Below are 72089 nucleotides of genomic sequence, written 5' to 3' on the forward strand. Positions count from 1 at the left end.
TTTTCTATTTACGTGTTAGCAGAAGATAATTCACTTGCGTTTGAGTGAGCTTATAACAATAAAAAAACTGTATAACGATGATATTAATCAAGTTGACAGTTGAATGCACTAAGAAGCCGTAATCATAAAGAAAATCTATATAATCTCCTGTGTAAATACTAACGAGCTGAAGAGAGCTCCCGATCACGACACCAAAATGTTAATAAAAGAACATTTCTTTTCGGAACGCCTCACTATAGAAGCAGGCGGAGACGCCTGCGATAGACAGTGTACACCGCTAAACAACCAGCCGGTTCAGCAGCAAAACTGCTGTTAGATTCGCAGAGAGCTGCGTATTTCCTGACATCAAAGAAGGGATTCAAGCGGTGCGGGCCGCTGCCTAAACCCACTTTGCTACTGTGCTGCGCTCCTGCAGAGATCGTTTGCGTGGGCTGGGGGCAGGCGCGGAGGCGGCGGCGGCGGTGGCGGGCGGCGGAGGCGGGCAAGCGGAGAGGAAATAAATTGAATGCCGCGGGACACGGAAAGTTGGGCTTCAATCGCGGCCAACGCTAATGGCGACCCAGACAATGGGCTGATGAAACGCCGTAATCCAATACACGGCAGGCCGGCGCGGTCTGCTACGAGCCGGGAGGTCTCCGCTGCTGAACCACGGCACTCCGAGAAGTAGGTGAGCTTAAAACAATAAGAAATTTGTTACCGTCCACAGTGACTCCCTTAAAAACTGGTTTTTCTTTTTTTATCCTTATTTTCTTCTAGTTTCCTTATTTAGTTGAAACGTCCCCTTAGAAAAATTATACACTACTGTGCTTAATCTGACACACAATATTTTTAGCGCAATCTGACTTCCAAAAATCCCTACGAAAGAATGGCCCTGACTAACATTAACCTATACGTTTCACAAATCACTTACCTCACAAAAATCTTCGTTATTCAAGCTACTGCAATACAGCGAGCGTCACTACTGCCAGCTAAATAAAAGATTCAAACTACTGAAGGCACTAACTACTGATAGGCATAGTTAGCAAATGAAAGATTTTAATACAGAACAAACAATGTATTTACCTTAATAGTCAAAATATATATAGCAGTTCATGACATCTAGTCTTACAAATTTCAAAACTCCACCATCTCTCTCCCCACGTCCACCACTGCTGGCGGCTCACCTCCAACTGCGCAACGCTACACGCTGTTAGCACTCAGCTGCCGCTGCCCAACACTACAATGGCAGACAACAATGCAAACCAGCCACAGACTGCTCATGGCACAGCCAGTGATTTTCATACAGAGCGCTACGTGACGGCGGCGTTACCAATAAAAAAACCTAAACAGCCTACTTACATAGTTGCTGTAATCTTGTATTTCATTAGTTAATTCTCTAAAAAAACTGTAAGAAACTACCAAACTTATGAAAAAATGTGACCACAAAGATATAAGAAAAAATTAAACATAAAAACTGTAAGCAAGAAACTATGAAACATATGTCATAATGCAGAGATATGGAGAAAAAATTGGACACTAAAAAAAATGGTAAGAAAAACTATATTCAGTCCTAGGGTTAGAAGGACTCTATGTGACCAGCAGGTCTCTAACAAACATAATTGATTTGTGTCGGCTGCAGCTGTTATTTAGGTGTCCTTTCAAACAGTGAAAATATACTATCAAAGTAGGTACAAAAGCAGGAAATACTGCGTATTTTGCATATTCAAGGACATTTAAGGAATAGAAGAATAACAAAGGAAATTTGTTATACATGGGTCAGAAGCACAAACGAATGTACAAAGTAATATAACCAGCCTTCGAACTGAAGTACCGGCGATTAATATATGAGCATTCGAGGGAGGCAAGGGGTTGGAGAATTACTTACAACAGTCAAGTGAGATAAATGTATATAAGATATATCACACAAAAGTGGGCTACCAGTGGGCTTCCCATTGTCATGTGCTTTAGCAAACATTCCCATAATCCGTGGGTCAAATTTTTTTAGAAACTTTATCACAAACTGATATAACATATTAAACTGAGTGAGATACATGGATTTAATCGATAAACGAAAAAAAAGAATGAACGCTTCAAGCAGACTTAAATACAATAAAAACATGTAACAATTACATACGGAAAAGAACTTGTAAACAAATGTGTGTCTACCACATAAGAAGTAATAAGTGAAACAACCACCATTTCTTTGAAATTTATCATAAATCTATGGCAAGTCAGACATTAAGTGAGCCACTCTCACAGAAACAAATTGCACTCACACACCTGCTCGCTAGACTCAATACAGAAAACAAAAATGGTAGAAACAACTAGACATCCTTACACAAACAGCAACAAACAACATGTAAGCTAGTAGTATTATAACGAAATTAAACAAAAAATTAAGCATCAAATACAGTCAGAAAGCACAATACACCAAAGCCACAAACAACAAAAAACGCCACACACACAAGCACACACAATGAGAGAACAATAACCACACAATGTAAGTATGACATGACAACGGGAAAGAACATTCAAGGTGGTACACAGTGACATGCAAGCCCAAACTACCAATAAAAATAAAATAATCTGAAAAGACGACGAATAAATATGACGTTGAAAATTGACAACGATGTCCAAAATACATACCAGAAACAATAAAATAAATAGATATCAACCAGAAGGCAGGACTATACCAACTGTTATATGGTTCATGTAATGGTAGGTACGAAGGGCATACCGGAAGAACACTTGCCACCCGACACAAAGAACATTTCACATCCTGGAAATAAGGGACAAGCTACTCAACTTTTGTAGGACATTTCAGAGAAATGAATCACTAGCCTACAACAACAGAGAAAGATACGAAAAGACACCTACTAACATTACAAGAAAATTATGACACACACACACATATATAACATACAGAAAGAAAACTACTGTTAAATAACCAACTGAATATAATGAATGTCTCACTGTTTACACAGATCCGTCATGCAATAAACAAGCATCACGAAAGGTGATCACAATCCCATTCCTCCCTTCAGTGTAAAAAAAGATGTATTCTCAAAAACACACACACACACACACACACACACACACACACACACATGGGTGTGCGCGCTTACGTAGATGCACATTCAGTCAGGCAAACAATTTACAAATGGGAAAGCTGGCAGCACGTATAGAAACAAATGACACTCTGTACATCGAAATAGACAACTGAACAGCAACGTCCCTAAACAATATTGACTACAAGAAAGAGGATTTTAAACGGCTTTTCACAAGAAGAAAAGTCCGCCCGACAGCTGAGTGGTTAACCTGACGAATTGCCGTCCTACGGGCCCGGGGTCGATTCCGGGCTGGGTCGGGGATTTTCTTCGCTCAGAGACTGGGTGTTTTGCTGTCTTCATCATAATTTCATCCCCATCACGCATCTAGGTCGCCCAATGTGGCGTCGAATGTAATAAGACCTGCACCAAGGGGGCTGGACCTCCGCAAGGGGCCCCCGGCCAATGACGCCAAACGCGCATTTCAATTTTTTACCTGATGAAAAGACGCATTTTTTCAAACAATGAATTACTTTCTGTCTCGTTAGTACTTTTCCATTTCACTGTAAAAAATGTCGAGACAACGAAAAAGCAATTTAATAATCCATGAGAGAGGCCTTGTTAAAAAGCGGAGAGGTGCCTAGGTGCATAAATTAAAATTTATAAAAAATATTAATGTATTACAAGCAAAATAGATATAGAGATAATTTATAGAAACTCAGAGTATCTTTGGAGTGGGATATATGGAAATGACTGCAGATGACAGAATGCCCAGTTCAATATTCGAAGGAAGATTGAATTCAATCAGGAGTAATCCACATTCTAAATTAACGTAAGAGGATAATATGTAGCATGGAGGATATGAGGACAGACCAGATAAGTATTTCATGTGGTGAAGTCTAAAAAAGATACAGTATGAAAAATGCGTAGAAAGTGCCAATGACCGTGCGAACGTTACGGTCGCAGGTTCGAATCCTGCCTCGGGCATGGATGTGTGTGGTGTCCTTAGGTTAGTTAGGTTTAAGTAGTTCTAAGTTCTAGGGGACTGATGACCTCAGACGTTAAGTCCCATAGTGCTCAGAGCCATTTGAACCAAAGTGTCAATCTTCCTTCCATGTGACACATGCTATTCCTAAGACATTGTCATACTTCAAGTTTCACTGCTTCCTTGCTAAAAGAAGTTCATTTACATCAAACACTGGCTATAATTCGAGGGAAAAGTTGCAGAAAATGCACGTTTGGATCACGGCATTGTATGTAAGTTATGCCTGAACTACGCGAATACCGGAAGGGAATCATTGACCTGACTTTGGGGCAGGATGGTATGATAGATCTACATCTACGTCTAAATGGATACTCCGCAAATCACGTAAGTGCTTGGCAGTGGGTTCATCGAACCACCTTCACAACAATGATCCATTATTCCAACCTCGTACAGCGCGCGGGAAAGTCGAACACCTACGTCATTCCTTGCGACATCTGATTTCCCCTATTTTATTATGATAATCGTTTCTCCCTATATAGGTAGGCGCCAACAAAATATTTTCTTATTCAGAGGAGAAAGTTGGTGTTTGAGAAATTTCGTAGAATATTCGGCCGAAGCAAAAAACTGCTTTGTTTTAATTTTGTCCAGCCCAAATCCTGTATCACTTCAGTGACACTCTATCCCCTATTTCGCGATAGTACAAAACGTGGTGTACTTCATTTAACGTTTTTTAATGTACTCCGTCAATCTTGTCTGATAAGGATCCCACACCGCGCAGCAGTATTCTAAAATAGGACGTACAAGGATAGTGTAAGCTCTCTCTTTAGTAGATCTTTTACATTATGTAAATGTTCTGCATTTAAAATGCAGTCTTTGGCTATTGGCAGGACACTTAGAAAATGTAAAGGATCTGCTAAGGAGTCTGCCTACACTACACTTGTCCGTCCTCTTTTAAAATACTGCAGCGCGATGTAAGAATTTTACTAGATAGGACTAATGGAATACTTCGAAAAAGTTCAAAGAAGGGCAGCACGTTTTGTACTATCGCGAAATATGGGAGAGAGTGTCACTATAATGGTACAGGATTTGAGGTGGACATCATTAAAAGAAAGGAATATTTGGTTGCGATGAAATATTCTCACGAAATTCGAATCACTAATTTTGTCCTACTAATGCGAAAATATTTTGTTGTCACCGACCTACATAGGGAGAAACGATCACCATGATAAAATAAGGGAAATTAGTGCTTGCACGAAAATATATAGGTGTTCATTCTCTATACAAGATTTGAATAATGGAGAAGGTGGTGCTATGAACCCTCTCCCAGTCACTTAAATATGATTTGCATGAAGATTTAGATGTAGGATTCCCCACAAAATTTTCTATGTGTTTTTTTTTTCAATTTTTGTTCGTAATTGTAAGTCCTAGGTATTTAGTTGAATTTACGTCCTTTAGGTTAGACTGATTTATCATGTAACCGAAGTTTAACGGATTCCTTTTAGGAGTAATGTGGATGATCTCTCACTTTTCGTTATTTGCCAATTTTTGCACCATGCAAATATCTTTTCTAAATCGTTTTGCAGTTTGTTTTGATCTTCTGATGAATTTACTAATCGATAAACGACAGCATTTTCTGCCAACAACCTAAGCGGCTGCTCAAATTGTCTCCTAAATCGTTTATATAGATAAGGGGCAGCAAAGGGCCTATAACACTACCTAGGGGAACTCCAAAAATCACTTCTGTTTTACTAGACGACTTTCCCTCAATTGCTACTGTGACCTCTCTAACAGTAAATCACGAATCCAGCCACATAACTAAGACTATATTCCATAAGCAGGCAATTTCACTACAAGGCGCTTGTGTGGTAGTGTCAAAAGCCTTTTAGAAATCTAGAAATGCAAAAGGAATTCGAAATCCATTGCCAACAGAACTCAACAATTCGTGTCAGTACATAGGACGTTGTGTTTCACAAGAATGATGTTTTCTAAATCCGTGTTGAATATGTGTCAATAGATCGTTCTCTTCGAGATAATTCATAATGTTCGAACACCTGGCCCAGAGTCCTGCTGCAAATCGACGCTAATGATATGGGCTGTAATTTAATGGGTTACTCCTACTACCTTTACTGAATACTGATGTTACCTGTTCAACTTTCCAGTCTTCGGGTACGGTTGTTTCGTCGAGCGAACGATAGATATGGTTGTAAATTTCGCATCAGGAAATTATCTCCACGGTACTGAAGGAAATGGTAGAGTATAAAAATTATGGAGTTTAAACTGAAACATGTACAACTGAAGACTGTGGGTAAAAGCACTACGCTGTGGTAAAGTGATTGCCGGTGACAGTCTGCCTTTGTTGTCCTCCTTCCTCCGTCTAACACTGGTTATTTTGCTCCCTAGGTATTAGAATTCCTTAACTTCCTGTTCTCATTTCTGCTACTTCTCATTATTTTGTATTTCTCCGATTTACTCTCAATTCACATTCTGTACTAATTAGGCTATTCATTCCATTCAGGAGATCATGTATCTCTTGTTCAATTTCACTCAGGATAGCAATGTCACCGGCGAATCGTATCATTGTTATCCTTTCATCTTGAATTTTAATTCCATTCCTAAACATTTCTTTTATTTAAATCATTGCTTTTTTCGGTACAAAGATTTAAAAGTGCGGGTGAAAGACTACATCACTGTCTTATACCCTGTATTTATTGTCACTGAGAATTGCTGCATTAGAGTGGCTTCCCCGAAGTTGATATAATACGAGACATGCTTCTTCTCTGAACAATTTATCACAGCGGGCGTAAACAATACGAAGAACACTGTCAGCTGTAACTTCATCTCCAAATTATTTTATAGGCTACTGGATTCAGTGATACAATAATGCCGTTATCAGGCCGTCTACACTTGACAGCGGCTGATTTTCCAATGACAGATGTATGTATGTCACACGTGAAAATAACCAATATTCGCAGTAGCTCATGCACCGCGACATGAACACCTTCGAGGTATAAGCTGGTGCGAAGACTGCTTATTTGTACATACGGCATCCATACGTCATCCGAAAATGCAACCACTCTTCAGTTTAGAGGGCTTCATGTTGGAGTATTGTATCGTCGTAACGGATAGACTGTAAAATTAATTGGAGATGAATTTGCAGCTGGTGATGTTCTATACACTTTTAACACATAAATCGGCTGTTTTCCTACCATTCAGCAAACTAAGAACGGATGCACCTAACTTTTCATGCCTTCCGTCTTAGCAAAAATTCATTGGCAATATTAAGGTATAATGCTCCGTAGACGACTATTTACTAAAAGACTGAGTGCAACGTTAGACAGAGAAAAGAATGGGTAAGGAAACCAACCGAGACTTTCGCTATGGAACCTTAGCGGCATTTGCCTCAAGCTAAGTAGCGAAACCAACGCAAACATGTCACGATGTACGGACGCAACTTTGCTAACCACTGCTCCACCTTCCGCGATGAATTTCTGTATTGATTTGGATTTTACCATACACATATAATCTGCTACGATCTCAGTTTCGATGAGAAAATCCTAGCATTTTCGCATGCACCATTTGTAAGGGGCAGTCAAATAAAGATGAGATACACAGATAAAAGTAATTAAACAGATATTAGTTAAAAATAATGTCCGCAAATGTTAATACATTTATTCTATTCCAAGAAAAAACAGCAGTGCCTTGGGCGAAAAATATTCGCTGTTGCTTCGGGACTACAATTGCATCCAGGCATGCACGTCTTAATTTTAAGAGAATCGCTGGTCACGAATATCTAAAAATAAGGAAATCGCATCTACATCTACAGGCCTCTACATCTACATGGTTACTCTGCAATTCACACTTAAGTGACTGGTAGAGCGTTCATAGAACCATTTTCATACTATTTCTCTACCATTCCACTCTCGAATGGCGCGTGGGAAGAAGGAACACCTAAATCTTTCCGTTCGAGCTCTGACTTCTCTTATTTTATTATGACGATCATTTCTCCCTACGTAGATTTGTTTCAAAAAATATTTTCGCATTCGGAAGAGAAAGTTGGTGATTGAAATTTCGTAAATAGATCTCGCCGCAAAGAAAACCGCCTTAGTTTTGATAACTGCCACCCCAACTCGCGTGTTATATCAGTGACACTCTCACCCCGATTGCACTATAACACGAAACGAGTTGCCTTCTTTTCACTTTTTCGATGTTCTCCGTCAATCATACCTGGTCAGGATCCCACACCGCACAGCAATATTCCAGCAAGGACGGACAAGTGTAATGTGGACTGTCTCTTTATTGGGTTTGTCACATCTCCTAAGTGTTCTTCCAACAAAGCGCAGCCATTGTTTCGCCTTCCCTACAATATTATCTATGTGGTCTTTCCAATTTAAGTTGCTCCTAACTGTAATTCCTCGGTATTTAGCCAAATTGACAGCCCTTAGATTTGTGAGATTTATCGTATACCCAAAATTTATCGGATTTCTTATAGTACCCATGTGGATGATCTCGTACTTTTCTTTGTTTAGTGCCAATAGCCACTTTTCGCACCATACAGAAATTCTCTCTAGATCATTTTGTAATTGTAACTGATCGTCTGAAGATTTTACTAGACGGGAAATTACAGCGTCATCTGCAAAGAATTTAAGGGGCTGCTCAGATTATCACGTAGATCATTTATGTAAATGAGGAACATTAGAGGGCCTATGCCACCTCCTCGCGGAACGCCAGGTATCACTTCTATTCTACTCGATAGTCAGAGATCGGGACTGTATAGAAGATACGTAAGAGCGCTCAAGCGAAATTTCTGCAGCGTATTAGATATATCTTTGGCAGCTCGTGGGTGGGCATTGTTTGTCATATGTCGATTACGCAGCAGATATTTCGATGGGAATCCCTTATATATTCTACATAGAGTCGCAATATTTCCTCTTGCCATTTCCATATTTTTAGAGCCCTTAGGAAAAACTTTCGTGGTTATCGGTCAGCTTCCGAGGAATTGTTGCATTTTTGGTTACAATCATGGTTCTACAGACAAGCGCAAACATTTTTCAATGAAGGCACTGATCGTCTTGTCTCACAGTGGGATAAATGTGTTATTGGGATAACTTTTGGGCTAATAAATAGTTCCCTTGCTTTTCTCACTCTGTATCATTAACGTTTGACTGCCCTTTATACCTTACGTATCTATCGTCACTTCCACTTGCTTTTTAAGTGTATTGAAGATTAAGTGTTTGTATCAGTAATTTATCACTCATCTCAGAGTGTCGAAAATCTTAGTTCACTTCCTTTGGATCTGCTATCATTGTTTGTGTATTTACTAATGTATCTGTCATCACCTCCTTTTGGTTTTGAAACACACCGAAGATTCGCGTGTGTATCAGTAATTTTCCTCTCACATCCGTATGTGAAACATCTTATTCCAATTCCTTCTGATCCGGTAGTGCTGTTAGTGTAACCACTAATGTGGGATATTGTAGATGAGAAATCCCTATCACTGCGTGAATTCGAACAAATGAAACGACGCCCTGCTCACCACTGAATGGGAGAGGACAATGCGCTTAAAGCTGGCTCCAGTCATAGTCATTTTCTTAAGTGCAGTAGCGTCTGAGAGTTGGGGGAGCCAACACTTTCATTTCTCGTTTTCACACAGAGGTCGAAACAGCAGCTTCCTTTGGTCACTGTTGGGCTCCATAGAAACACGCCTCTGTAACACGTGCTTCGGTTTGTGCTCCATGGAGATGGGAGTGTAGCAACTCCCGTATTTCGCGCTCATATTTCTCGTTTATGATTTGATTTGACTTTCGTTCAACAGTCTGGTTTCCGGGAAATTTGCCTTATAAAAGTAAGCTATAGACATACAAGGGATGACGATTAGGCGCTTATTGGACTTCGACAAATATTACGGCATTGTCGACTTCGATATTCTACTTTGTAAGGTGTCAGGTAAATCCAACACCTTCCATGAAAAGCCTGACATGATAAGCAAATCCAGTAGTATGTCACATAGCTCCAAATAAATCGTGACATTAAATTAACCAAAGTAATACGAGTAATGAGTGAGCAAATGGAATACCACAGACTAACACAAGAATGCCTAAATGCATGTCATACCTTCCCACCGTGAGACAAACGCAGTTCCGAGGGGAAAAACGAGAACAGAAGCCAAGAGCAGAACCGTGTTAAGCTGAAGGCCGTACGTTAAGGGACGGACACACACGTCGCCAGCTAACCACTGTGTCCACCCCCAGCCCATGTTAAAAGCTAGAGCCCTCCAGAAGAACAGTATAGATCTTACGATAACGCTAAAAGGGCCACACTAGCTGCAAGTTTTAGCGTGAGACTTTTTCGCGTCTCTGTTACGTTGCAAACTTTAAAAACATTTCCCCACCACGAAAAGTATAACGTTTTTCATTAGATAGGCAGAATTTTTGTAGGTGTAGCTTAATGTTAACATTGAGACCCTGATTGGTCAGATGAAAACACAGCCAGATAGTTGTTTTTAAACCAACTTCGGTAAATTGTAGTGTGGAGAAGTTAGGAGATAATTGCTTCCGAGACGGCCAGGTGAGCGGAGCTGTGCTGCCCGCCTTCCCCTGACGAACACCGACAAGGTAATGAACGCATGCGATGCCGGATAACAGCGCATAAAGCATTACTCAGAACTGTAGAAGTATTATCGGTTACACCACCTTTTTGCGTAATACTAGTGTCGATCGTCAATTAAAGCTCATGGTGTTCACATTTGCCACTTGAAGTAAAACTATGAAACGCAATGATTTTTCTGTTATATAGTTATTGAGAAGCCACATCAGCCACTGTAATTTACGACAAGTTAGATAAGTAATTAAAGATAATTGAGTGTCACTATAGACCATTTTGATAGTTTTCTCTTTTGTGAAACTTAATTTAAACCTAGATTATAGATGTGATATGGCATAGGTCATCCTTCGATCCATTGTAGAACTTGGAACCCCATTCAGGGAATATTCGTTCACATTTTTGTTGAACGCAGTTGGTTTTTACTATCCTGTATTGAAACATTTCCTTTTATCGATAGTGCAATTTATAAACAATGTTTTGTGAGTAGAATAAAATTTCCAATGGTAAACTTAACTGCTTTTTCGACGTTACCAGCTAACAAAAAATAGGAATGCCTTAAATCCCTTCCACTAAATTTAGTTAGTATTAAGATTCTTTTACAGGGAGTGCATTGGAGCTGACGCAGAGATAATTTAGTAGTCGTTTGTATCATCGCTAGTCTCACTGAACTCTTCTGAATTCTACATGTCATGTGTGGTCCGGCGTCTCCTTACCAGCAACGGGTCCCAGGTTCAAACTAGTCAAGTCCCTAAAAACAAGCTCAGGGCGTCGTTGCGCGAAATTGGTAGGGAGACATGATATAGAACAAACAGACAACACACGGAATGTTAGAACTTGCTATGCTCAAATGTGAGAATTTTTCTTCTGATGCTGTACAGTGGCTCAACTCATACCTCGCCATCCCGATAATAGTGTAGCATAATCGGAGCAAAGATATCACAATGGAGGAATTTAGATGAGGCACCCACAAGGATCAGTACTGGGCCAATTACTCTTCGCATTATAAGTCAATAATGTATCGACTGTTATCTACTACTGCAATCACAGCCTTGATCAGACGGTCATCAGGTGAAGCAAGTACCTGATCGTACAGCACAGAAGCTGCAACGTTGGTCACTACTTCTTTCCAATTGCCAATAAGAAATTCATTATCAGCATATGGCACAGTAGGCAAACGCAGTGTGTCGCATCCCTATGGGAATTAGTCCAGAAGTTTATTGTCTTGAAATTAATCACTGTCATTCGCAGACACTATAAGCTTTCCCATTCATTGACAGCATATCGCACAGGCACTTAACACGTTCAGTCACTGTCATTGCTAAAATACTACATTCGCATCGGTTAGCCTGATAGTCCGAACTCAACCTTAGTTCGCAAATACCATGTACAAAACAACAGACTTTCTCTTCTGAATGGTGTAATTTCATTGCACACTACTAATGAAGAAATGCAAATTCTGACTGTCTCATCTACGCAACATCATGTGTTGAAATTTTTGCATAGCCGACAGAGGGGATAATTAGAGCACAGCAGCCAGAGCGCCAGGGTTGCACGTTCTCTGACTGGATAAACAAATAATGATATGACCACCCGCTGTCGAACATACGCGGACAACAAGGCAGCGCTGCACCAAGAATTCTTCAATTAGCCTGGACATGGCGTTCCTTGGCACCGTGTCCATACAAATATTGCTGATCCTTTCTGGAACACAAGGTGACTCATTATCATTGACCCACACGACAAATATCTTTTTCTCATTGCAATGAATTTGAATAATAGCGCTAGCACTATCAAAGTATTCTCTACTATATTTTGCTTAGAAGTGTTGCACGAACAATTGATTAGGACAATAGTCCGCAAATTCCTTTGTCGTAATTTCAACAGTACAGCCAAGAAAATGAAATTCAACATGTGTGAAGCTGAATGTTTCGTTCACACTTTAGAAAATGGTCCAAATGCCTCTGAGCACTATGGGACTTAACATCTATGGTCATCAGTCCCCTAGAACTTAGAACTACTTAAACCTAACTAACCTAAGGACATCACACAACACCCAGTCACCACACTTTAAAGGATCCAGACTTAGTGCTTTGCATTCGGGTATAAATGCTTTGTTGTTGTTTACTAGCACCCACTGCACCATGTCTGGTGACGAAGTTTCACCAGCACAACTCTGACGTGGTCATCGCCACCGCACTCTGCTGCATCTCTTTAACTCTAGCCACTGTTTCACACGCAGACTTCGCATACAAGGTCCGCACGGTGGATGAGATTCCTCTTTAAGTCTCCGACAATCGTCGCATCTGCGATACCGCAGTACCTCAGTCATTCTCAATTACGTTGGAAAGTTCCTTTGGAAATGTAAGCGTGCGTGTACTGCGGCGACTACAACCGTTATGAAATACGTAAACAGATTTGCAGCTGCACATATGGACAACGACCATCCGTAGAATGGAATGACGACAATGAAATTTTTGCCAGACGAGGACTCGCACCCGGATGTCTCCGTAATCGTCTGCGATCGCTCTACCATTTTCCCTATTCGCGCACGAATAACGGGTATGTCAAAACTTCCATATGTTGTCAACCACGCGTTTACAACCTGTACTCGTAAATACATTACTTTTATTTCCGTACAGGTGAGACATTTTACTTGATAATCGCTTGCCCACTGTAGGCGTATAAATACGATACTGCAGTGCCTACATTACGAAGCGAAGTTAAAAAAAAAAAAACCTGTCAAATGGCTCTGAGTACTATAGGACTCAACTTCTGAGGTCATCAGTCCTCTAGACTTCGTGCTACTGAAACCTAACTAGCCGAAGGACTTCACACACATCCATGCCCGAGGCAGGATTCGAACCTGCGTCTTTTGCAGCCGCGTGGTTCCGGAATGAAGCGCCGAGAACCACTCGACCACAGCGGCCGTCTAAGCGAAGTTCCTTAGGCACTCAAATATCGTATTTATCAGCCGACACCGAGCAAGCGACTTTCAAGAAAAGTTTCTCATCGGTACAGGGTTGTACGTAGTATACGGGTGCGAGTGAAGAGTGTAAATGCGTGATTGACGACATATGGAAGGCAAAGTGAATAACTGAATTTTTAGATATGAAGTTGTTGTTGTTGTTGTGGTCTTCAGTCCAAAGACTGGTTTGATGCAGCTCTCCATGCTACTTTATCCTGTGCAAGCTTCATCCCCCAGTACATACTGCAACCTACATCCTTCTGAATCTCTTTAGTGTATTCATCTCTTGGTCTCCCTCTGCGATTTTTACCCTCCACGTTGCCCTCCAGTACTAAATTGGTGATGCCTCAGAACAAGTTCTACCAACCGATACATTATTCTAGTCACGTTGTGCCACAAATTTCTCTTCTTCCGAATTCTATTCAATACCTCCTCATTAATTACGTGATCTACCCGTCTAATCTTCAGCATTCTTCTGTAGCACCACATTTCGAAAGCTTCTATTCTCTTCTTGTCCAAACTATTTATCGTCCCTGTTTCACTTCCATACATGGCTACCCTCCATACAAATACTTTCAGAAACAACTTCTTGACACTTAAATCTATAATCGATGTTAACAAACTTATCTTCTTCAGAAACGTTTTCCTTGCCATTGCCAGTTTACATTTTATATCCTCTCTACTTCGACCATCATCAGTTATTTTGTTCCCCAAATAGCAAAACTCCTTTACTACTTTAAGTGTCATTTCCTAATCTAACTCCCTCAGCATCACCCGACTTAATTCGATTACATTCCATTATCCCCGTTTTGCTTCTGTTGATGTTCATCTTACACCCTCCTTTCAAGACACAGTCCATTCCGTTCAACTACTCTTCCAAGTCCTTTGCTGTCTCTGACAGAATTTCAATGTCATCGGCGAACCTCAAAGTTTTTATTTCTTCTCCATGGATTTTAAATCCTACTCCGAATTTTTCTTTTGTTTCCTGTACTGTCTGCTCAATATACAGGTTGAATAACATCGGGGATAGGAATCTCACTCCCTTCCCAACCACTGCTTTCCTTTCATGCCCTCGACTCTTATGACTGCCATCTGCTTTCTGTACAAATTGTAAATAGCCTTTCGCTCCTTGTATTTTAACCCTGCCACCTTCAGAATTTGAAAGAGAGCATTCCAGTCAACATTGTCAAAGCCTTCTCTAAGTCTACAAATTCTAGAAACGTCTGTTTGTCTTCCCTTAATCTATTTTCTAAGACAAGTCGTAGGGTCAGTATTGCCTTACGTGTTCCAACATTTCTACAGAATCGAAACTGATCTGCCCGAAGTCGGCTTCAACCAGTTTTTCCATTCGTCTCTAAAGAATCCGTGTCAATATTTTGCAGCCGTGGCTTAGTAAACTAATAGTTCAGTAATTTTCACATTTGTCAACATCTGCTTTCTTTGGTATTGGTATTATTATATTCTTCTTGAAGTATGAGGGTATTTCGCCTATCTCATACATCTTGCACACCTGATGGTAGAGTTTTGTTAGGGCTGGCTCTCCCAAGGTTATCAGTAGTTGTAATGAAATTTATCTACTCCTGGGGCCTTCTTTCGACTTAGTTCTTTCAATGTTCATGAAGTAGTAAATAAAAAAAAAATTAGATAAAAGTTAATTATATTGTGTAAATAAAACTTAACCTGACACGTTCCATACCATTACGAAATGATCTACAGAACAAGCTTTAATGTACTGTAACGTATAATGAGTCCGTTATCATATTGTGGCACTCTATTTTAAAGGTTCGTCTGAATCATTCGAACTTTTATGCTTCACTATCACCGGTTTTGGCTACTGCCATTTTCAGATTTGTCGCAAACGTAGGGGCAATTACTGAACATACTCGAGGAAATCTAGATTTATGTACACAGAAAACAGCGACCGGAATTACTGCTGAATGAATAGAATGATTTTAACGTGAATGCTTATTTTGATGTTCGAGTATTCAGAGATTTGCTAGTTTGAGCAACCTCGAGAGCCGCAGCTGCCTGGAGTGCCGTTCTGCCCTCCGGCCGCCAGTGACGAGAAGACTGGGTCCTTTTACTTAAATTCCGCCACAGAAAAACAATAACTTCATGCAGAGAAGCCATGAGGCGGCGCCATCGAGCCGGATGTATTATCGACTATCGACTATTTAATTAATAGTCACTGTTTCGTTAGTTACCATACACTTACGTTTGCCGTGTTAGGAGCCCCCCATTATTACTGTTTGCACCTTTAACGTGGATCTTAGGTATGGATCTAATCCCTCATAGTTTGTGTCACTACATTTTTTATTGCAAGACGCTCATTTGCTATATGAAGTAACTGTATTTAATGACTACGCATACTGCATTTGAACTATTAAATTTGAGATCCTGGTCGGCTGGAGTGGCCGTGCGGTTCTAGGCGCTGCAGTGTGGAGCCGAGCGACCGCTACGGTCGCAGGTTCGAATCCTGCCTCGGGCATGGATGTGTGTGCTATCCTTAGGTTATTTAGGTTTAATTAGTTCTAAGTTCTAGGCGGCTGATGACCTCAGAAGTTAAGTCGCATAGTGCTCAGAGCCATTTGAACCATTTGCGATACTGATTACTCATGTGCCCTAGGTGTAGTGCTCTTTGCTAGCTTCAATTATTTGCATAAATGTTAACGCATCCAGGTTATCACCAGCACTCAAAATGTACCTACATGTATAATTTGACAGTGATACCTTCATCAAAATATTTTATGGTGCTTATGCATGGTATGCATGGCTGTTAATCATGTAAATATGTTTTATTTGTCTTGTGTATCACCAAGCCTGTTACACATTTTGGTGACATCACAGTTTTTGTGTGTAACAGGACTGAAGATGCCCGTAGCTGAAACCGGTACTAATGAAGAGTAAACGTCTGTGTGATCAAAGCGGAACTTTAAAATAATTTGATACATGGAAGTTTGGATCTGACCGTGATTCGTACAGAGATAGCAAAATTGTAAGCCTACCGCTCACGATAAATGGGAAATCCTGGTTCGAGCCCTTGTGTGGCACAAATTTTCACTGTCACCATTTCATTCTACAGCTGTTTGTTGTCCATACTCGCAATTCCGAGTACATTTCATGTATCCTCACATCTGGAAATCCGACGTTGCGGCCTTGCTTATTTCATACACGGCGCATCTGGAACCCAATGATGGCGTAAAAACCGACTTCGTTTCCGTGATAATAATTATTCTGCTGTAGACTTTCGTTCTTCAAATACATATTGCGACATAGCCTGTTGCCCCCAAGAAGCGATTGCCGGTGCTTGACGGCCGAAGCGCATGGGTCTTTCGACGACTCCTCCGCGGAGGTCAACCCCTGCTCACCTCCGCAGTCACTGCCACCTTCGCAGCCGTTGCTGCAGACGGAATACCCATCGCCATTCACTGCGATAGCCGTAACGGACGTCGAGTATTCACGAGCTATACGATCTTCTGCATCTTGAACACCGCCATTGTTGCCCCGCTCTATGCCCATGGATGGTGATCCTACATACTACATTTCTCGCCAGATCATTCCGAACGGTTGGTTGGTTGGTTGGATTGGGCAAGGGGATCAGACGGCGAGGTCATCGGTCACATGATATAGGACGGCGGAAATCAAGGGAGGAACAACGCAGGCAGAACAGTCTAGCAGCACAGCGCAGTCAAGGGGGAGGGGTAAAGTACAATCAAAGTGTGGAAAAGGACGCCAGGGCAGCATAAGGAGGAAAGAATCGGAGGGGGGTTGATGGAAATGGGGGGGGGGCGAGCGGGGGGGGGGGGGGGGGGAGGGTGGTGCCATAGAAATGCTACGTGCGGTGGAGCATGAGCACCACCAGCGAACCTTCCTGACACCCACAGCATACTATATTACACATACAGCATTATCACGACACAATGGAGGCAACACCACGGGAAGACAGCACAACGGACAAGACAAAATGTAGAGAAAAGGTGGAGAGGACCTGTCCGGTGTGGAGGGTAGGTCTAGCGCTCCATTATTAACGCTTACGCTAATTGAAGGACTCAAATTACAGAGGAAAGCTCAATGAGGTATACCTGAGAGTACAACCAGGTTCATGTAGAAAATCAAGGACAGGCTGAACCATTCAAGGTTCGTCCACTAACACACGAGACGATGTAGGTGAGAGGGCATATTTAGCACGAAGGGCCAAAAGAATTAGGCAGGCCAGCAAAACATGGATCACCGTGACCGTGAGAGATGCCCACCACTAAAAAGGGGTGGGCGGGGGTCGGGGGTGCGGTTCGTTGCGGTGTAGAAAGCCTTGGGTCAACCTAGTATGGCTGAGGATGGAAATTCCCACCGGGATATTCAGAGGCAAGGACGCCACGTTTGTTACCGGGGAGTCGTAAGACAAATGTAGGAAGGTATTCATCGTTCGTCGTTCTTCGAGGAATGTCCCGGTGCACACACGCCAGCAGAAACGAGGAATCGGTGTGATACCTTTTAATGTAATAACGTTGTAAATGTGAAGTCTTGAAGTAATTAAATCAATAGTTTTCATAAAAATACCGTTTTAAGAACAAATAAGTGGCTCTAAATAATACAGCTAGAAAGCCAGAATTTGGTCATAACGTTACAATGTATGTCAAAAATAAATGGTGCAAGTTTCAACGTAATAGAATAAAAATTATAGCCAAAATCAAAGTTTTTATGAAAAAGGAGCTAAATATTAGACTACGAAATTTAAAAATTTGTATGATGCTCGAGTTCAACGTAAAAATAATAACTAAGATACCACGTTAAGCTACCTCAAATAGTTTTTGAGTAATTTAACGAAAAGCAAATTTGTAAGTAAAAATACCCGTTTTCAGTATATTAAGTACCGTTAATTAAAATTCTAGAAAATTTTGGTTACACACATGAGAAAAGTTGTTAAGTAATAGAGCTATAACAAATTTTAAGACAGAAATATTAACAACAACCAATAGAAGGTCTTTTAAAATTATAGTTCAGAGGTAGCAATCTACCGTCAGTTCCACTCTACAAATTCCAGAAGGCAAAGTTTTTATTCAATAGAGCTGAAACTTTGCTGTGATTTCACGAACTTGCCTGAATGCAGAAGAAATTAAGATGATTCAAAATTAATTCATAACTTTGTTTTTATAGGTTGTGTGTCCGGGAAAGCGGTCGTTCAGGGACTGCTGCCATGTGCATAAGGCAGATGACAGCTGGTGTTCCCTTGGCCGTCGGCTTCGGCACATATATAAATACAGCCCGAGAGATAGGGAAGAAGGTTCACTTCGCACTCAGCCACTGTAAAATCCGGTTCTGTTAAACGCTGGATAGTGCTCTGCCTCGGATGACGTGACAGACTGAATGTGACAAAACGCGTATTTTCTATAACAACTCATAGTGAACTCGCAAAGACTGTACACCGTCCAGGATCGCTTAGATTTCTGCTGAAGTATCTGTTATTGTACCATCAGTGATAATTACAAATCCGCGTGGCAAGTGGTGACCATTATTCCCACTTCTGTGGCGATCATTTATTTCGAACATTTATCTGAGTATTAGTAGTCAGGGCGAAAGACCATGTGGTAGGAACGTATCACAGAGGTCGCCTCAACTGATAGTAATGCTGTATAGGATAGAAAGATTTACTGTCATAGTAACGTAGTGACTTTCTATTTGTTATTCATGAGATATTTTACTAAATATATGTATTAACTAGAGATTTATACCATCATTTAAATCATACTCCTGATCCCGCTAAGTAGAAAGAGACTAGGAACATTTCTTTCAATGTTCTGGACCAGTATGTGGACGTGCAGACTGGAAACTATGGTCAGTATGATCTCCATCACTTTCTGACTGACCACAAGAATAGTTGCCAGGCTTGCGTGTGAAAAGCGGCGAATTAGAAACACTGACTACAGAAACCAAACAACTAAAAGTAGTAAGGGTATGAATTTTATCAGCCGCCCACAACTTGATTACAGAAGCAGCCAGAATACGAGCACCCACAATTTGATCACGTTGAAATTCACTTAGCTCTGACATAATACAGTAGCAATTACACAGAACACTGTTCTGGCCTCGGCTGACACTTTCAGCATATTGATCAGAATGGTGCAATAGGACAGCGCAACCTGCAGGCTTTGCTAGAGCCTGCATTTATGTTCAAGCTTGCATTTGACTCAGTGTTTTCATATTTTTGTACAGTCCCTGAAGGCGGCGTCCACCAGTACAGGAGTTTTCGTATTTAACCCGGCGGTCCACGCAGCCGATCTCACAAACGCTTAGTGTTTCCATTGCTATTAAATTGCGTTGTTCTGTATTCGAGTATTATCGATTGAAGTGTTAGTAAATAAAGTATTGTGATTACCACTGATTTTAATACGTCTGTTTTAAAAAAATTCATTTTTTGGTCAAAAGCATTCACACAGATTCGAAATACATAAAATTGAGCTGCTATCAAAATAATAGAGATTTTTTAGTGGGATGATTTCTCGATACACTCTTGGCACACACTAACAGAACGTTCAAGACGAATGTATCTCTTCCAGTTTTACGAACGTATCTCGTTTTTTTTTTTTTTCCTGTTTTTGCAATCGACGCACCGTCCACGTTGGCTCGTAGTCGATTTCACAAAAAAAAAGGCCGGCCTGGGTGGTCGAGCAGTTCTAGGCGCTACAGTCTGGAACCGCGCGACCGCTACGGTCGCAGGTTCGAAACCTGCCTCGGGCATGTGTATGTGTGTGATGTCCTTAGGTTAGTTAGGTTTAAGTAGTTATAAGTTCTAGGGGATTGATGACCTCAGAAGTTAAGTCCCATAGTGCTGAGAGACATTTGAACCATTTTTTTTTCAAAATAATATCTCTGACCACTATAAGACTTAACTGCTGAGGTCATCAGTCCCCTAGAACTTAGAACTACTTAAACCTAACTAACCTAAGAACATCACACACATCCACGCCCGATGTAGGATTCGAACCTGCGTCCGTAGCGGTCGCGCGTCTCCAGACTGTAGTGCCTAGAACCGCTCGGTCACTCAGGCCGGCGATTCCTCTTCAGATCTTTCAACACCACAAACTTTTCTATCTCTCTCAGTTACCTTTTCTGGTACAGTTTTTGGTATTACCCTCTGATGAAGGCAGTCTCGCAGAAGAACAAAAGAAAGCTGTCTGCGGCATAGAATTCTTTCTTTTTTTCCCTCGTAGTAGTGTGCTTTGATGCAATTATAATATTTACAAGGCTCCAAAGTAAGGTACCAAGCACGTAAACTTCTGATCCTTAACAAATCCTATATTGCATACATGCGCACATAGGAACAATACAAGCAGAGCTAACAATAAACTGACATCAAGTGCACGTGGCTTGTCCGTCAGATTCTAGAACTGCTTGTTGCAGGCTAACCGGAAGTGGTGTTGTTCAAATACATCATTCCAAATGAATCCTACTATAGTCACTTAAAGGTATGAAGAAGAAAGCATCGTGGAAGCAAGTTTTGACGTGGTATAAATGAGGTTCAAAGGGCTCTGAGCACTATGGGACTTAACATCTGTGGTCATCAGTCCCCCCTAGAACTTAGAACTACTTAAACCTAACTAACCTAAGGACATCACACACATCCATGCCCGAGGCAGCATTCGAACCTGCGACCGTAGCAGTCACACGGTTCCGGACTGAGCGCCTTAACCGCGAGACCACCGTGGCCGGCTTATAAATGAGGAAATATTCTCCGTGGTCTCAATGAGCACCTGAGTGCATTTATGGGTTAAAAGCGGGAGAAGCCGTGCTCTTCGAATTGCCGTTGTACCGGAATTTTCGTGTCTCTTCCGCTGGCGCGATCAGCAGTACAGTACGTTACTGCTTACGTGCACGGAAGTCCTTTCCGTCGCTCATCCACGGAGTAGGTCTCCAGAGCTACGGGCCATCTCAGTTTTAGCGACGCGGACTTAAGGTCGCGGGCAGCTCTGCAAATTCACTTTGGTGGGCCCGAACACGGGACGAACTGCCGCCACCGCCGCCCCCTGGACAGCACCTGGTGTCCGAGCCTCCGCCCCCGCTAACCAGGGGGGCGGAGGAGGAGGAGCAACGGCCGCCCAGGGAGTCGTTGAGCAGCGGCGCCCTGCCGGCCAGAATTGAGTTACCTATAGGCGGCCTCGCCGTGATGTATTATTTACCCGTGTCCCGGCCGGGGCAGCCTCCGCCCCCGTCAACAGCCGCGGCCGGTCGATGCGACTTTTCGCCAGCCGGCGTTGAAATATTTACCGCGCGCCGGTCGGCACCAGGCGGGCAGGCCCCTCGATAAATTTCCGCTAAGGCTGGCGGGGTCCGGCGAGCACTCTCCATCCAGGTCCGCGACCCGTCGCGGCCGCTCCGACGGCGGCGCTCAGCGATGGATCCACTCCGGACTCCTGCAGCAGACTACGTTTGCAGTGTTACTTGTCGTTTATTGGCCACTCCTCCTCTTACAAAGGAAAGGAGGGGCTCTAAGGCGCTGCAGTCATGGACTGTGCGGCTGGTCCCGGCGGAGGTTCGAGTCCTTCCTCGGAAATGTGTGTGTGTGTTTGTCCTTAGGATAATTTAGGTTAAAGTAGTGTGTAAGCTTAGGGACCGACGACGTTAGCACTTAAGTCCCATAAGATTTTACACACATTAGAACTTTTTTTTATCGTTTGTAGTGAAGAAACTGCTACAGACGTCTATCCCTGATCTTTAACGCATGTTGTTTACAGTCGACTAGACTGATTTCAAGGGCGGTCAATGTTCCCATTACGGCTGGTGTTTTGCAAGTGCTCAGATTTTTGGAAGAAAGGGGGGGGGGGTGTCTGTGAGCACCAATTTCCTGAATACTATGGCGGGTCGATCGGGAAACTAAATTAGCAAGGAACGTCGATTTGTACTATCCACAACGGAAACGTTCCTTTGATCGCACCTGATACACGTGGAGATACTTCAGACTATCTCAAAGTAGGACCATCTTAAAACACTGTTACTGTCGTTCATAATCTTTTCCATCCCTGTCTTCTTATGAAAACAGGGCTACTGTTTGGAGGAGAAGGGATGGTTCAAATGGCTCTGAGCACTATGGGACTTAACTTCTGAGGTCATCAGTCCCCTAGACCTTAGAACTACTTAAACCTAACTAACCTAAGAACATCACACACATCCATGCCCGAGACATCATTCGAACCTGCGACCGTAGCGATCGCTCGGTTCCAGACTGTAGTGCCTAGAACTGCTCGGCTGCTTCGGCCTGCAGGAGAAGGGAAAAACAGCTTCAGGCAGAAGTAATATTGACGAGCGAGTTTTACATAAGAGACGCGACTCCAATGTCTGTACATAAGCAACGATGTAGGCAAGGGATTTTTTTTTTTTTTTTGTAATTTGTGGTGAGTTCCAATGGGACTAAACTGCTGAGGTCATCAGTCCCTAGGCTTACACACTGCTTAATCTAACTTAAACTAATTTACGCTAAGGATAACACACACATCCATGTCCGAGGGAGGACTCGAACCTCCGACAGGGTAATCCGCATGAACCGTGGGTAGACCCTCCCCCCCCCCAACCCCCCCCCCCCAACCCCCCCCCCCCTTCTGGACCGTGCGGCTACCCTGCGCGGTGCAAGCAAGGTATTAGTGCGACAGGACTGTGGATTATGACGACCCTATTACAAAATGCGTGCTAACAGGACCAAAAAGCTGATGTTCTTTACTTGACTGTCGAGAGACTAACACCAGCAGACATCCATCCGAGAATGATGAGTGAGACATCTATCACAGAATGAGAGTGGAGAAGATCGGGAATACTGAGAGTGGGTGTGCTACAGCTTTATGACAACGTACGTCCCCACGCAGCAAATGTCGTAAAGCAGACTCAAGTGGCAGACACTCAAGTTCAGTAGTCGATGTTTCCTTTCGGAGAAGGTCGTGCAACATGTATTTACAGATTTCTTCACGTGGCAGAACACAATGTTTTATCATACGTGTATCTCAAACCTAGTCCGTCGGTGATATGATTGCTTCAATGCTCAAAGCGATTTCGCCCGATTGGCATAACGATTGCACGGCCTTCGAACGGAAACTTTCTGATCGTCCCTTACACATTCACAAAATTTCTTATAGTGTATAATCAAACACTCTGTATGGATACACGTGACAAGATTATAGTCCCTTTATGATGATATTTACTAGCCCTCCCGGCTAGCCACGCGGTCTAACGCGCTGTTTTCTGAGCGGGAAGGTGTGGCGGTCCCCGGCACGAATCCGCTCGGCGGATTATTGTAGAGGTCCGTTGTGTCGGCCAGCCCGTGCAAGGTTTTTAAGGCGGTTTTCCATCTATCCCAGCGAATGCGGGCTGGTTCCCCTTATTCCGCCTCAGTTACACTGTGCCGGCGATTGCTGTGCAATCACGTTTCCACATACGCTAACACCATACTTACTCTACCACACAAACACTTGTCTGGTATTAGACGTTGCCGGGAGGGTCCACTGGGGATTGAACTGCACAATAAACTGGGTACGGTGTGGGACGGCGGTGGAGTGTGTGGATTGCTGTGGCCTGCAATGGGGTTGAGAAACACAGAGGGCTAGGGCGAGACGAAGCCTCTCCTCCGTGTCTAGGTCCCCGACATAATACATACAGTCATAAATACATACATGATATTTACTGGTGGATACTGACTGAAAATTCTGCTTACGATTCTTATGGGAAGGTGAGGAGGAGGGTGGTCAGATAGGCGAAAACTGCAGAACGATTTAGAAACGACATTTGAATGGTGCGAAAATTGCCTGTCGACCCTAAATAACTATAAGTTTGTGGTCATCCACATGAGTGTTAAAATGAATCCGTTAAACTTCGGTTACAGGTTAAATCAGTCAAATCTAAAGGGCGTAAATTCAACTAAATACCTAGGAACTACAATTAATAAAGAACTTAAATTGGAAGGAACATACAGAAAATGTTGTTGGGAAGGCTAAACAAAGATGGTGTTTTATTGGCAGGACACACAGAAAACGTAACAGGGTCTGCCTACACTATGCTTGTCCGTCCTCTTTTAGAATACTGATGAGTGGTGTGTGATCCTTACCATATAGGACTGACGGAGTACACCGAAAAATTTCAAAGAAGGGCAGCACGTTTTGTTTTATCGCGAAATATGGGAGAGAGTGTCACTGAAATGATAGAGAATTCGGGCTGGACATCATTGCGGGCCGGGGTGGCCGAGCGGTTCTAGACACTACAGTTTGCAACCGCGTGACCGCTACGGTCGCAGGTTCGAATCCTGCGTCGGGAATGGACGTGTGTGATGTCCTTAGGTTAGTTAGCTTTAAGTAGTTCTAAGTTCTTGGAGACTGATGACCTCAGATGTTAAGTCCCATAGTGCTCAGAGCCATTTGAAACATTTCTTGGACATCTTTAAAAAAGAGGCGCGTTTCGTTGCGACCGAATCTTCTCTCGAAATTCCAATCACCAACTTTCTCCTCCGAATGCGAAAATATTTTGTTGATACAGACCTTCATAAGAACAAAGGAATACCAGGATACAATAAGGAAAATCAGAGCTCGTACGGAAGGATATTGGAATAATAAAGACTTGCGAAGATGGATCGATGAACCCTCTGCCAGTCACTTAAAATAATGTCATTTGCAGAGTGTCCATGTAGATGTAGATGCAGATGTAGAGAAAGGAAGGTAATTCGTTTGTTCTCATGGCCTCCTTCTGCAGCAGCTGCAGAAATCAACTACTATTTGATATCCGTCTTGAGTACTGCACGAAGTTCAAGACGGATAACCATTAGCAACTAGATAATCTTTCGTTCATATTCTGTTTGATTCAAAAACGATCCAAAACAGCCCTGAAGCAGTATATTCCTCTTCCATAGGAAGGACTTGGGAGGTTTGAGGAGTATACCAGGACCGAAACCAACGATTTTGTGGTATCTACGTTCGATATCGAAAGCGGTCCGTAATAGATATAGCTGGACCCGCGAGTCGCGACTAGCTCCGGTAGCGCCGCTCCGGCTTGTGACAAGTATGTAGCGAGCTCTCGGCTACTCTTGCTCGGGACGTCAACTATGAACGTAGCACAGCCTTCAGCTGACCGGAAGCAACCTCTAACAAGGCGCTTAGTCAAGTATGGCATAAGTAATGCCTCTCTAGATATGTTTGTAATTATATGTATGCAATATACGAAGAATCCTGTAACACAAGTTACGTACAATGTATATTATTTTTCAAAAACGACTACTCATCGTTTCAGTCGTTGCAGATACAGGCGATGCAGCCAGCGCCTTACCTACTTCACTGCCAAACCTGCAGTATGTGTTTCTGTTTAGCATTGACCACCTTTGTAACAACTGACGACAAGAATCATAACAGATTTTATGGTATTTAGTCCCAAGGGCAATCGCAAACTTATTACTGTTCACAAACTTGATACACAATAGCGAATTAAAGATTTTTCAGACTCTGAAAATGAATCATTAACATGATATATGGTAATCGAGAAAACATGGCAAGTAAGTACTCTCTTGAGTGAGTACTATGAAATGCACATGAACTCTTTCAATGCGAACAAAGCAAAGTGTTTGGCTATAAGCACATCAACTGTATCGATGCGCCGAAATAAAGTAATAAAACTCTCGAACGTTATAGAAACTAATTGCAATAAAATACTCCAAACCAAATAAAACTTTACTGCACAAACCAAAGTATAAACATGATCCTGTAGGTTTCAGAGAAACTGATGTCACCATTTCAGTGTCACACTCAAGACTCATCGCTTTAACGAGTGTGAGCCCTGGTGTCGGGAAAGGCTTTCTTTACGGGAATGGTGACTGGACGGCTCCAAGTTCCGGATCTAAAGAGCGGTAACGGATCTCATTCGTCAAGGAAAGACCTCGCCGAATGTTAGATACAAAGATATATTTATAATAACGAGGGAAATGCTTTTATTCGTGAGCTATAAAAAGACTTCTAGCCTTCTGAGGAAAAGCCAATAGAACAGATAGTACAGCACAGACTACTCAAGAAATCCTTTCCTACCCTCCAAACGTCGATCTCAGTCACCCAAACTCACATACATTAATTAAACAGAGACGATTTGTGGGACTGGAGAAATGGTGTAAACGGATACAGGTCGATACAAGAAGTAAATACGTACTCACACAGTGCGCATACCATGTGCTTTCCAACAGCTGGCCGCGTGGAGTGGCCCCTCGGTTAGAGGCGCCATGTCACTCACAGCGTGGCTCCTCCCGCCGGAGGTTCGAGTCCTCCCTCGGGCATGGGTGTGTATGTCGTTCTTAGCATAGGTTAGTTTAAGTTACTTTAAGTAGTGTGTAAGCCTAGGGACCGATGACATCTGTAGTCTGGTCTCTTAAGAACTCACACACACTTGAACATTTTTTCCAACACCCGTTGCAGAGAAAGGGAAATATTTCTTCCGTCGTACCGGATATTCCACAGCGTCGCAGAAAATCCCATTAGCAGCCGAAACAACTGTACTCAAAGTGCTCAAGACAAATCAAGCGACTTGTTGCTGCGTAGACTTTCTCCGAATCGTTTGTTAGAGGACTCGTGTTATATCTGTATCTATAGTATCGCCGGACCCGCTTTGAACCGAGTGGCCCGCCGGTGTGGCCGAGCGGTTCTAGGCGCTTCAGTCTGGAACCGCGCGACCGCTACGGTTGCAGGTTCAAATCCTGCCTCGGGCATGCATATGTGTGATGTCTTTAGTTAGATTAAGTAGTTCTAAGTTCTTGGGGACTGATGACCTCAGATGTGAAGTCCCATAGTGTTCAGAGACATTTGAACCATTTTCTGAACAGAGTAACAGTGTTATCGCTCGTCGTGCCCTGCAGCAGTCACATTACTTTCAAGAAGTTCTCAGATCCGACCACTGTGTTGGAGAAACAGAAACAGTCGCTTCAACGTCTCCTACCGGCTTACAGTATGTTTTCCATAAACAAAACTTTAGAATACTGAAGTTCAAAGGGAGAAGAGGACACCCAAAAATACCACAGGAACAAATAGATTTTATTGTCTTCTATAAAAGCGGCAAGATGAATATCAAAATGTCTGACATGCAGACTCATAGGGACTCATAAGGAATGAGGTTGTTCGGCAGGCATAGACGAAGAATACCTATTGAGACATCGAGGAATAACGTCCTTCGTATTAGAGTGAGGTGTGGATGGTAACAACTATAGGTGAAGACAGATTGGAATACAGTCTAAAAATAAGTGAAGCGGTTCGGTGCAAGTCCTACTCTGAGACGAAGATGTTGGGATAAGAAGGAATTCGTGGCGAGCTCCATCAAGACTGTCAGCACACACATGCGCACGCGCTCACACACTCAAACACACACACACACACACACACACACAAGCGCACACAGTCTTGTGACGTACATGCCACTGTTACCGCTAACTGTAGGTAGCAGTTACACCGATTAGCCAGACGTCATGACCATCGCCCACCGCGACGTTGGATGCCGCCTGGCATCATTTCGGGCACGTGGTGCGGTAAAAAAAGTATGTAAGCGGAGCAGATACGGACGGGGGTTCACCCTAGCAAAGATACGGGCTGCAAATGGGAAATTCATTGAGATAAGGACTTTGCCAAAGGGCAGATTATTATTACGAGTATCTCGAAAATGGTGAAGCTGATCGCATGTTCAGGTGATACTGTCGTGAGCATCTTCGGAAAAAGGTAGGACAGTGAAACTACCACCAGGCGCTAAATGGTTGGACGTCCCCGTCTAAAGGCCGCACCATTAAGTCTGCAAGTTACTGTTAGGCGAAGAGTTCGTCCACAAATGAAGCAACCCCTTCTTCAACGTGATAATTTCAGACTACATACAAGCGCAGCGACATCTATAAAAATCCGTACTTTCCACAGAAATAGGGGTTCGCAGGCTTGTCTGCTCTGTAAAGTAGGATAGATGGTGATATGTGGCATCTCTGCCCAAACAGCACACTACTCGTGCACCCACAAGAGTTAGGAACACCCCGTTCATCGTACATTGTTAAACGTGGAGCCCCGCAGCAGACCACCCCTACGAATTCACATCTTGACGCAACAACATCGTCGATTACTGTCGCAATGGGCACGTGACCATCCGGATTCGATGACGATCTATTGGCTTTTCGGATGCTACACTAGGTCGATGGTCGTATCCACAAATGCCATAATCGTGGTGAATTGCGGCTCGAAACGTGCAGCGCGCCGACGATGCAGACTGGTGGGAGCAGTAATATACCAAGGGCGACATTCTCCTGCGTTTACAAAGGACGTTGGTAGTGATCGAAGACACGCTGACAGGTGCAAAGCACGTGAACCCCTTCATGCTTGATGTCTCCCCTGACGGTGATATCATTCAGCAGCGTAACTGTCCGTGTCTTGGAGCCAGAAACGCGCTACAGTGGTTTGAGGAGCATTATAGTAAACTCAAGTTGATATATCGGGGACCAGATTCGTCTGATGTATATCCTATGGAACTCATCTGGGTCGCTATCTGGCGCCATCATCCGGTACGCAGGTTAGCGGCACATTATTTACGCTAATAACGTGACCGGTGCGTAGACACCTGACGTGACATACCTCCGGAAACCTATCAACAAACCGTCAGATCCCTGATACGCGGAGTCAGTGGCGTATTTCGTTTCAAAAGCGACAAACAAGCTATTAAGCAGGTGGTCGTAATGTTTTGGTTGTAATTTGAGACAACTATCCACCTAGCAAATGCCTGCTCATTGAGTCATTCACCTACTGTAGGCGACGAACCATAGAACGAATGTGTTGTACCTAAAAATATGGGTATCGTTTATTTTCCAAAGCAAGTTTCACTGTGTTATACACTATGACTAATTTAGATATCCCTTAATCCTTTTCTGATCTTTGTTGTTACTCCAGAATACTTATGTGCACTTCCGACGACGTGACGGGTTCCCGACACAGCTATGTAGATCTGAAGATGTTCTGAGGAGGTTGAAACTCGTCATACAGAAAAATAACGGGACACAGAACGAAAAACCAGTCTAAAGTTGCAAATTTTACTTCTTTGTATTCACTCCGGACCTAATTTCGAGCCTAGGCCCATTTTAGAATCGTCGTAACATCAGTTATCTGTATGCACTGTAACTGTTCGTTACACTTTTTTGACATGGTTTCCACATCTTCGGAAATTCCATTTTTCAATATGTTATGATGATTTTAAGATGCGTCTCGGCCAGAAACCAGTTATCGAGTGAATAGAAAAAGTAAAGTTTGCAACTCTGGATTGCTTTTTCGTTGTACTGATTAACGGAAGATGCTGACCCACAGCTACTCCAGCATGGCGGAAGTTCATGAACGATATGGTGTGTGCACTTTAAGGTGGCCACCCTTTGGGCACCCCATCATCACCCCTTGTTAATTACGTTGTCCTGCAGAGGCACTGCAGTCACCCCAGTTGTGGTGCATTTTGCTGCCACCTACTGCCAGGTACTCCATATCACCGACCTCACTAATTTTTAGACATCGTGAGAGAGCAGAATGGGGCGCTCCGCGGAACTCACGGACTTCGAACGTGGACAGGTGATTGGGTGTCACTTGTGTCATACGTCTGTACGCGAGATTTACACACACCTAAACATTCCTCGGGCTACTGTTTCCGATGTGATAGTGAGGTGGAGACGTGAAGGGACACTTACAGCACAAAAGCGTACAGGCCTTGTCTGTTGACTGACAGAGACCGCCGACAGTCGAAGAGAGTCGTAATGTGCAATAGGCAGACATCTATCCAGACCATCACCCAGGAATTCCAAACTGTATCAGGATCGACTTCAAACACTGTGACAGTTAGGCGGGAGGTAAGAAAACTTGGATTTCATGCTCTAGCAGCTGCTCATAAGCCACACATCTCGCCGGTTATAAGACGTGTATATTTATATTGTCAAACCACAATTTATGAAAGATGTTTACATTTTAATAATAGGATTACGTAGGAATAATTAATATTTGTCATTTTGGAAATAACTGTGGTAACGGGGAATGTCTGCAGCAAAGTATTGTTGGCGGGAGAGACCGCACATTGATATAATTTTAAAAAGGGCGGGAGATACCGCGTGTGGATACATTTTAAGAAAAGAACTTGAAAGACCGTGCATTGATACATTTTGTAATGGTAGCAGAGATTGTCTGCACCAGAAAGCTTTTTTTGGCATGAGAGACAGCACTTTGGCGTTCGTAGAAAGTCAGTAGCAAGCGAGATGTGAAGTGAGTCGGTATCGGGTGTTATGGTGGTGGTGGTGGTGGTTAGTGTTTAACATCCCGCCGACAACGAGGTCATTAGAGACGGAGAGCAAGCTCGGGTTAGGGAAGGATTGGGAAGGAAATCGGCCGTGCACTTTCAAAGGAACCATCCCGGCATTTGCCTGAAACGATTTAGGGAAATCACGGAAAACCTAAATCAGGATGGCCGGAGACGGGATTGAACCGTCGTTCTCCCGAATGCGAGTCCAGTGTGCTAACCACTGCGCCACCTCGCTCGGTCCAACAGGTCTGAGGCGAGAGGTTGAGAGGAGCGGTGTGGCTGCCAGCCACCAGCTATACTTTACAAGAGGTTATAAACGGATGTACAGAGACATCAGCTAACTATTATCATAAGAGGAACTAATATTATTGAATTAATTTTTTGAGAAACTCAAGCCTACTGTAGGTATGTTTGCGCATTGCTACTTTAAGATTGTCGTAAAAAGTAAGTACCATTTGAACATATGTAAAATCATTTCATTACCAACTCTAAATATTTGAAGAATCGTTTTCAGAATATAATTAATTTTTGCCAGCAATATTGCATTACTGATTATACAATCCATCCCAAAAACCATCAATGTAAAACTTTGCAAAATTTTATTGTTGTCAAGAAAAAGTTTAACTTAAGTCAAATTAATTAAAGAATAACGTCAGCTTTGGTAATGAATACAGCCACTTATTATGACAGTCCGCCAGCAGCTAATAGAGTATAGTAAAACAGAGTAAGTATATTCAATTTCGATGTTGCAGTCAGATGGCGATCCAGTAACAGTAAAAAAGGTAAGGAACAGTTTTGGGTTATTGCAGGTAATGACTGAGAGCCACGACGACGACACATTCTATGTTTCATTGAAAAAATTAGCAAAACACTTTTAATAAGCAGCATTTAAATTTGTATGCGAAGATTGCACTTATCATTATTGAGAAAGAGAATTAATTTCAGAGGGAGGATTTCATTTGTTATTACTAGGCAAGAGAAGAGAAATCCTAAGGGAAGGCTGCGTAACAAAATAGATATAGAGGACACGGAAATGTTTCACGATAATTGCCAACGATGCCTCGCTTGGTGTAAGAAGCGTAAACATTGGACGATTTCATAGAGGAAAAACGTTGTTTGGGGTGACGAATCACGGGGTGGCGATCCGATAGCAGGGCATGAGTATTGCGAATGCTCGGTGAACGTCATCTGCCAGCGTGTAAAGTACCAATAATGAAATTGAGGCGTTGGTGTTATGGTGTGGTCGTATTTTTCATGGAGGGGCTTAGACCCCTTGTTGTTTTGCGTGGCACTATCACGGCACACGCCTACATTGATGTTTTAAGCACCTTCTTGCTTCCCACCGTTGAAGAGCAATTCGGGGATGGCGATTGCATCTTTCAACATGATCGAGCACCTGTTCATAGCTGGCCGCGGTGGTCTCGCGGTTCTAGGCACGCAGTCCGGAACCGTGCGACTGCTACGGTCGCAGGTTCGAATCCTGCCTCGGGCATGGTTGTGTGTGATGTCCTTAGATTAGTTAGGTTTAAGTAGTTCTAAGTTCTGGGGGACTAATGACCACAGGAGTTGAGTCCCTAAGTGCTCAGAGCCATTTGAACGATCTGAACCTGTTCATAATGGACGACGTGTGGCGGAGTGGCTACACAACAATAACATCCCTGAATGGACTGGCCTGCACAGAGTCCTACCTGAGTGCTATAAAACACCTTTGGGATGTTGTAGAACGCTGACTTCGTGCTAGGCCCCTCCGACCGACATGGATATCTCTCCTCAATGCAGGACTCAGTGAGGAATGGGCTACCATTCCCCAAGAAACCTTCCTGCACCTGACTGAACGTATGCCTGCGAGAGTGGAAGCTGTCATCATGGCTACAGGTGGGATAACACCATACTGAATTCCAGAATTAACGATGGAGGGGGCTATGAACTTTTTAGTCATTTTCAGCCAGGTGTCCGGAGACTTTTCATCACATAGTAGGTAACTGCCAGCAGCAGGTGGGCAATGAGAATGCAGAAATTCTGCTGTTAATGCTGAAATCTCTCTCTCTCTCTCTCTCTCTCTCTCTCTCTCTCTCTCTCCCTCTCTCTCTCTCTCTCTCTGGGCAATTTTGATGCTAGAACTACGAAATATAGAAGTAAGTTTCAGGATTATGGGAAAGTAACTACTATGCGGTGAAAAAGTGGTGAAAGCTATTTTTGGGAATTTTGGCTTCCTCGTAAAAGAAAGGAGTTTCAGCTTCTTTGAAAATCCAAACCCTAAGGGAATACTGAAAAAATGTTTGTGAAACTAGTTTACTACAAAATCTTTTTAAACCTCAATCAATGAAAATTTTGAATTTGGCTTCTCAATAAGAAACAAAAAAATTACCTGTTTCAGTTTTTTTTTTTTTTTTTTTTTAATACAACCTCTGTAAAACGTGAATGACGTGGGACAAGGGCCTCTCGTCCGGTAGACCGTTTGCCGGGTACGAGTCTTTTTATTTGACGCCACTTCGGCGACTTGCACGTCGATGGGAGTGGAGATGTTGATTAAGACCACACAACACCCAGTCCCTGAGTGGAGAAAATCTAGGACCCAGCTGGCAATCGAACACGGGCATTTTGCATTGACGTTCTGTCGCGCTGACCACTCAGCTACTTAGGGCGGACTAATACAAGCCCTAACTGGGTGAAAAAGAGCCTGACTGAAACCGCTGCAGATAGAACCTCGAAGTTTGGAGAGGATGTTGATAGCGTACTGTAAGCGTCGTATAACAAGAGATTTTTCGAAATTCCACCAATAAGCGGTTCAAATAGGGGAAAAACGTTTTTATGGAAATATTTCATTACGAAAGCATTTTCAAAACTAAATCTCTGAAAACTTGTATTAGGCTCCTGTGTTTGGCTTTTCGGTTAGAAATAAAAACGTTTATGTTCATTTTTTTTTTTTAAATTTAACCCCTAAGGAAGTGAAATAGGAAGTGGAATGACTTGTAGAAGCCGTCGTTTGGCCAAATCAATGTGGATTCCGGACAAATTGTAAGAGCAGGTGAGGCAAGAACGCCGGCCGTTGTGACCGATCTGTTCTAGGCGCTACAGTCTTGAACCGCGCTACCGCTACGGTCGTAGGTTCGAATCTTGCCTCGAGCATGGATGTTAGGTTTAAGTAGTTCTTAGTTCTAGGGGACTGATGACCTCAGAAGTTAAGTCGCATAGTACTCAGAGCCATTTGAACCATTTAATTTGAGGCAAGAACAGACTCACGACCTGTTTTGGAAGCTGTAGTGAAGAAGAGAAACTTACGTTTACAGGATACCTGAATTAAGACAACGCTTTAAGCAGTTTATTTACTTTTGAATACACTCTTTAAATTTCGAAGATTATATTGAAACACATTTAGAGCTGAACCTGTCAAAATTAGTATTTGACTTCTGAAGAAGTATGTGGTACGGTATGGAAGTTTTTATGTGAATATCACGACGGATTTCAAAGGGCAGGATTAAGAAAGACTTCCGACTCCAGCTTCCAGAGTCCCGTTTTGGTCATAAATACATTCAGAGGAGACCATGCTTCTATGTTGCAATTTGTGAACTATATCAAATTCCATTAAAGAAAAGCCAAGAAAGAACCTGTCCAGACCACACAGCGTAGGCGAGCGATACAGAGGGCGCTAAGCTAGCGTTAAATAATTCCGTGCAGCGGTCTGGAGCTCAGAAAAACGGAGAGCCAGCCAACATCCCTAACGGGTGCAGATGGGATCCTGTGCTCTCTGTGGTGGCGGAAGAGTTCGTAAATGCGATTTTGAAGTTAGTAGTTGGTGATTCAGAGTGATCAATCAAGCTATTTTGCCTGTAATAATCGTCTGCATGGACAGTAAGGGCGTGCTTGTTAGCCAGAAAGGAATTATGTATAGGCATTTTCCGGTTTTCTAGTCAAGTTCCGCCTTTAAATAAGTGTACAGGTACCAAGTAGGAAAAGTTTGCCCATCAGATCGCAGAGCCAGCAGCTAGCGAGACTGAGCACGACGGGCCTGGCAAGGTTTAACGGATGTCTGTACGTTTGTTTCCTTGGAAATTCCAGAGTGATGCTTCATGTGACTTTCCCACTGTGTACTAAATTTCCATTCTCTTCTTGAGGGGATTACGGAGCTGGTAGCTAGTTGTAAGTGGTGTAATGAAATTTTAGTGGTTAAAAAGCAGGAGTCCTTTCGTCGGATCTCCGAATTTTTCCTTAAAGTAATAAGATAGCGTCACCACATTTAATTATTGACTTTTCCGTTGTGAGAAGTTTAACCCTGTCTCGCGGTCTAAACATATGCTGGTAATACTTGTACAGATGTGACAGAAAAGCGGAGCAGAGGATTAACCCGGATCTGCCAACAAGCGTTACTGATGAAATGTGAGTGACGTGGAAAACAGCGAATCATGATCTGCTACGTAATTATCAAATAGAGATCCTCCTCACCTATCAGTTCACCTGTGTCCTTAGCAATATTGCCACTATTTTCTTAATCGACATGTACAAAGCTGTGTCAAGAAAATACTGTTTTTAGAGCTGTCGAAAAGAATCTACAGTGCATTTCCTCACATGTACAACTGTACTCAAACAATGATTCTGCCGTAATCTGATACAGTTTACTGTAAAACTTACATAAAAAAAATTATCGAGTGAACATCCCCAATTGAGGAACAATTACAGATTGGAAATCCACTTCAGTTTCCTGTTAATTTATCGCACGACCGGTTTCGAACCACAAAGCTTCATCTTCAGGAGCGACCAAATAATTATGGAAATATAAATGTGTGGGGTTCGGGCCAGTCAGTACTGTGGATCAAAGGGAACCACATCCACAACGCATGGGAGCGTAGGACCAGCGGCTGTCTGGACAGCATGAGACAGAAACGCATAGTGCAGATGGCACAGAAGCCAACTGAAGACTTATAAAGCATTCTCCACTTCTTTGAGGTGATCGGGAGGAACCCATTATTCTAAGATGTAAGGAAGAAGCTCTCCAGAAATGAGTAACTTGCTGTCAAGTCATTAACTCCACCTGCGTAGCTGGGAGTACAACCACGGCCTCTCTCGGTAAACATATTTACCCATTACACATAACGCCGCTACACCGAAGATATCCTTTTCAGTTGGGCAGCTCATAAATTTTTCTATCAGTCACTCGGTGCACTGATTAACAGTCCATTGCAATCAGAGCGGGAATATTAGCCTATGACTATGGCCCTCCAATGGTAGCCATATGAATTTTAACCAATACTTTCTCCAACACGAACGCAAGAAAACTCCCCTTTATAGGAGGGTGCGACACTCGTTTCTGACAGTATTCTAGCAATAGTGGAAACCAGAATATCCTGAGGAAGATCCCAGCAGAGGGTTCGAAACGTCGATCATTTTAGTAGAAATATGACGCGGCCAAATTAACCAGAAGATGTTAACTACAGTCCATTGCAATGTTCATCATTCTGTGTGAAGAAAGTACTAAGGTTAACTGACCAGTTTATCAGCTGATGATTGTTATCATATGAATGCAGCGATATTGTTTCCAAGTTAGCATGGTAGATCGTAGCTTGCTTGTTGAAGACGAAAGAACTTCTAAAATAGTGGAAACCACGTACAGGTATCTCTCAATATTGCTACGAAAAGCGACTTTCAGTAATTTAATAAGGACTTTTTCACTATTCATTGGAAAGAAAACAGAGTTACAATATCTCGACGGGTTCAGTAAATATATCTAAGACGAACAGCTTAGCTCAGTCACACTGTACACAAAATATAACACATCAGCTAGACTGATGGTCAACATTGATCTCTGAATGTATTTTCATTACGCAGCACCACAGTCCTTCGATAGAAGGAATCAATAATAACAACGAGAAAAATAATAAGAAACATGTTTGGAACTTGTGGACCATTCTGAGTACCTCTGATTTTTATCATTTACCATGCATGAGAATAAAAGATCTGGATTTTAAGTCTACGCCACGTGTTACGCCACTGTTTTCGATTGAGGGCTGTGTGTTAAGCATTACGTTCCTCTGCACTTTGCCCTCTACCTTTTTCCACAAGCTTCCGCCGGTAGCTACCAACAGGGCGAACAAGCAGACCCGACCGCTGGCGATAGCCTGCAATGCAAAGCAAACACAGGCGAATGGCGGAACGGATAGGTCCGGGCGGACAAACATTCCTGCACTCCACGTATGATGTGTTCGGCACAGACAGACCGGCGTGTATGCGGATAATCTAACAGAGGAGAAAGAGTCCACTGTTTGTTGTGTGCCCTCACTTCCTCCTACAATACGGTCTGCAGTGCTGCACGGAAGCAAAACCCACTTCCTCTCTGCTGCTCAAACTTGACGTCCCGATAGACCAAAATTCGGTATTGCACTCGGATTTGATGGTGGTCTTTCGTGGAAAATTAGAACCTTACAGTGCCTTTCGCCCACTTTCTCAAACTCAACGAAATTTCTCTTAGCTAAATCTGAGCTTCTCGATGAAGGGATGTATCTCAAGTATTTAAAAGGGATTGATTTCGTGTATTATTGAATTCTCTATATAACACCTACTTCCGATTGGCATTTTTACTTGGAAGGCCAGGATTTCGCTATTCGTTGTTGAGATAACCATGTTATAACATTTTCATAAACTTTTACATCATGGGCCGACTGTGAAGGCCGAGCGGTTCTAGGCGCTACAGTCTGGAACTGCGCGACCGCTAAGGTTGCAGGTTCGAATCCTGCCTCGGGCATTGATGTGTGTGATGTCCTTAGGTTCGTTAGGTTTAAGTATTTCTAAGGGGACTGATGACCTCAGAAGTTAAGTCCCACAGTGCTCAGAACCATTTGAACAATTTTCTACATCATAGATAATTGAAAAATGTCTTTATTATCAGGAAATACAGCACTATAGTTTGCATAAAGTTTGGTACCTAAGGTATTGTTGCACTGGAGTTAAATTTTCCCAAGATCTTTCAAGTATAGAATGTCTTAAAATTGCAATATTAATTAGAAGTGCGGCAAAATTTTCGTACTTGTTTCGCTGAGATCATGTTCTCAAAATTTTCAAATGTATGTGAAATCTTATGGGACTTAACTGCTAAGATCATCAGTCCCTATGCTTACACACTACGTAACCTAAATTATCCTAAGGACAAACACATACACCCACGCCCGAGGGAGGACTCGAACCTCCGTCAGGAGATCATGTTCACACTATGTAACTTATGAATAGTTTGTATATCCAATTATACGTTCCTTGAGCTACAAAAATACATTTTGATTCGGCGTTATAAATTTCCCCACTTCTAGATACGTATTTCTCGCTGTTGTCAGTTTCCATTTCACATCCTCTCTTCTTCGGCCACTGCCAGTTTCCCGCTTTCCAAACAGAAAAACCTCCAGTGTCTCATTTTTATTTAAAAAATCCCTTAGCATTCCCCGATTTAATTCTGCTATAGTACTCCTCCTTCACTTTCCATTATATTCATCTTATAACCTCATTTCAAGACGTTATCCATTCCGTTCAACCTGTATTTCGGTTCCTATGTCGTCTGTGACCAGATAACAATGTTATCAGCAAATCCCTAAGTTTTGCTTTCTTATCCCTGAATATCAATTCGCTTTTAAAGTCTCTTCTTCGTTTCCATTACGGCCTGATCAGTGTAAATAGTGAATAATATAAAAGATAAGCAAAGGCCTTGTCCTTTTCCTTCGCAAATATTGCGTCCCATTCATGGTCTACACTTCTTGCAACAGTATTCTTTCTGAAGGAACTGTAGACAACGTTTCATATCCTGTATTGCATCCCTGTTATATTTAAAGTTTTAAAGAATGTATTCAAAAAAAAAAAAATACTGATAAAGGCGTTTTACAAATCTAGGATCCTATAAATGTAAGTATGTGTTTCAGAATGCCAGCTTCCAAAACGTGTCGTATTGTCTGTTCCTCCCTCGCATATTGTTACATATCTCTGGAATCCGTCTTGATTTGGCCCAACGTCGGCTTCTACCAGTCTTCCCATTCTGCTATAAATAATTTGTGTGTCTGTTTTGCTGCCATGGTTCATTACTATCCACCCTTTCAGGACCTGTTATCATTCGTTTTGGCATTATTTCATTGTACTTGAAGTCTGACGAATCTCATTTCAAATTACAAAAGCTCATTCATGAATAGCAATATAATAAGTGAAATATGTGCCAACGATGTTGTCAGACTACAAATTGGAAAGATGTTCGATCCAAATTTGTGTTGTGATGCTTCGAGCAACATGAACGTTCATGGCGTCTTAATGGCGAAGGACGGAGGGCGATCAAACAGAGAAAAGCTACTGGCCTTACATAACGATGCACTATTATAAAGTTTACTGTTTACAAAACACTTATATTTGCATATATGATAGTCGGTTTCTTTCCCTAAGCAAACGAAAGAAAAAAGTCTGCGAATTGTCATTTGAAAGCTTTATTTCTAGAAGTCCATCGAGGAATTTCGTAGTCAAGATTAAAACAGAAAAGACAAGTAAAAAGAATAAAGTAAATGAATGGAACCTGATATCTTGGAAGTAAACTAGCCCTTACTGACGAAGCAAGGAGGACATAAAAGACAGCCTGCCGGAGTGCCCGAGCGGTTCTAGGCGCTTCAGTCTAGAACCCCGCGACCGCTACGGTCGCAGGTTGGAATCCTGCCTCGGGCATTGATGTGTGTGATGTCCTTAGGTTAATTAGATTTAAGTGGTTCTAAGTTCTAGGGGACTGATGACATCACATGTTAAGTCCCATAGTGTTCAGAGCCATTTGAACCATTTGTTTGACATAAAAGGCAGACTAGCACATACAAGAAGAATATTCCTGGCCATATGGAGTCTACTGGTATCAAACATAGACCTTAATGGCACTAAAGAAAGTTTTCTGACAGTGTACGTTTCCGAACACAGCAATGCATCAGTGTAAGTTACGGACTGTGGAAAAACAAGAATAGAAGCGTTCGAGAGGAGGTACTACAAAAGAATGTTAAAATGTAGGTAGACTGGGAAGAAATGAGGAGGTCCCCCGCAGATTCAACTAAAGAAGGAATGTGTGGAAAACAATGACAAGAAGAATGAAGAGCATGGTAATTCTTGTAATGAGACTCCAGGGAATAACTTCAATGGATGTTTTAACAAAGAATGCAAAATGTAGGGCTACAATGGTACTGTGAGATGAAGAGAATTAGTGATGGGTCGCATCAACCAGACATAATACTGATAACTGAAAATGAAAGTCAAGTTTAGTGGAAGCTGATCTGCTTCCACCAGCTGACCAGTACTCGCAACATTTCCGTTAAACGAGCTGCTCGCAATACATAGCCAATTGCGCGATTTATTACAAGTAGATTAACATTAAAGACTGAAATTAGAACGCCATTAATACAAACAGCTGCGCAATTTAGCATCTAGAAGCTATAATTGCCTGTGGCGAACTAGATCAATACGTAATTACACCAGCGCTGTAATTGAGCGCTGCTAAATAGATGACGCGCGAGCCACTCTAAACGTGGAAATGGAAGCGGCCCACATCAGAGACAGCGTCCACGCAGCCGGTCGGCCGCGACGTATCGCGCGCGATGGAAATTTGAGATAAAATCCTGGCTCGGAGCCACGAAACTAATAACCCAACTCGTAGCCACGGGACTTAATGGCCTCGTGTCCGGCGCTCATGTTTATTCACGGCTCCTGCCGGCGTTGTGGCCGCGGCCACAACCCCACGCCGCCACCCTCGCCTCGCCCTCCCCCACCCACAACCCCAGCCGACGCCGCCTCACAAATAAGCCTCCTACGTGTGGAAAATGCAAACCACCACCCCTCCGCCGCACTGGCCACGTCATAATTGGCTTAGCACCGTATGGGGCCGGGCCTGCGATGTTTTCCTAGACCATTGCTCATCAACTAACTAGGTTTTTCGGCACGCGGGCCACCCTCTCCAAACCTCCGAATTTTCCGGGCCGCATCTGGCTGGTTTTCTCCTCCGGCCCCTCGCAGCGCGAGCGGAAGAAGACAGTCCGCCCGCGTCCTCTCCCAGACGGGACGGGCCGCGCTGCACTTTAAAAAGAAATTAGCCCTCGATCGCGGCTGCAGGACACGTACCAATAACAGGAGAGCACGTGAGCGGCAACAAGAAATGGGGCCGCCGGTGTCCGCCCCCGTCTTCCGCCTCCCGCCCCGTAAGCCCGATCTAATTTAATAAGGCATAAAACTGCCGGGTTCGCCCCTCGCCTCCCACCGCCGCCCCCCGCCGATGTTCGGCGTCCAGACACCCTCTGTCTCAGGTGGTTAATTGGCGCCGCCTCGACCTGGGCGATGCGACAGAACGGTAGCAGCAAAGAGGGGTGGGGAAAGGAGAAAAGGGGGAGAGCGACGGACCAGAGAAGACCAGAATGTGGAAGGCAGATCTATGGAGGTGGTGAAGAATCGAGCAGTAGTGGCTATCTATGTAAGAAACCAGGAATGCTACGGAATCGACTGCAGGGGTCCTGGAGTAGACGAGATGATCGATGTGGAAAGTATGCAGTCGTATCATGTTAAAGCGCAGATTACACTATGTTTCAGTTAAGTGAAAGGCACCACACACTTGAGGCGGGATTCTATTAATAAACTGAGAAGAAAACTCAGATCACAGGGTACATGAACCGTGGCGGCTGGCGCTAGAGTGTTTGACTTGTATCGCTGATATCGATATTCGGGTGTCCTGTTATCTTTGCTCTCCCGGCGGTTTTTCGGGTTGAACGTGTCACGAGTGAGTTGCCGGTCGGCGTTCAGCGACCCAACTTGAGAACAAGCCCCCGTCGCTAACTATGGTGCATGGGCCTCGCCGTGCTCGCCGCCCTTGTCTTTTGGCGCGCGCCGGATGTACGGTGCCGATCATTGGGCGCCCTGACGTGCAAAATTGTGGTGGGTTCGTCGTCTCACGTTTAACATCTTCCCAGCTCGTAATTTGCAAGCTCCAAGTTACGTATCACTTTTATTGTGTATTTGACTAAGAAGATCGTTGAAACTTATCGTTGCATGGGCAGCTGCCGGAGGTGGTTCTGAATTCTGTTCCACAGTGGCTAGTTTAAGGAGGCCGATGTTCATCATTCGGTTTTCGATCACCCGTGGAGTGTATGTTTAAAGTGGTGTTCATGCAAATTTTCTCTTGTTTTAGGACATATTGACCGCTTACGGACTGGCTGCGGTTGTGAACGTGCGCGGCAGCCGTAGAGTTAATGGTTTAATCAATTGTCACGGTAACGTTCGCTACGTTTATTCACTGTTGAAAGTACCTTAAAGCAACTGGAAGTGATCTCTAAGTTTCCTGCTAATTTACTGGGAGACGGGTAATGTTAGAGTATTGCCCCTTAAGAATTTGGGAGCGTGCTTATTATGTATTCCAATGAGGCTGTGATTTAACCTTGTTTTCACTGCAATATATTTGTGTTGTACGACATTTGTTAAGATTGCTCGTTCCCAGGCGTCGGCGCGGCTATGGATTCTTGTCAGGATCGCTCATTGTAGGGCCGGTCGGATTATATATAAATATATACCGCCTGCTATGTGACCCTGTGCACAAGTCGTGGGGAGTGAACGCTCGTGTTGCCTGCTGGCTGTAGCGTTATTGCTTCCAAACACTGCTATGGGCCTTAACGCTGTTCTCTGAAGTTAAGTGCAATTTGGGAATCATTCTGAGTCATTATGTCCGTTAGTTAAGTAAGGCTACCTTGTTAATACTGGCGTTTCTGTAAGTCATTTTATTGGTTGAGTTATTACTAGCCCTTCTTATTTAACACTTATGTTAATCATTTGTGTATCTTTAGTGAACCTGCAGCTTGTTATTTTCCTGTGTGCAAGTTTTGCGACCCTGGTTGGCTCACTTTGTATTTTTACTATAAGCATGTTTTAGTGTTGACCTTTATGTGGACAGTTCAGTTTCATTTAGCTTTAAGATCTCTTTGATATTTATGCAGTTGTAGTAATATGTGGCTGTGTAACTTTGGTTGGAAGTGTATTGTGTTATTAGTCGCTTGAGACGTAGTTAAACAAGAATGGTTGTTTGTGATTGATTATTCACCGTGCCTACGATCAATGATTCTGGTTGAAGAAGCAATCTAATATATGATTCTTATTCGTGTTTATGTAATTCAATCAAAGTGAAGATTTGTATATTTCCTCAATAAGAGGGCAAAGGTCGTAAATGAATAATAAAGTCTGTTTTGAGTCAAATTAAAATTGTAAAACAATCACAAGCGTGTCCATCACCAGTGATCCCGGGATTCCTATTTCCCTTAAATAATTGTGGTGACCCGGGATTCCTATTTCCCTTAAATAACTGTGGTGAAATTGTAGTTTTGATGTTTTAAAGAACTGGGTAGTACCATGTTCCAGTACGCTCACAGACACATCCAACAAATCAGGTGTATACCAACATGCATTCAATTCTTGCCAGTCAGTATATGTAAGGAAATCATGCAGAAACATCATGACAAGATATTTACACCACCTCAGAGCCCTAACGGGTAATAGCACCGAAAGCGTATTTAATGACAACCTAATACCCTATAATATCAACCCTGCCAAAATAAAAACATTTCTGTTGGGGAAACATCCGCATCGTAATAGAAATATGAGGCGTATTCCGAAATTAAGGTTCGACCGGCCTCGAAATGGAAACCACAGTGAAAATTTGGTGTTAGTGGGCACAATGCATTCATTGTTCAATAACGGTGGCGATGTTACCGATGAAAGTGCCGCTAAAGCAGAGTTACGAGGTAACGTTTTTCCGAAGTTCCTTCACCGAAGAAGACGAGGTAAGTGTTCCGGAATTTGAATCAAGGATAGCTGCCAACATTAATAACTTAGAAGTAGGTATCAACTGTGTAGCAAAACTGCTTAAATCAATTACGTCCTTCTCTCCAGATTGCATAGCACTAGATTTCTTTCACAGTATGCTGATATATACAGCTGTGTACTTAACAATCACACACGACCGCTCCTTCGGCTAAAGTTTCGTACCTAAAGATTGAAAAGTTGCACAGTTCACACCAGTACTCAAGAAAGGAACTAGGAGTAATCTGAGAAATTACAGGCCCAATAACACCGACGTCGATTTGCGGTAAAGTTTTGAACCATATACTGTGTTAATACATTAGGAATCACCTCGAGGAATTCGGGAGGACGACTGTTCAAATCCGTGACCGGTCATTCTGATTTAGGTTTTCGGTGATTTCTGTAAATCGCTTAAGGCAAATGTCGGATAGGTCCTAGGAAAGGTCACGGCCATTTTCCTTGTGCGTCCTTCCCCAACCCGAGCTTGTGTCCCCTCTCTAATGATCTCCTCCCAGTGTGTTACAGAAAATGGTTCAAACGCTTCTGATCACTATGGGAATTAACTGCTGAGGTCATCAGTCCCCTAGAACTTAGAACTACTTAAACCTCACTAACCTAAGGACATCACACACATCCATGCCCGAAGCAGGATGCGAACCTGCGACAGTAGCTGTCACGCGGTTCCAGACTCTAGCGCCTAGAATCGCTCAGCCACTCCAGCTGGCCAATGTTTGACACACAGTCAGCAGCAATTCAGAAAATATTGTTTTTCAGAAACGTAGCAAGCTCGTTTTTCTCACGAAGTAACGAGTGTAATCGACAGGGGATCTCTAACTGATTCCATATTTTTAGATTTGCGAAAAAATTTTGATATGGTTCCTCTCTAGCAGCTTATAATCAAATTGTACAACTATATTCGTGATTTCCTGTTAGAAAGGGCACAGTTCGTAGTAATTGTCGGGAAGTCATCGAGTGAGCCATATCTGTGTTTCCCCAAGGAACTTCCATAGGCATTATGCTATTCCTCATCTTTATGGACGATATAGGAGACAAAATGAGCAGCCGTCTTACACTGTATGCAGATGAGTGTTGAATTTTGTGTTGGGGAGGATACTCAGGTAGTTCATGCAACAATGTTGACCATTGTGCTGTGGTAGTGTAATGGTTAGCACTTCTGCCTAGGAACCACGGAGACCCATGTTCGAGCCACGGCCGCAGCCAAAATTTTAATTCATTTCGTCTGCTTCGATCTGCATCTCACTCTGTTCGCTCACGTAACCCAAAAATCCGTAGACACAGACACCCTTGTAGATGATGTGTTGCGTGACTTCCGGAAGGCATTCGATACAGTTCTGAACTGCCGCCTAGTGACCAAAGTACGAACGTATGGAATATCAAACAGACTATGTGATTCTTCAATCAGATTTAGCAAGCAGAAAAGAGCTTGTCATAATGAACGGAGAGTAGTCTTCAGATATAAGAGCAACTTCGGGCGTCCCGTGAGGGGAAATTATGGAACCATGAGGCTTTTCGTGGATGATGATGCTGTTGTATACAGGGAAGTCCTGACGCTAGAAAATTGTAGCGTAATGCTGGGAGACCTGTAGAAGATCGACGCCTGGAGCGGGGAAAAACAATTAACCCTCAACATCACGAAACGTATCGTATTGCGAATACATAGCCCCGTTATTCCGTAATTACAAAATTTTAGAACAATCACTGCAAGCAGTTACACCCTTAAAAATCTAGTAACATACGTAAGGAGCGATTTGAAGTAGAATGATCGCATAATATTAATCGCGAGAAAGGCAGATGTCAGACAGATTGATTGGAAGAATCCAGTACTAGAATATTGCAAATCAGTATGGTATCCCTACCATACAGGACTGATAGAGGAAACAGAGAAGATCCAAAGAAGAGCATCACTTTTCGGTACAGGTTGACTTAATAAGCACTAAAGTGACGGAAGTGCGCAAGTGGCAAACGTTGTAATAAAGGCGTTCCCTGCCACGGTGATATTGACCGTCGAATTTCAGAAAGCTTACTTTCCTAGAAGAGTCCACCAATATACTGCTTCCAACCACGTATATCTTACGAAAGGACTATAAAGGTAAAATTAGAGGGATTCAAGGCCACACAGAGGTTTACCAGCAGTTGTTCTTCCCATAAACCATATGTGACTGGAGCTGAAAGAGGGGGAAGAAAAGGCGGATGTGAAACTGGTATGTCATGTACTTCCCCCCCCCCCCCCCCCACACACACACACACACACACACACATGCTTTTGGAGTACAGATATTATCATCTGCATCGCGAATGCTTCAAACTTTCGTCTAAATCTATTACGCAGATATTATATCAATATATAAGATCAATACTCATTCTTTGTGTGCACTGAGTCAATTTGAATTCTTCAATTGTTAGGAACCTAGTTCAAATGGCTCTGAGCACCATGGGACTTAACAGCTATGGTCATCAGTCCCCTAGAACTTAGAACTACTTAAACCTAACTAACCTAAGGACATCACACAACACCCAGTCATCACGAGGCAGAGAAAATCCCTGACTCCGCCGGGAATCGAACCCGGGAACCCGGGCGCAGGAAGCGAGAACGCTACCGCACGACCACGAGCTGCGGACTGTTAGGAACCGTTCAGCACCCAAGATCTCATACAAAATTACTTTATTTAAGACAACCGGTTTCAACAGACTTTGCTGTCATTTTCAGGTCTTAAAATTTTATACTGTAAAACATATTCACTTTACGCTGAACCTCATGCATAAGCTGTCAAGTGGATAAAACAGCACATTATTAAAGGTTTGCCATCACTAAAATATTTAAAAACGTAAAACGCTTTGTGCAAAATGCCATATGCATTTACATATTGTTCACAGATGCTTGTTACATCATATAAGTACATTATATACCGTGTTTGTATGATTTAAAAAGCACAGCCGAGCAATATGTATATAGACACAGCTTTTGCACAAGGTGCTTCATGTTTTTAAATATTTTAGCTAAGGCAAACCTTTATTATGTGTGAAACTTCACATTCACTTGCAACTGCTTTCGACTAAAAAATTTAAATTAAAAAATACTACTGGTATGTGTAACTAAAATAATCTCTTCTGCGAAGTTACCTCACATTTATGAAGTTGCATTATCTCGAAGAAATACTCATTCGCAAATAATTACAAATATCTGACTTCGTCAGCATGTAATAATTCTAATGATCACCCAGTAGTTATGATTTGGAAGGCCGTGTTTCAGCTCACAAATGTGTACATGTTTTCCTGAAGTATTTACCTACTGCATCTGCACTCAACAAGCAGGCACATGCGTGCTGCATAGTCAGTCAGATTGTATCGCATGAGAATTTTATTGATATCCGTATTTACGAGGTTCCAAGGGAACATCGTTTTTCATTCGCTAGCTGATTGCTAATTGTCGGGTATCAATCAAATGAACAAGCGCGCCGCTGGGTTTGCCAAAACCGCGCCTTCACACTGCGCACGAAAGCGTTTCACTGTTGCAACAATATTTTAAAACATGGGATAATTAGAAGAGGCGTAACGCGTTGCTATGGGGGTTTAATTGCACACCTGTTGACTGATTCGGGTTCAACCTCAATTAGCGGCATTAAACGTAACGAATACGAGCGGCCTGTTCATATCGGATCCCGAATGTCAGCAAACAGGAGGGATGTTCGTGACGTGGGGCTGAAATGCACCGACCAGCTCTGAGTACTGTAGCGTGTTTCGCTAATTAGGTCCGCTGTAGGCCGCCAAATCGCCCGAGTGGGAAAGCGCAGGTTGCAGCTCATCCGCGTAGGCACCGAGACATGTTTTCTCTGTTTCGCTGGTGCATCCAGAAAATTACGTCGCAATAAGTAATTCGAGGATAGAAACCAGACATTCTCATATTGGCATTACTACCAGAAGAACTGCTGCGCTTTCTATAAAAGGAAGCTATTCCACACATCACTATGTTTGAAAAAAGAAAAACAGCAAGATTTCACCAGAAAATCTTTTGTTGAAAAAGTATTATTATTTATTGTTGCTTCCAGAGATTTAAAAATACATGAAACTAATAAAAAATTCGATTTTTCTTATTTCTTCAACAAAAAATCATTTTACTTAAGTTCGTTTGAGTTATAAATTGACAATTTCAAACCATATTCTTGAAATGTTTTGAAACTACAAATAAGACATACGGTGCCAGTTTATTCGAGCAAGCTCACTGGAATATGGGTTGTTTGCTTGAGTGAAACCATCATAAAAATATTTTTTAGCTGATGGGGTAAAAGATTTCGTGTAATGTAGATCTTGTGTAGTTTCCTTCAGGAACTAATGTCAAAAATTCAACCATCTGATCATTAAAATAGGAAGATATAACCACACAATCTTTTTAAGTTTTCTTGAACAATTTGATTTTTCTCTATTCTGAAGGTTGTGATGTGATACTTCCGTAAGTTACCTGTTCTTTTAAAATAATTTTCCATTTTCTTCTCAAATCTAGCTACAGCATTTACTTGCATTCCACGCATATTGATCTTCATGCTTTCTAATATTTGAATTTTCTAACATCCATTAATATATTAACAAATTACCTCAGAGTCATGTCATAAGGCTATGATTATGTTGAACTGAAGCTCGTTACATTGAGTGTCTCTGTTGGATGACAAAATTAGTAAAAGTACCTAAAAATATTTTTTTGGCACTGGTGATGCATCCAGGCATCCTAAAATGTGAGATAACTGATCTGATGTTCGGATTCTTACTATTAAAACGTATGGTTTGGTATAAATGGCTGTAGAATTCAGATTTCAGCTCCTGAAAACCGAATGCATTATCTGTCCAGATTTTAAATATTTGTACTCAACGCCCGAAATAATTTGCATTGTACAGATGTTTTATGTACTTCAAATGAAGCACGAAACTTAAGTATTAGAGGTGAATATGGGTATAAAGCTTCAGTGGAAAGCTACGCTGGGTACGGCAGTATTGCACAAAATGGAGGATAACGATCACATAAGTACTAGTACCGAACAGTGTGTATTCGGTGTAAAGTCTATCGAGTTAAAATTTGTTTACCTTTGTGGATTGACCTCATGTTCTAAGTAGATTTCCATTATCGGTATCCCTGCTGTATAAAATGGAATCAAAGAGTGTTGGTCTGTATTTTTCAGCCTGTGTCATGGAACCGGATACATACGGTAATATATAAATTAGTGCTAAGAACTGGATTACGCAGTAAACACCTCTATCAGCATACTCTACAAGAGGCGATGGATTTCGTCTAGGATTAGTCCATCATCGGAACCAAAAAATATCTCAGCCATGCATTTGCGTTTTTGTAATAACAGTTAACAAATGTATATATGTTAATTGTCACTCCAGTTACTCAAATGCGTAACTGAGATGTTTTTTGACCTACTTAGGGTCTGATCCTAGATAAATCTGTCATCGCTAATAACACACACTGTTACAGCTGCGTTTAGTATAATGCAGTTCCTAACATTCAACAAAGTACAGCACCACTTCCATATAATACATGTTGCGATACCCGTTTTATTAACAGGGAATTAACGCGAAGAATACCAGACTCAGTTGCGCTGCTGCAGGTTCGTAAAACAGTTTGACGCGGCTCGTCTACAAGGTGCACCAAGTAAGGCATGGAAGACTTGAGTAACAAGTTGTAAAGATCTGTTGAGTGACAATATGTACCTAATATCGCACAAAACTAATGGAAGAACCGTATCTAATCGACACATAAAACTCCACTTTGAAAACGTATTGTCTGTAACGAGTGAAGAAAATGTATAAACATGTATCCTTTTCTCTGAGCTGTATTTGTTGGGCTACCCTTTGGGAGCAAAACCGTGAAAATATCTGCCGAAATACAAGAGACGACGTAGTTCAGAAGATGAATTACATTTTTAATTTCAGTCATGTAGAGAAAAGAAAACCCTGAAGAGACGTCTCCAGTCTCCTTCAGAATATCACAGTGTTTCAGCAACAACATCAATTTCTTACCCTGCCACGATGCACGAATCCACTGAATTGTCAGCCACTGCGAGCTGAGTCCCCGCTTCCCTGTAGCGGCTCGTATCTTACCTGAAAAAAAGGAAAAAAAGAAAAACTATGTAGTAATCACAGCAAAAGCAGTTAATTTGCTGCATCGCGCAAGACATCCTTTATCCAGTTAACAGAAGTAGAAGCGAACAAGGAGGAAAGGAAAGGCACCAGAAGGCGTTTGGACGCGAGTACGAAACAAGTAAAGTCGGGTAAACAGATAACTTGACACCGATTTATGTAATTGCTTTCTGCACTTGGCCAATTACTTAAAGTTGCGGCGCGGAGAAATAGGTGCACTGAGGGAGGCTATTACTGAGAGACGCGGAGCATTCGGCTAGGGCGGCGCAGTCCGGCGATCACGCAATCGGCTAAATAATGCCTCGGGAAGCGAGCAGCTGCCGCGCCGTTTACACAGCACAGTAATTGCCCGTGGCTCGCAGATTGAATTCTGCCCCGCGATGCGACCGTGGCGCCGCGGTGTTTGGAACGCACGTGTTTCGCGGGTTGCCTAACTGGCGTCGTCCACCTTCGCGAATAACTTTAGCAGCCTACAGTCATATTGCTCCGTAGCTCAAGGTGTGGTACCAAGTTTGCTCATATATTCCGGCTGTGGTTGAGGTCGACTGTTAAACTTCCTGACGACGAGAGCGTCATTAGCTAGAGTGACCTGGCGCGGCGAAGCACAAAAGCAGTAGTGATGTGGGAGAATGGAGGAATAAACATCTCGATTTTTAGCGACACCCTATGGTGTCTGTGTAGTGATGAGTTTTGCTTGAATTTTGAAGTGTAACACACGCTGGTAAACAAGTGCCACACAAACTTTATCGTTCCTTTTTTCTTTTCACTGGTTTGATGCAGCCCGTCACTAATTTCTGTCCTGGTCAACGTCTTCATCTCAGAGCAACACTTGCAGCCAATGTCGTTGATTATTTGCTGAATGTATTCATCTCTGTTTCCTTCTATGATTTTTTGCCGTGCGGGGTTAGCCTAGCGGCCTGAAGCGCTGCAGTCATGGACTGTGCGGCTAGTCCCGGCGGAGGTTCGAGTCCTCCCTCGGGCTTGGGTGTTTATGTTTGTCCTTAGGATAATTTAGGTTGCGTAGTGTGTAACCTTATCATTTACATCCCATAAGGTTTAACACACATTTGAACCTTTTTATGTATTTTTTTCCTCTACAGCTCCGTCTATTACATCTTAACAGATGTTACACCTTCCCATCCCTAATTCTTGTCAATGTTTTCCATACGTTCCTTTCTTCGTCGCTTCTTCAGAGAACCCCCTCATTCTTTACCTTATCGGTCTATCTAATTTTCAACATTCTTCTGTTGCATCACGTCTCAAAACTTTCGATTCTCTTCCTTTTAGGATTTTCGTATGCTCTAACCGTACATTCTCAGTAATTTCTTCCTGAAATTAAGACATGTGTGTCGCTTGAGGCTTTCCCGACGGACATGTTGTATATATGGTCCTCGGGCGAGACGTCGGATGTCATAGTGAAAACCCCACAATATTTCATCACCGCAATTGGCCGACATCTTCAGGTGCGACGAACACACTGCTAAGGCATGACTAGAGCCCCCTATTTATGCCTGTCTTAGGTAGGAAGTGCGCATGTGTGGAGACGCCAAATTCGCAGGACAACAGCGACGATGTCAACCGATATCTCGAAGAACAGCAACGCCACCTGCATGCGCACTTCCTGCCTAAGACTGGCATAAATAGGAGGCTCTAGTCATGTGTTAGCAGTGTGTTCGTCGCACTTCAAGATGTCAGCCAGTTGCGCTGATGAAATATTGTGGAATCCGACGTCTCGCCCGAGAACCATATACATTAAAACATGTATTTGATGCTAGTAGACTTCTCTCCACCAGGAAAGCCCATTTTGCAGTGCTACCCTCCTTTTTATGTCCACTTTTCTGCGTCCGTCATGGGATATTTTGCTGCCTAGGTAGCAGAATTCCTTAACTTGATCTTTCTCATGATCACAGATCTTGATGTTAAGTTTCTCGCTGTTCTTATTCCTACCACTTCTCATTACTTCCACCTTTCTTTTATTTGTGTATTGAACCGGGGAGCTACAAACGACGCAAGGGCTTCGTCTCCCCCCCCCCCCCCCCGCCCTAGCCCTCGTTGATTGACAACCCTACAATCCTACCCCCGCCCTCTTTCCTCAACAGGCTGCAGCAGTCCACTCACATCACCGCCGCCCCACACCGTACCCCGGGTGATTGTGCGATTCGGCCGGCTCCCAGTGGGCCTCCACTACCCTCTCGGAAAGTCTCATACCAGTCGAGAGTAACCCCAAATGTTTGAGTGGTAAAGTAATTATTGTGTTTGCGAACGTGGAGACATTGTTAGCGCAGCAATCTCCAACATAGTGTAATTGATGCGGAATAAGGGAAACCAGCCCGCATTCGCCGAGGCAGATGGAAAGCCACCTAAAAACCATCCACAAGCTGGCCGCCACAATGGACCTCGACAACTAATCCGCTGGGGACCAGCATGCCTTCCCGCTCGGGAAGCAGGTCGTTACATCCGCAGCTAGTCGGTCTGGCTTCTTTTATTCACTCTCAGTTGGTATTCTATGCCCATTACACTGCTTATTCCATTCATCAAATCCTATAATTCTTCTTCAGTTTCACAGCGCTTTCAATGTCATCAGCCAACTCGAACTCTTGAACTTTTCGAACTCTTGAACTTTTCGAACGCTTGAACTTTTGAACGCTTGAACTTTTCGAACGCTTGAACTTTTCTTTTACCTTCATCATTGCTTCTTCGAAGTATTGATTGAAGAGTAGGGGCGAAAGACTATACCACTGTCTTACAACCATTTTAATCCGAACACTTCTCTCTTAGTCTTCCACTCTTCCTTTTCACTCTTGGCTCTTACATAATTTATATACTACCTGTCTCTCCAGTAGCTTACCCTACTTTTCTCAGTATTTCGAACGTCTTACACCTTTTGACATAGTCAAGCGTTTTATTTAGGTCGAAAATGCTATGAAAATGTCTTCACTTTTCTTTAGTTTTGCTTCCTTTATCAACCACAACGCCAGAATTGTCACTCTGGTGACTTTTCCTTCTCTCAAGTAAAACGGATCCTCATCTAATACATCTAACAGTTTTCTTTTCCATTCTTATGTAAATTATTCTTGACAGCAACAAAGGTACATAACGTGTTAAGTTGATTGTGTAATAATTCTCACTTAATAATACTTGGTTCACGCATCCTTAGAAATTCTACAAATGGGTTTTTCGAAAGTCACAATATAGATCACCACACTCATACGTTCTACACAGCAACGTGGATAGCCTTTACGTTTCCACTTCCGTCAATGATTTTAGAAATTATGAAGAAATATTGTTTATCCCATCGGCCTTATTCGATCGTAGGTTTTCCAAAGCTCTGGATCCTGCCATCTCCTCTATATTATTTCGTATTTCGTACTTCCCCGAACTTATATAACGTACTCTCAGTAATCGTTCTCAGACCGGTTACTAAATATCGCATCGGATGTCATCTTTGATACATCAAACAGTTTAATGTTGTCCATTGGTTAACTTTCTTTGTACTGGAACTTGATTCAACCATTCTAAAAAATTATAGCCCTTTTCTGATTAGAAAGACACACATCAAAGTTTCTGCAGCCGCATTACTGTGGGCACCGCTTATGTTCGACGTCAACGTGCAATAACAATTCACAGACGACACTAACAGTGGAGGGTATAAAGAGTGGAGAAAGCGTGAATCCTCACCTATTGACAATACAAAAATATCAGTGACAAAATTTCGTCCTGTGCTTATTTAGAGCAGTAAACAGAGGTTAAGAATTGACAATCTGGGAACACTGTAATCACACGAACGGTAACTGCCTCTGTCAGTAGACAGAACAGCGCTGTGCAGCTGGTGCGGTGGATGGCGTTTTGAGTTGGCATACAGGAGGTCGAGAGTTCGATTCTGAGTAGAGATTTATTTGTTCAAAGTAGACTGCGTGGTACGATATCTGGCGTCTTAATTGTCATACAGCGATTACAGTGGGTCTTCTACAAAACATTTGCAGTTACGTACTACGTACGCAGCAAATACAAATACGATCGTTTCCAATGGTCAATTTTTAAAGGAGACTTCTACATGTCGGAGACGCTAATCGTTTCACACCACTGCATCTGGTAGATTCCAAACTTGTTTTGTGTGTATCCTAGCCCAATGGTGGCCCTGAGTACTATGGGACTTAACATCTGTGGGCATCAGTCCCCTAGAACTTAGAACTACTTAAACCTAAGTAACGTAAGGACATCACTCACATCCATGCTCGAGGCAGGATTCGAACCTGCGACCGTAGCAGTCGCGCGGTTCCGTACTGAGCGCCTAGAACCGCTAGACCACCGCGGCCGGCCTAGCCCAATGGTCCCATCGATTAATACTACCTATAATTCTTGCCAAGTTAATGTTCATGGTATTTTCTTAGGGCCTTAGTCAGTAGTAGGTTTAGCAACGTGCCTTCCAAATAAGCATTGGACGAGGGCACACACAAAACGTGTTTGGAATCTAGTAGATGCAGTGGCGTGAAACACTTCACTTCTACGGCGTCCTGATGGTTTCTTTAAATACTGTTCTATGAAAAGGGTTGTATTTCTACTTCTGTGTTCATAGTAACTAATTACAAATGTTTTGTAGAAAGGAAAAAGAATTATCGAATACATTTTTGCTGCTTATACGGTCCAGTACAATGCAAGACGTTTTTCTTTATTGCTTCATTAGTATTAACCGTATTCGCCATACCTCTTAGAGGAAATATTCACACATATCAGTAAACCCGCAAGATCATGTATTTGTACGAGACATAGTAGAGGACGCATGCTATTTTGTTGAAAACTGACATTTCGAGACCATGGCAGTGTAAAAAATACAGTGATTCCCGCAGGGAAGAGAAAAAGCAACCAGCCACTATTGATAATGCTATTTATTTAACAAATAACGCTGTTACAGGCTGATTTTCCCGTCAAGATATACATTTGTTCATATTAACTTTAGGCTTCGGCTCTTTATTCGCCCTTGCTTTGTCGGTACCATACAGCAAAAAGCTTAATCAGAAACAACCTGTTTACACGTAAATATCCCTAATAACGAATGAACACAATGTAAATATCCTTAAAGTTCGGCTGGTGTAGTTATAGTTTACTTACGTCAAAACTGATGCGTCATTTTGTTGCAAAGTTATTTACTTGCGTTCACGAAATACTGCAAAATATATAAAGCATTTACTTCATGTGTATGGTCAACATAGTGCAAAGGAACACACTCTGACTAAACGTTTTTGGCACTTGGGATAATGTATACAAAGATGGTTATATTAGAAATGCAATAGTATCAAACAATTACCCTCTAAGAGTTATTACAATATGTATATCGATGTGATGGCAAGAAATGTATGAAGTATAACGTTTCATTACTTGCACCTTACATTAAACGCTGTTTACATTGTTTCAGTCGCTTTTAGGTCTTTCTAACGGAGCTTTTCACTGTAGGACACCACCATCCCAAGGAACTTTCACCACAGAGAGGGATAAATACACTCCTGGAAATTGAAATAAGAACACCGTGAATTCATTGTCCCAGGAAGGGGAAACGTTATTGACACATTACTGGGGTCAGATACATCACATGATCACAATGACAGAAGCACAGGCACATAGACACAGGCAACAGAGCATGCACAATGTCGGCACTAGTACAGTGTATATCCACCTTTCGCAGCAATGCAGGCTGCTATTCTCCCATGGAGACGATCGTAGAGATGCTGGATGTACTCCTGTGGAACGGCATGCCATGCCATTTCCACCTGGCGCCTCAGTTGGACCAGCGTTCGTGCTAGACGTGCAGACCGCGTGAGACGACGCTTCATCCAGTCCCAAACATGCTCAATGGGGGACAGATCCGGAGATCTTGCTGATCAGGGTAGTTGACTTACACCTTCTAGAGCACGTTGGGTGGCACGGGATACATGCGGACGTCCATTGTCCTGTTGGAACAGCAAGTTCCCTTGCCGGTCTAGGAATGGTAGAACGATGGGTTCGATGACGGTTTGGATGTACCGTGCACTATTCAGTGTCCCCTCGACGATCACCAGAGGTGTACGGCCAGTGTAGGAGATCGCTCCCCACACCATGATGCCGGGTGTGGTCCCTGTGTGCCTCGGTGGTATGCAGTCCTGATTGTGGCGCTCACCTGCACGGCGCCAAACACGCATACGACCATAATTGGCACCAAGGCAGAAGCGACTCTCATCGTTGGAGACGACACGTCTCCATTCGTCCCTCCATTCACGCCTGTCGAGACACCACTGGAGGCAGCTGCACGATGTTGGGGCGTGAGCGCAAGATGGTCTAACGGTGTGCGGGACCGTAGCCCAGCTTCATGGAGACGGTTGCGAATGGTCCTCGCCGATACCCCAGGAGCAACAGTGTCCCTAATTTGCTGGGAAGTGGCGGTGCGGTCCCCTACGGCACTGCGTAGGATCCTACGGTCTTGGCGTTCATCCGTGCGTCGCTGCGGTCCGGTCCCAGACGACGGGCACGTGCACCTTCCGCCGACCACTGGCGACCACATCGATGTACTGTGGAGACCTCACGCCCCACGTGTTGAGCAATTCGGCGGTACGTCCACCCGGCCTCCCGCATGCCCACTATACGCCTTCGCTCAAAGTCCGTCAACTGCACATACGGTTCACGTCCACGCTGTCGCGGCATGCTACCAGTGTTAAAGACTGCGATGGAGCTCCGTATGCCACGGCAAACTGGCTGACAATGACGGCGGCGGTGCACAAATGCTGCGAAGCTAGCGCCATTCGACGGCCAACACCGCGGTTCCTGGTGTGTCCGCTGTGCCGTGCGTGTGATCATTGCTTGTACAGCCCTCTCGCAGTGTCCAGAGCAAGTATGGTGGGTCTGACACACCGGTGTCAATGTGTTCTTTTTTCCATTTCCAGGAGTGTAGCTGAAAAGGGATATAAACGTTAACAAATTTGTGTTAGACGTGAAGATCCGTTTGAAAATGGACCTATCCATTCGAAATAGGCTGGGGCCTTCAGGAAGCAACCCGTATTCATAACAAATGTTTTGAATAGTTGAGAAACCTGACATTGCCTGGGTATTTATGTACAGCAGTGCCAGTGACTTCATATGCGTGGTATTTACTTCTGACTTACAAAGATCCTTTTTATACAACATTTGAAGTAGTGAGATTGGGGACACGTTTGCTTCACTGACGTAGGACAGACAGTGAAGCAAATGTGGAAACCTGAGGAGAACTTCAGCTGTCGTATCTATGAGTGAAGTGTCCTAAAATGTTTGATATGTATGACGTCCTTGAGCACAGTTACGTCGCGCTTCGCTTTTCGAAGGAGCTTCCAAGGGGAGAGTGCAACCAGTCTCACGTCACAGATGTCACTGGGTTCTTTAGAGCTCTCTTTTCCCGGTATTTTGTGTAATTCGGGTGTATTTAGGCAGAGTCGACTTTTTCTTCTTGTTTTTATTCATGAACAAAACGAAATAAAAATGTAAGGAGTAGCCACTCAAATCATGAAGGAAACTCATTAAATTCGTTTTTTCTAGCAGAGAATTTAAATAAAAACAATCGAAAGAAGCCGAAACAGTGGTAGTAAGGTTTTAACAAATAAATCGAAACTGGTAAAGCCGAATACTCTAGTCAACTAAATTCAGAGTTAGTTTATACTCGTAAAGGTAAGACTGCGGTACTTAATTCTGTCACTAACAAACTTTTCAAACAGTCCTGTCACTGAGATAATAAAAGTAACATTGATTCTTTGGTGTTCTCTGGTGCTGTGACAATCGTGTCACTGCGGTAAGCTAAGCTGAGCAGACGTATTTAGAAAAAAATTTAATCATAATATCTTTTTTTCTGTGATCAAGTTATAATGAACTGAAGCCTATGTGCTACCCCAAGCTGCACTCCAGTGACTGGGTGACAGTTATTGAACTATATGACATACAATCATCATAATTTCTGAACGGTTTGCGTTAGGACGTTCAAACTACACGGCTGACATCGGGGAGTGATGGAAATTAGTATATGTATGGTTTGGCGTAGAGCCGAAGCTCACTTGTATTTGGATGGGCGCATTTAGGAGACTGAGAATTCGCATTTAGCAACGGTTGACTGTGTGGTGTGCTATGTCCAGTTAGGAATAATCGTTGCAATATTCGTTGACGGCACGGTGACTACCCAACGATACGTGAGGGTTTTGGAAGAACATTTTATCCCCATTATCCAAAGTGACCCTGATCTCGACAAGATGTGGTTGATGGAGCTCGACCCCATCGAAACAGGAGTGTGATGTCCAGGAGAACCGTTTGGGGATCGCATTCTGGCTCTTGGATACCCAGAGGGCACTGGAATGGGCCTTGGTTGGGGTCTGGACACATGCGACTCCTTTTTGTGGAGCTATATTAAAGACAAAGTGTACAGCAATAACCACAAGATCACTACTGAGTTGAAAACAGCCATACAGTTGGTCATCGATAGCATCGATGTTCCGACACTTTAGCGGGTCCTGCAGAATTTCGCGGTTCGTCTGCGCCATATCATCACCATTGACATCGGGGTTATCAAACATGTCATAACATAAATCTGAATATCTGTTGTGACGTTTACATGTTGAATAAAACGTGTGCACGCCGTAGTTTGTAACAATTTTACATATTTTTTTCATGTAGTTCAATAACTGTCACCCCGTAACTGTGAAAACGCCATGAAAATGCGTCTGGTAGTTTAAGAAATGAGCTGGTTCAAACAAACAGTAAGGCAGGAATATTATTTATTGTGCAGAAGTCGTACAAAGATGTTTCACTTTTCAACATAATCTACTCCACGTTCAATGCAAGTCCTCCAGCGCTTCCAAAGTGCATAATTTCCTATAGAAAAAAATTCTTTTGGTAGTCGGCGCAACCTATCATGCACCGCGTAGCGTACCTCTTCATCAGAACGTAACTTCTTTCCTCCCATTGCGTCTCTGAGTGGTCCAAACACATGCAAATCAGTGGGACAAGGTCTGGTGAGTACGGTGGATGAGGAAACACTCAAAATGCAGGTCTGTGATTGCTGCAACTGTTGCACGGCCAGTGTGGGACCTTGCATTGTCATGTTGCAAAAGGACACCTGCTGACAGCAATCCACGTCGCTTTGATTTGATTGCAGGCTGCAGATGATTTTTTTAGGAGCTCTGTATATGATGCACTGGTGACAGTGTTCCCTCTAGGCATGTAATGCTCCAAAATGACGCCCTTTTCGTCCCGAAAGAGAGTCATCATAGCCTTCCTGTTGCTGATGGTTGTGTTCGCAGCTTCTTTGATTTTGCTGACGAGAAATGGCGCCATTCCTTGCACGCTCTCTTCCTTTCCAGTTGGTGGAAGTGAACTCACGTTTCGTCCCCAATAACGATTCTTCCAAGGAAGCCATCATCATCTAGTTCAAAGTGCCGAGGAAGTTCTTCACAAGCATCAACACGCTGCTTTCTCACTTCCGGAGTCAGCTGCCGTGACACCCACCTAGCAGAAACCTGAGCACATCATGCACAATGTGGTTTGGTGACCCATGACTAATCCTCAAACATGCTGCAATGTCAGTCAGCGTCACTCGGCGGTTTTCCTTCTCTATAGCTTCAGCTGTTGCAATGTTATGTGGAGTCACAACTCGTTGTGCCTGACCTGGACGAGGAGCATCTTCCACTGAAGTCACACCAATTGCGTACTTCCTACTCCATTCGTAGACTTGCTGCTGTGACAAACATGCATCAGCGTACTGAACATTCATTCGTCAATGAATTTCAATAGGTTTCACACCTTCACTATGCAAAAACCGAATAACAGAACGCTCTTCTTCCCTGGTGCAAGTCGCAAGTGGGGCGGCCATCTTTATACTGATACAGCGACGGTATGTGTGCATCTGCACTATGCTGCCATCTACAGGCCATTCTGCACGCTGTTTGTACCACGCTTGCCAACTTACAGGATAACGGCGCAAAATTACGATTTGTTATTACAAATTTAATGTTTTCATTTGACTCACACTCATGTTAGTAGAGATACCGATATATTTAGATTACGAGATGCGTGAAAACCTAGATTTCCTTAAAATGGGGAAAAAATTAGTCAGACTGACTCATGCGGAGTTGGATAATGAGGGTTGCTTTAGACGTGAGTGCGCGATTCTTTGGGGTTTTTGGCCGCCCTTCTCTTCCGATGACCTTCTCGTTCACCTCACTCATCTCCTTTCCGAACAGCTTAATTCCCGTCGCTCCACAATCTTCCTCTCCCTGGACCTCGAATGTGCTTATGACCACGTATGGCATTCCGGTCTCCTCTTCAAGCTCCATACCTTCGCCCGTCCGTCTGATCGGCTCGTTTCTCTCCCACCTCCTTCCTACGTCACCATCCATAACACGGATTCCTACACCTCTTTTCCCTCCGCCGGTGTGCCCCAAGGCTCTGTCCTCTCTCCCCCCCCACTTCTGTACCTTTTGTATACGGCGGACATGCCGCCGCCGTCAGCCCCCGTCCACCTTCTCCAGTTTGCCAATGACACCGCCTTCCTTGCCCTTGCCCCCACCCTGCAGCGCTCCCAACACCTTCTCCAATCCCATCTTGACAAGTTCACCACTTGGTGCAACCAGTGGTTGCTCAAGGTCAATCCCTCCAAAACCCAGGCGATCATTGTAGGCAAAACCACCCCTTCCTTCCGCCTCCTCGATTTCTATCTCACCAACTGTGGCCATCCTATCGCCTTTACGCCCACCCTTAAGTACCTTGGCGTCACCCTCGACTGTTGCCTCTCCTGGACCCCCCATCTCTGGACAATCCAAGCCATGGCATGCTCCCGACTCTGACTCCTCAAACTCATATCCGGCCGTACATGGGGTCTGGACCCCTCCACCATACTCCACACCTATAAATCCCTCATCCACCCTATCCTTTGTTACGCCCATCCGGCCTGGATGTTCGCCTCCCCCTCCCCCCTACTTTTACAAATCCCTTCAAATCTTTGAATGCCATGTGCTCCGCCTCGCCTATTGCATCTGTCTCCCCTTCCCCACATGGATCCTGTATGACCTCATTCCGTTCGCCCACCTCCTCCTTTTCCTTGAAAGGATACAGATCCTGTACACATCCCGTAAACTCGATTGTCCTCACCAACTTGTCTCACCCATCCTCTCATACCCCCACCTGCTGCCGCACCTGTATTCTCATGTCCCACCCGGTCTCAATCTCTCCACCCTCCTTACCCTCTCCCAAGGTGGCTTCCACCAGCTCCCCCTCCCTGATTATGTCCTCCTGCCATCTACCCCTCCTATCAATTATGATCCTCCCCTCCCACTTCCTGTGTCTTTTCCTTTAGGCACCCTCCCTCCCTTCTCTCTCCTTTTTCCCCCATCCCCCTTTCCTAAGCCCCTTGTCCCCTGGGCTTCCCCTCCCCCTTCCTCCCTTCTCCCACTCTCTCCTGCCCGAGGCATCTCTACTCTTCCCTCTCACACCCCCCCCTCCTCCTCTCTTGGCAGGTCCCCGGACTCACACACGCTCAGTGAACATTCGCTCGCCGGAGATCATCGCCATCAGTGTCTCATGTGTGTACCTTCGTGTTGTGTTTAGTGTTCTTCCGCCGTCACGCCAACACTGTTCACGTGTGCCGTGTTATGTGCGCCGTGTCAACTAGCGTTAATGTTTTTTCTCGTCCAGCGTGAACGGCTCCATGTTTATTGTTTTTCGTGTCTACAGTTTTTGCCCGCCGTTTTTATTGTATTATCTGTGCCACCTACATGTAATACTTATTGCACCACTCGCAGCTGTTGAGAAGTGTAATATGCTGCTGCCAGCCCGCCTTTGTATAAGGTGATCAAAATAACAATAAAGAAAAAAATTGTTTGGGGCAGGGGAATTTAGTGGTTGTCAATAAATAGTGGGTAGGGCGCTTCAGATGTTTAGAGCGACTGCCACGGAAGAGCTCGTCGTCGCACATACTGTCCAGTGGTCAGCCGGTGGGTAGCGGTACGCGGTTCAGCCAGGCGGGTATTCGGTGGCAGAGCGGAACGTTTTCCTGTGGCGCTGCCCTTTTGCGCAGTTATCCGGTGGCGAGCTGCGAGGTGACATTGCGCGGCGTGGCGTGGCGCGGCGTGGGTGCGTGGGTGCGGGGCCGCCGGCCACCTTGTAATCCGCTTAAACGTACTGCCGGCGCCGCTGATCCCGGCCGCCGATGTAATCTGGACACGCGGCCGCGTTAAGTGCGGCTGATTTAGCCCGACACTCGCCGGGCGACGTCTCCCGGTCTGCGACGGGCTAAGCCTGCGCGATATACAACACCGGGCTGACACGAGTCGTCTCTGGCGCACACACGTTCGCGACAGCGTCAGCGTCCGGAGCGAGAACGACGGCATCCATACGCAGTGCCGCGCTCCTACATTGCTGTGGAGCTCTAGCGGATCGTATCAGTGGAGTCATGGGATTTACCTCGAGTATATGAGCAGAACAAGGCAACGACGTAACGGGCCCTCTCCCTCCCTTTCCGAGCTCTTATCTTGTGTTACAGTGTCCTCTGTTTTCAGTATTTGAAAAATTTATACTGAGTTGACGTAAGTTGTCGGACAGCGATGTGCATGTACACAAATGGTGGCAGTATCGTATACACAAGGTAAAAATGGGCAAAGCATGGCTCGAGCTGTCATTAGTACTTGGACGATTTATGAGACATGGTTTTCCGTGTGAGTATGGCCGCACGATAGGAACCAACAGACTTTTAAAGAGGATTGATAGTTGGAAATGGACGCATGAGACATTATAATTTCGTAAACCATTAGGGAACTCAGTATTCCCAAATCCACAGTGTCAAGACTGTGCCGAGAATACCTAATTTCAGGGATTACCTCTCACCAAGTGCAACGCCGCCGCTGACGGGCTTCACTTAACGACCGAGAACAGCGGCGTTTGCGTAGCGTTGTCATTGTTAACAGAGAAGCAACACAGCGAGAGACAGACGCACAAATCAATGTGGGATAGTTTAAATGGCTCTGAGCACTATGGGAAGTAACTTCTGAGGTCATCAGCCCCTAGAACTTAGAACTACTTAAACATAACTAACCTAAAGACATCACACACATCCATACCCGAGGCAGGATTCGAACCTGCGACCGTAGCGGCCACTCCGTTCCAGACTGTAGCGCCTAGAACCGCTTGCCCCCCCTCCCTCCCCCCCCCCCCCCCCCCCGCAGGCAATGTTGGACGTACAAGAAATGTATCCATTAGGACAGTGCCTCTAAATCTGTCATTGATGGACTATGAAAGCAGACGGCCGACACGAATCTCTTTGCCAACAGCACGAGGCACCTCTCTCAGGCTCGTGACCATATCGGCTGGGCCCTAAACGACTCGAAATCTGTGGTCAGATGATTCCCGATTTTAGATGCTGTGAGATGATGGCAGGATTCGAGTGTGGCCCGGGTTGCCAACAAGGCACTGTGCAAGATGGTGGTGACTCCATTATCGTGTGGGCTGCGTTTCCTTTGACTGGGTCCTCTGGTACAACTGAACTGATCACTGACTGTAAACGGCAACGTTCGGCTACTTTGAGACCATTTGCAGCCATTCTTGGACTGCATATTCCTAAACAACGACGGATGTTTTTTTTTTAGGAGAGTGCGTCATGTGACCGGGCCACAATCGTTCGCGATTGGACGATTAGAGCGAATGATTTGCCACATGTCGAGTATTTCTGAGCTATAATAGAAATATGAAGTGGTGAAAAATCTTGAACTGGCAACACTTTCGCAATTAAGGACGGTTGTAGAGGTAGCAGTGCTCATCATTTCTGCAGGGGACTTACAACGACTTGTTGAGTCCGTGCTGAGTGCAGCTACTGCACTATTCCGAGCAAGAGGATATTCAACACGATGTTAGGAGGTTTCCGATGAATATTGTCACGTTTGTGGATTTTCATTTGGCGGCCGCATTTGTTTGTTAAGCTAGGCGAGTGTATATATATATATATATATATATATATATATATATATATATATATATATATTATGTGGCATGATTAGTTGCACATAGAAATACAGGAAGTCCTTATGCACTTCTGTTTGTTCTTCATCGGTTCATTTTACAAGATTTAATATCAATAAATGAAGTATCTTGTAAGTCGCATTAACTTTTCACCCCAATTTTTTTGGGCTAAATTTTGATTGATGAATGATTTATTGAATGTAATTAATATGGCTTAAGTAATTTTTAAGCACAGCAATGAATTATTTCGCGTTGTTCTGGTGGTTACTCTAGGAACAACAGTGAAGGAGTCGGCATGACACTGTTATCAATATATATTACAAAAGTGAATGAGTATAAGTTTTACATCTCTTCCTATACTTGTGGATTGATTTCAGCCCAAAACGGGGTACACATATCACTTACTGTCACGAAAGACAGGCTATGGGTATAAGGAGCAACTAACTCTCGCTGTGAAAAGGGAAAGAACGTCACTATTCGCAGATACAGATTATATTCATCCAGTACTTGTGAATGGAGGCGCTTAGTAACTTGCAGCCAACTAATGTTACATGTAGTCTCAAACTTTGGCGAGACTTTTACTCGCAGACACTCTTTACAAAAGGATGAAAGGAAAAACAAAGTCACTCACAATGTTTTCGCAGCTCATGCAGTATTAATTTTTTTACTTCTTCACTAATAAGTCTCTTCGCAAGAAATTTTGTGGACAATTTTCGCATACAACTATCAATGTACATGAAGAAAATATCATTCTACGACACATAGTTCAGGAGCTATGACATCATGAACATTGAAATGCGTGAAAAACTACCGCTTCGTGCATGACGTTTTAATTTATTACTTCTTTGAGACTACCTCTATTCAAAACATGTTTCGTTTCTCGGGTACTGTCCACATATACCACTGGATGTACGTGAAAACTTATATCATCGTGTGACACATAGCTACGGAGATAAGACGTCATAGATGTGGAGCTGCGTGGAAACGAAACTACACGACGAAATTCGATAGAGGTGTATGTGCATAAACATATATAAAATATGATAATATGCGTAAAATTTATGTGAAACGTGGGTATTTGGGTGAACCAAACGTTCTACGCATACTACTTACTATGTGGAAAGGAATAATGAGGGACCGAGAACCAGCAACTTCCTATTGTGGTGGGAGTGTTAACGTTGAGAGAGAAGGATGAAGGAAGAGATGGATATAGAAGGGGAAGTAGGAAGTAGACAGGAGGAGAAGCTGGACCAACAGAACTGCAATAAGTCAATACCCGGGCAACGCGGGTACGCAGCTTGTTTGTTATGACCGAAGAACAACGTTAACACTGGGCAAGTAAATCAGGAAAACTGAAAGGCTTTTACTGGAAAGCAACAAATTATTTACTTATTTACTTCTCTGCGGGCTACCTCCTTGCTGCTGTGATGTGCCATTAGTAATATCTAATCAACAACGTTTAGTTGTATCTTTCACTGTTCAAAAACATTTCAGTCCTGTAGTACACAATTTTAATTTTTCTATCACGAGAAAAGACAGAAATACCAAATTTTGACCAGCAAACAGTTGTCAAACGATGAGTTTAATAGTTGACCAACAAACATAACTAAAATAATTCATTTAAAGCGTTGAGCACTGGATATTGAATGTCCTGATTCGGAATGTTTTTGGTGGTTAAGTGGAACAGTGCCTGACTACCAATACGAAGACATTCGATTTACATTTTCACATAGTTCCTCTTTCTTATTAACTGCCACTTCCTTCACTTGTCCAGATAATTTGGTACTTTGAGTAGTTTCAATTGTCTTGTGAGATACGAGTACGTCTGTAGTAATACGTCCAAGTTTCTGACCAAACTCTTTTTTTTTTCCTTTACAGACATTATTTGAAATGTTGTTTATTTACAGCCACAATGCCAATTGCTGGCTACAGAAAATGAAGGGCAAGGAATATAAATGTTTTGCGAGTTTATGTAACGCGGGTAATGTATTACCTGTTACCCATTACTTCTGTTGTTTCTTTTTCTTGATGCAGCATAACTGATGGCGTGCAGATACCCGGAATATTTTACGCACTTTTGAGAATGAGAGTACTTAGCGAATTCCAACCAATTTTACATATTATTTACAACAGTTAAGAAATTTTTTCACTGTCGCTATCCCATCCCCAAAATGATGAAAGGAATGAAGTTTATCTCTTACAGCATTTTCCCCATTCATGCACCAAACTTCAGCATAGGTGCTTTAATTTATTGCTTTCTTACTACTGACTCTACTCTCATCGTACTTTGTGAATAGTCGACACATGTCACTGAATGTGCTTGCAAAATTATATCATCGTACGATACACACATCAGAAGATAAGAAATCATAATCTTAAGGATGCCTGAAATACAAGGTTGTGCTTGAAATGGTATACAGTAAAGTTTCAACACTGAATGTGATGTTTTAATGTATTGCACCTCACTACTATATTCGCAACACACTTTGCAGACCGTATAAACGTATGTCAGTCAGTGCACCAGCAAAACTATATCATTTTATGACATGTGGTTCAGGATATACGACGTTGTAAACACTGACGTGAGCCAGACACTAGCTTTTGCTTAGAATGGAGCGCGAACTACAAAGAGTATGTTTCTGTATTGTCTCATGAAGAGAACACTGAGTCACTTCCAACAAATTTTAAGCTAAATTTCAATTCTTACAATTTATTTTCTCGCTTACACGCTTAAAGCCAAATATTTAACATGTTAACTCACTTCTGAAGTAATCTGATTTTCGAAACGGTTTTATCCAACAGAGTTCGGTTCTTTATGGTGTCGGGGTTTTTTAGTACAAAAAGACACGTATATGATACAAATCTCCACTACTAAATGCGTGATTCCCCGCTACTGCCATTCGCCTATCTAGGGCTTGCATTCGCGGCTGTCTCCACGGTCATAGTTGCAGGAACCGTTCCCGCGATTTTGGATGTCGATAGATTTTAACCCGCTACCCGTGGAAGACAGTCTATAGCTTACAAGATGAAAAATCATTTGAATAAAACTGAGAAAGAGGCCACTGATCTAAATATAATACAAGAATATAAATAGATTGCATATCATAAACAGCTGTGGCATAACGAAAACCAAGCATTAGAGGAGAAACCAACCGAAACTGAAAAATCACATGACAGCGATCTCATAACGAACCAAGAACTAAATGAGGCCCTGAATAAAACAAGAAACCGAAAAGGAACGGTATCCCACGGCATAAACCCATAGTTAGCTAGACATGGGTGGTTAATTTTAAAGTGTGGACTTCTTATTTTTACAGCATGTGTTCGAAAAGACGCTAATTCCCGAAACCATGAGCAGTTTGAGATGTCATATCAACCTTCGTAAAAAGAAACCGTAATGAATACAGTAATTACCGTGGTATAACACCAGCAGACGCAGCATAGAAGATCAACGAAAAGATGATAAATCATATTCAACAGATTATTGGCGAAAATCTGTTATCTGAAGGGCAAAGTGCTTTGAGAAAAACGATATGGCGTACTGATAATTTTTTCGCATTTAAATAAGTTAGGGGAACGCACATAGCATTTATAAACTTAGAGAAGGCCATCGATCATGCAGGTAGGAAACTGTTATGGAACACAAGGCAAACAATTGAATTGGTAGGAGGCCTCTATAGAAGTATAACACTGAAACTGGAGAGCTAAAGAAACATGTATTGCTCAGTGCCCTCACGAGCATGCACAAGCCCCGCAACACGACGTGGAATGGATTCGACTAATGTCCTTTGTAATGCTGGAGGGAATCGATAACATGAAACCTGCAGCGCTGTCCATAAATCTGTAATAATACGAGCTCTTCTAAATAGAACGTTGCAAGGAATCCAAGATATGCTCATTAATGATCATATCTGGGGAGTTCGGTGGCCAGCGCTATTGTTTAAACTCAGAAGAGTGTTCCTGGAGCCATTCTGCATTAATTCCGGACCTGTACTGCGTCGCTTTGTTCTGCTGGAATTGCACAAGTCCGTCGAAATACATAATGGACAAGAATGGATGCAGGTGATCAGACAGCGTGCTTACGTACATGTCATCTGTTAGAGTCGTGTCCAGACTTATCAGAGGTCCACATCACTCCAACTGAACACTGCGCACACCATTATGGAGTCTCTGCCGACTAGGACACTCCCCTGAACACATGCAGGGTCCACGGTTCATGAGGTTGTCTCTATACACGTACACGTCCATCCACTCGATAAAATTTGAAACAAGACTAATCCGACCACGCAAAATGTTTACAATCATCGACAGTCAAATGTCGGTGTTGACGAGTGCAGGCGAGGCGAAAGGCTTTGTGCTATACAGTCATCAAGACCATATCGATGATGTTTCGTTGAAAGGTTCGAACTCTGACACTTTTTGATGGTTCAGCACTGAAATCTGCAGCAGTTTGCGGAAAGGCTGCTCTTCTGTCAAGCTGGAAGATTCTCTTCACTCGTCGTTGGTCCCGTTCTTGCAGGATCTCTTTCCGACCACGGCAGTGTCGGAGATTCGAAGTTTTACCAGATTCCCGGTATTCACGGTACACTCGTGAAATGGTCGAACGGGAAAATCCCCATTTCATCGCTAACTTGTAAATGCTGTGTCTCATCGCCCGTGCGTCGACTGTAACTATAAACTCAGTCGAAACTTGATAACCTGCCATTGTTGCATCAATAACCTATCTAACAACTACGAGAGACACTTGTTGTCTTATACAGGTGTGGCCGACCGCTGCGCCTAATCTGCCTGTTTACATATCTTTATACAGGGTGTTTCAAAAATGACCGGTATATTTGAAACGACAATAAAAACTAAACGAGCAGCGATAGAAATACACCGTTTGTTGCAATATGCTTGGGACAACAGTACATTTTCAGGCGGACAAACTTTCGAAATTACAGTAGTTACAATTGTCAACAACAGATGGCGCTGCAAGTGATGTGAAAGATATAGAAGACAACGCAGTCTGTGGGTGCGCCATTCTGTAAGTCGTCTTTCTGCTGTAAGCGTGTGCTGTTTACAACGTGCAAGTGTGCTGTGGACAACATGGTTTATTCCTTAGAACAGAGGATTTTTCTGGTGTTGGAATTCCACCGCCTAGAACACAGTGTTGTTGCAACAAGACTAAGTTTTCAACGGAGGTTTAATGTAACCAAAGGACCGAAAAGCGATACAATAAAAATTTCAGCGGACTGGGAATGTGACGGATGAACGTGCTGGAAAGGTAGGGCGAACGCGTACGGCAACCACAGAGGGCAACGCGCAGCTAGTGCAGCAGGTGATCCAACAGCGGCCTTGGGTTTCCGTTCGCCGTGTTGCAGCTGTGGTCCAAATGACGCCAACGTCCTCGTATCGTCTCATGCGCCAGAGTTTACACCTCTATCCATACAAAATTCAAACGCGGCAACCCCTCAGCGCCGCTACCATTGCTGCACGAGAGACATTCGCTAACGATATAGTGCACAGGATTGATGACGGCGATATGCATGTGGGCAGCATTTGGTTTACTGACCAAGCTTATTTTTACCTGGACGGCTTCGTCAATAAACAGAACTGGCGCATATGGGGAACCGAAAAGCCCCATGTTGCAGTCACATCGTCCCTGCATCCTCAAAAAGTACTGGTCTGGGCCGCCATTTCTTCCAAAGGAATCATTGGCCCATTTTTCAGATCCGAAACGATTACTGCATCACGCTATCTGGACATTCTTCGTGAATTTGTGGCGGTACAAACTGCCTTAGACGAGACTGCGAACACCTCGTGGTTTATGCAAGATGGTGCCCGGCCACATCGCACGGCCGACGTCTTTAATTTCCTGAATGAATATTTCGATGATCGTGTGATTGCTTTGGGCTATCCGAAACATACAGGAGGCGGCGGGGGCTGGCCTCCCTATTCGCCAGGCGTGAACCCCTGTGACTTCTTTCTGTGGGGACACTTGAAAGACCAGGTGTACCGCCAGAATCCAGAAACAATTGAACAGCTGAAGCAGTACATCTCATCTGCATGTGAAGCCATTCCGCCAGACACGTTGTCAAAGGTTTCGGGTAATTTCATTCAGAGACTACGCCATATGGTTGCTACGCATGGTGGATATGTGGAAAATATCGTACTATAGAGTTTCCCAGACCGCAGCGCCATCTGTTGTTGACAATTGTAACTACTGTAATTTCGAAAGTTTGTCTGCCTGAAAATGTACTGTTGTCCCAAGCATATTGCAACAAACGGTGTATTTCTATCGCTGCTCGTTTAGTTTGTATTGCCGTTTCAAATATACCGGTCATTTTTGAATCACCCTGTATTTCAATACGCATGCTGGAACTAGTTTCTTTGGATTTTCCGTGTAAAATAGAAATAAAGATTAACTATACTATATCAGAAGACATACCTACATCCCAAGGGGCCTGACAGGGTTGTCGATCATCAGCATACTTTTTAATATATACTCTGACGATATGATTGAAAAACGGGAATAACAAACTGAGCTGGGCTTAAGACTATCACATAAAACATTTTAAATACAGCGATTTTTGCAGACGACGTTAAGGTTGTGCAGGACCGCTAAGCTTTCTACAAAGTTCATCTATAAACTTGGCGAAGATTCTAAAGAACGTAATATGAAAATATACATTCTGAAAACTAAAGTGATGGCTTTCAAAATGCTGGTGATAACTAAGAACATCGAACAAATTAGTCATTTCAGTTACCTGGAAAACATTATCAGAATGAACTTGACATTCTCAACGAACTGTGGATATATCAAATGATATGGGTAAAAATCAATAGAACATTGAGAAATAAAGTGTGAAGAGGCACAAAAATAAAGGTGTATAAGGTAACGGCCGCTCCCACATTGCTGTTGGGAAGTGAAACTTTGATAACTGCTAAAAAGGAAGGAAGTACAATCCAAGCAGTAGCAGTGAAATTCCTAAGAGGAGTGAAAGGTTACAGAAGATAGATAGACTAAGAAACGAAGACATAAGAGCAGAGCTTGGTATACATGCTATAAGTGAGATCAAGAATAATCGGCAAAGCTGGCTAGAACGTCTACAAAGAATGCCGGATTCTAAAGTACTAGAACAGGCTATAAAGGTCTTACCGCCGGCCGCGGTGGTCTCGCCGTTCTAGGCGCGCAGTCCGGAACCGTGCGACTGCTACGGTCGCAGGTTCGAATCCTGCCTCGGGCATGGATGTGTGTGATGTCCTTAGGTTAGATAGGTTTAAGTAGTTCTAAGTTCTAGGGGACTAATGACCACAGCAGTTGAGTCCCATAGTGCTCAGAGCCATTTGAACCATTTTTTGAAAGGTCTTACCTTTAGATACAAGAGCTGTAGCACGACAAAGAAAAAGACGGAACGGGCGTATGACCTGAACTGTGATGATAGAAGACCGATAGGGCGATGTGATCGCACCAGCTGGCGGGTGCTTTGGCTCCAGCAGCGCCGCTTTGACTACAAGATGTGGCGGGTACGGGCTATACGTAGGCAATGTAGGGTGCGGTTTGGCACCGGTGGGGCCGCCGCTTTCGTGGCGAGCTGCTGACGGCGTGGGTGGCCTTGCGGCGGCCGGTCTACGCCTCGTCGTAATTCAGAGGCGGCGGTTTGCACAGGCGGCAGGCGCCGGCAGCAGCACCCTGAGCCGGGCGCTGTCAGCGGCAATCGACAGTGGCAGCTACACTATGTGATCAAAAGTATCCGGAAATCCCTCAAAACATACACTTTTCAAATTAGGTGCATTGTGCTGCCACCTACTGCCAGGTACTCCATATCAGCGATCTCAGTAGTCATTAGACACCGTGAGAGAACGGAGCGCACCGCGGTACTCACGGACTTCGAACGTGGTCAGGTGACTAGGTATACTTGTGTCATACGTCTGTACGCGAGATTTCCGCACTCCTAAACATCCTCAGGTCCACTGATTCCAATGTGATAGTGAAGTAGAAACGTGAAGGAACACGTGCAGAACAAAAGCGTACAGACTGACAGAGAACGCCGACAGTCGAAGAGGGTAGTAATGTGCAATAGGGAGACATCTATCCACGCCATTACACAGGATCCACTGCAAGTACTACGACAGCTGGGTGGGAGGTGAGAAAACTTGGGTTTCATGGTCGAGCGGTTGCTCATAAGCCATACATCACGCCGGTAAATGCCAAACGACGCCTCGCTTGGTGGAAAGAGCGTAAATATTGCACTATTAAGCAGTGGAAAAACGT

This window comes from Schistocerca gregaria, chromosome 4 (assembly GCF_023897955.1).
Source record: "Schistocerca gregaria isolate iqSchGreg1 chromosome 4, iqSchGreg1.2, whole genome shotgun sequence".
Lineage (NCBI taxonomy): Eukaryota > Metazoa > Arthropoda > Insecta > Orthoptera > Acrididae > Schistocerca > Schistocerca gregaria.